A 72,089-nucleotide genomic window follows, 5' to 3' on the forward strand; every position below is an offset into this window, starting at 1 on the left:
ATCCAACGAGCCAACACAAATCTAGTAACCCATAGACTATTTTATTGCTATGAAAAAAACAAGAATATGAAAGGACAAAGGCACAAACAACTAAATTGATTACAACGTCAAAAAATGAAGAGTCATAAAATATTAAAATGATTGATTGATTTTTTTAGTGTATTGTTCTTATATTTTCCATAGGCTATACTATTGCAATCACTTGTGCCTAATTAGTGATTAATAATTTTGATTTCAACCAGTTATATGCAACTATTTTTATGTTTTGTTGTCACTCTACATTTTTATAAAGTAGATATGTAATTTTTTTAAGCTTTTAAATCATTCAAATTATTTTAATCCATTTTTATTTGCTAATACATTTGAGTGTTATAGGAGAGGATTTCTAGGAAACACTACACATATTATGATGCAATATTTTACACTTCTATATATGTATACTTTCTTTTTTAGGTTAATTATTTCTCTTCTATTTATAAGTTTAGCCACCTTAATCTATATTTTTATATTCAACTATTTTAGAGACTTACAGGTTTTTTTTTGTACAAATAACACACTAATTTATTTATTTTAGTAATTATATTTTATTTATTTATAAAAATACATAAATATTTTGAATACAATATTATGTGTTGCTCTTGTACTAATTTAATTATTTCACATTTTATATTTTAATAATATATAATTATTTTATTTAAATGAATTATTTCATCAAACTTTTATTACTTATATTCTACTTCTATTTATTAATTTTATTTAATAATTTAATAAACTTTCAATTGTTATAACTTGTGACAAATATAAGCCACTAAGTGGCACTTGTTTAAGAATGAATGATTATATTATTAACGTAATAAATCTACTACATACTAAACTAGTAGTATTTATAAATCTTATTTTAATGAGTAGTTTCATCCATAATTAATTGGAACACCCAAAATCTATATTTGAAAGAGAAGAGGGAACTAGCCCAAAACCTAAGATATAAACACTAACTAATTAGAAATCTTCAGGAAAACATCTAAGCCAAAAGAAAAGAAAAACTAGATGATGAAATCATAAAACAACTAAAAAATCTACACTAATAAAAGAGAAACAAAGGAACTAAAGGGGAAGAAAAAGAGGGAAAATGTTTTAGGGGACAGTGTAATGTTTGAAAAATGCATTCTTGAACATACAATGTCCTATAAAATATTCTTCCAAACAAAAGGCTTAGGAACCAAAGCCATGAAATGTTAGATTTATTTGTAGCAAATAAAGAACATCCTTCAGTAATATGATGACTCTTATGAATTCTACTTCCTTCATCAATTTAAAAAAAAAGTTATTATTTCTAGGCTAGGATTCATTTTGTTCAAGACAACATGATCAAAACTTGAAGACATGCTACTAAGTAGGATTTCTTTGGCATCATCATCATATGCAACCCATCTTTATCTTATTCCTGATAAAAAATACATCACAGTATATTCATTGACTCATAGGCTAGAAAATATAAAATCTACCCAATACATCTCAAACCTCTCTTCACTAAAAAAAATGTAGAAGATCTCCTCTGCAAAAGTTAGGGTCTGGTCATCCAAAATCTATTAGAAGCACTTATATCCTCATCGATCAACCTACTTTGATACCAAATGAAAGTGCTAAATATAAAAAAGATGGGTATTATAGATTCAAATTTTCATTGGATACATTCATATACAAACTTAATAAATCATATTGATATTTGAATAGCTTTATATAGCTTTATTTTCCCTTTTTAAAACTACTTACGAAAATAACTTCCCAGCAACTAAATTTTTGACTAATTTATTTCTATAATCTAAACTTAGAAACTAACCTAACTAATGTAATAAATATAATAGAAAAATCAAAAGACTGACGAGTTGGACAAAGACAAATGAACCATAGAAGCACAAATTGAAATATAATAGAAAAAACAAAAAAATTAATTACTCATTTAATAGTGGGCTTTGTTTTCTGTGTGACCCCATAGATGAGAACAATGATTGAAGTTTGGAAAATCATCTAGCTTTCTCTAATTTTTAAAATTTTGGGTCTAATTATTATTAACGAAGCCAAGTGGTTCAAAAAATATAAGAGAAGTTTTAAAGGAAAAGCCAATGTTAGTCTAGAATGTCCATGATCATGAATCGATTAAAATGAGGTTTTCAAATCAGGCCATAAACAAACATTTCAATATTAATCACATAGTAGATTCTATTCTACACTCAACTTTTTTAACATGTGTACAAATTAAAAATATGCCAATATTTTGACCCTCCATTGGTCATTGACAAAAGAGTTTTTTGAAAATTTTAAGCATTCAATGTGTCATTAGGCTGAATACTATTTTATGGTGGAGACAGAGATCACAATAAATTAATTTGCTAAGTTCATGATATATGGAAACTTTGTAAATTTTAAACATTATTTTGGCAAAAGAATTACATTTTAAACATTATTTTGGGGAAAGAATTACATTTGAAATATTATTTTGGCGAAAGAATCATGGGATAGTTGTAAGTAGATGAATTTCTTATGATTCATATTAAGAAAAAATATTGTATTAAATCAATCTTGTTTATTAGAGATGAATTTGCTTGAAAGTAGACGGTTTTTTTTTTTTAGTTTATATTATGAAGTTATATTGTTTAAAATCAATCTTGTTTATTAGAGATCAGTTTGTCTGAATTATTTTTTATGAATACGGATCAATGAAATTGATTTTAAAATTATAAGTGAATTTCAATAAAATATTATAATTATATATATTACAAAAATATATCATTAGATTAAATGAATAAAAGACCACCTTCAATGAATGATTTATAAGATATAATAACATTAAAAGTTTTACAAATAAATGAAAAACTACATGAATAAGTTTGTTTAAAATAGAACAATATTAGATTGAGAGATCTTTCAAAAAGGCTCAATGTTGAAGATATATTCATTAATAAAGATAGCCATTTTAAAACTCATTTTGATGACACTCCAACCTAAGCAAAATTCATAAATAAAGAAAACCATCTCATTTTCCAATTTCTCTTATATTTGTCAATCCATGTCATTTGAATTGTCGTACATGTTGTTTGAAATGCATAACAATCCATGCCATCCCTAGATATTAATTATTAAATATTAATTATTACACCTAGGCTGCATGGAGGTATTCTAAATCATTGAGAAGAGTAATCAATTCAGATAAAATGATGAAAGTCTTGTTTGATTCAACGCCCTAAATAAGATGTATAATTAAAGTGGAAATTAAATGTCGTAGTCATTTTTAAAGAATGTGCATTACGAAGGAGTTATATTTATGTGTACGTACTATTATTCAAATAACAAGATAAGTATTAAATATTGTTTAAATAGTTTATTATAATTAAAAGTTTAAATTATAAGTCATATAAATTGATTAATTATACAATTTCAATTTCATGTTTTATATATATTATAAATCTTTGATTTATCAATCAACTCTTTAAAAATTATCCATTTTCAATCGAACTAAAATTATTTGCAAAATAATTAATTGAATAAATGTATTAGATTAAAAAAATTAAGTGTCCATAACTTAAGAAAATCAAATATCTATCTACCTTAACTTCGTACTCTTAAAAAAATTACTCTATAAATTCTATCAAAGATAAATTCCAAAGATTAATAGTTCATATCTCGTGAGTGTACCATTTAGTTGTTTTTCCCCCTTTGAAAAGTCCTCAAGATATGGGCCACATTGAGATGGTCTCAAATGCCATTTTAAAATAAGAATTTACGCTTGCTTTGTTTGCATAATTTTTTTTTTTTTGAAAAATGGCAAATTTAATGTTAGGACTAATGTTAACCTGCTTTGCACGCCTACATTTAGTTATAAATGGAATCTTGTCTTCTTGAAATGATAATAGTACTATGGCGAAGGCATGCACATTTCTATAGATTCATTTGAATTATTTGTAGGTAGTTTTGTTTTTGTCAGCAAAATATTTTATTCAATTTTTTTATAGCATTTTTATTATAATAGAAAACTTAACAATATGAATTCTAATGGTTTCCTTTACAGAATATGTTTATTTACATGTAATATTGATATTTTATATATAGATTTTTACTTTCGAGAATGATTATGTCTGATTATTTTTATTTATATCTGATAATTATCTTTTAAATTTTAATATAGAAAATTAGAAGGAATGTAAAGCTCAAGATATAAGTAAGTAACATTTAATCTTAGATAATAGTTCTTGTTAATGATTATAAGAGATTTTTTCTTGAAGTTTTTTAATATTGTCCACTGTGAGACAAATTGATATTATCTTCTACTGAATTATATATTAAAATTTATAATAATTTCTTTTAGTAGTATAGATTTGTTCAGTATGTAATCAATATTAAAATGGTTACAAGATTCCAAGTACTTCCTTGAAATTGACTCCAACTTTTACTAAATTACATTCATATTACATTATAATTAGACAATTTTTAATAAGTAAAATGATAATTATAAATTATGGAAAATTAACTAGTGTAGGTAATTTCTAATACAATTTTTTTTCTATTAGATATAGAGAGATCAAAAAAGGTTACACAGAACTTCGAGCACTACAAAAGAGGCAAAGCCTCAAACCAGAGTCAAGGTAGCAAAAGATCAGCTAAAGAACATCAAAGAACAACAAAAGCCGAACAACACAAGGCTAGTACAAGATATCACAATAAAGATCAACCCAAGCAGTCCAACCGAGAGGGCCTTCCATCCAAACAATAGTTTTTTGTTCTTGAATCTGGGACAACATATAGATATCCTCCTTCCTAGCATTATGGTTCCTCTTAATAGATTGGACCAGCTTCCAACACATGTGCTCAGACATCCGCAGATTATCCATAGTCCTTCGCCACTGATAGCCATACTTAAGATCCTGAACAATGAAAGAAGCCTGCCCATCTTTGTAATATGACCTCCTTCTACAATTACTAGTGATTATTTTGTAGGCTCTATTAAACATGCATTCTTTATTATGTTTTGAGTGATTTAGATGGGTGTTTTTAATAATTAACATAGAGATTTAAAAAAGTGTACATTTTTATAATTTTTATATTTTATTTTAGTTAGTAAATTAAAAAAAAATTCTTTAAATAATTTTTTGACCAAAGGATCAACTAAATTCATTACCACTTAAAATGATAGTAATATGTTGAAGTTAGAACATTCACCAAACATGTAAGTGGAAAATTCGTGGCAAATTCATTATACTCATCAGATCCTAATGATGTTATTGTGAAAATGAAAATATTATGATCAAAAAAATTTGTGTTCATTCCAGCACAACTTAGCATAATAAATAACTTCACCTTAGAATTAGAATGCAATTTTTATTTGTACAAAAAATCTATTATGTGGCTAAGCTTATCAAGATTACTACAACATTCATGAAATATGATTGGTGTGCTTTATTCTTATTTATAATTAATATATTTGCTTCCTATAATATGCATGCAGTACCTATTTCTCTTAGTAGTGATATGTTGTTTAATCTACTTTTAAAAATTTGGACACTTTACTTTGAATGGATTTTTGAAACTCCAATAAAATATACTAGCACTTGCACCTTTTAAGGGTGCAAGGGTTGTGCTGATAGTCTTATATATCAAATGTTGTCACTATAGTACATTGAAAATTTTCTTATAAAATTTTGTGTGCAGAATAAGAAATTAATATATCTCTAAGAAATTTCCTTAGGGAAAAATCACCCAAGATCAAGAAGCTCAAGTACTAGCACAATATGGACTAGTAAAGTATGATCAGAATAATAATATGAGAATGAATTGATGTCATACATACACAATAGGAATGCCTATATATAAAGGCTTCTAGAATGACTAGGAGTCAGTAAAGTGATAAGCCTCACAACTAAGCACATGTCCACCAAGAGTGGATTATCCTCCATTGAGCACAAAAGTTAGTGCGATGATGAGAGGATAAGCTTACATAGGTGTGTCATGTAAAAAGATGTTGTAGACTCCATGTGTTTAATTAGAGTGTGAGAAACTGTGTTGTCTACATCAAAACTTAGATAAATATGCAAACTCATGTGTTGTCAACAAGACAACTCATACAAGTACACATACTCCTAGGTGTCTAAGTAATAAATAATAAAATAATACATTAACCTAAGTAAACTTAAGTAAAGTGTAATAATTAATTATTTATACTAACACCTCCCCCTTAAGTGAAACTTAGGGGAATGTACTTAAGCTTACAAAAGCTATAATGAAAATGCATGATGGTTCCCGACTACTAGTCCATGTTATGTACCCATGTACAAATGCAATGCAATCTCTCTAAAAATAGAGAAAGAGGGAAAACCACATGGGAAAAACCATCCCTCAAAAAGAGAGATGAGAAAATAAGATGCATGGATGGATGGAGTAATTAAGACACCCCATTACAACATACAACATGTATATACAATAGAGAAGTATGAGAAGGACAAAATCCCATAAGAGGGAAAATTCCCCCCCATAAGAGAGAAGAAGAAGAAGAAGAAGAAAGGAGACAAGGGTGTCTCCTCTCCCCAATGTAGAATTTCGATCAGTGATAGCTACTCCAAGATGAATGTAGAAGCTGATCCATGATTGCTAAATAATGTTCCTCCCCTTAGGAAGAAACAATGTCATAGGTGCATATGAGATACTTCCCAAATTTGTACAAAAAATCTTGAAGATGAATGGTATCTTTGAAACCTACTCAGTTGTCCTTGTGTCAATACTGACGGTTGCACATTCCAATTTTGCTAAAAAGAACATGTTCAAATCTAGCAAGGATTGATGTAGAACATAGTCCAAAGAACCAACTATCTTCTCAATTGATAAAGAGACCTCCAACAACTATTTTACATAAGGATCCATAATCATATCAGCCTTGTAAGACTAATCATGTAGAGAATGGACAAGACGGTCGGAGCGTTCCCTCACAACAATTGAACAAGGATCTTCTTCATCAAAGAGAAGATGTATATCATCAATAATATCTCCTAAATCTACTATGTAGGACTCAAAAAATAAGCGTAGAATATATATCATGTAGTCATCCACTGATGCTACAACTAGAAGACAAGGTGTACCCAACTGTACAAAATTACATGGACCTATCACTATAGCAATGTATGCATGTGGAATGTGCTGATGCTATGAGCTTGTTCTACATCTATCAATAGGATCCCCATATCTGAACTTGTTGAGTCACTATCAGTTTCCACAATGTATGAAGTATGGAGAGGATTAGACGATAAGATAGGGGAACTTTCCTCAAAGTGAACATTCCTCTCCATGAATATCTCATGAGTCTCGGGATCCACGATTCTATATGCCTTAAAAAAAAATTTATATCCAATGAAAGTACAAGGCCTTGGTGGTAGAGCCTTGCATTCCCTTGTAGATATGTGTGCTCATGTTGGACAACCAGAGACTCTAACGTGTTTCACAACTAGTTTTCTTTTGCACCATGCCTCTAAAGTAGTCATTCCATATAAGAAATTATGAGGAGACCTATTCAGGATGTGATTGCTCTACTTATGGCTTCTACCTCAAGTGATGGATCAAGAGACTTAGCTTGAATCACACAACTTGCCATCGCTGCAACTTGCCATTGACTTAAGAGTTCTAATCCTTATTACTGCTACACTTGTCTTTTGTGGACTAAATGCTATAGGATTCTAAAGATCAACACCCTCAAGTTTAAAAAAGTCTCTAAGTCTTGAGTTCACATATCTACTTTCATTGTCCATACAAAGAACCTTGATGGCTTTACTTGATTTTTTCTCAACATGACTCTTGAAGGCGAGAAACTTATCGAACACTTCATTCTTGTAATTAAGAAAGTAGACCCATGTGTAGCATGAAAATTCATCAATGAAAGTGAGGACATAGCAACCCTTGCTAACTGATGTCACTGAAAAAGGGACTGCTAGAATAGTGTAAACCAATTCAAGAACAATTGATGCTCTCCAAGACTTCCCTTTGTCAAACTTCTCTTCTAGATGCATATACCTTGCACAAGTTGAACATTCAACTATAGAAAAGTTGATTGTAGGTAGACCTTTGACAATATTTTTTGAACTAAGTTGATGAAGATAGCAGAAGGCAAGATGTCCATACCGCTCATGCCATAATTTACTTTGTTATTATGAATGTGTCAACAAGGCATGTGAAGGAGTCTTAGGCACAAAGTGGGAGAAAGAATAAAGCCTTGTGCCATGATTAAATTTACACACTATAACCAATGAATCATCCTTAAGATTGAGTGGCAATCTATATGGTATGACTAATCATGTTATTTGATGATGTGGATTGTATGAAATTGTACAGACACATTGATAGGGTAGTGATGTGTCTATTGATGAGGTGTCTGCATGTTCAGTTGATGTGGCTGAGGACTTGTCAAATGATGTTGGACCTAACTGGGATGCAAATTATACTAGATCATGAATCTGACATGGCACTAGGTGGGTCTACATTACATGGCCACTGCATTGATACTGAGATGGTGGTGCCATGTGTCACTTCTTTGGTGGGTCTTGTGGCACCAAAGTAGAGCCATGTGGGTCAACAATGACTATGATGTCTCCACGGATGTGGTAGTGGAGGTGGCTGCTATCATAGTGCTGGAGGTCCAATGTGGCACTGATGGAGGGAGTTCTTTGCTAGCATTTGGAAAGGTAAAGGACCGGTGATGAAAAATGGGCTGGTAGAGGTAGTGGAGTGGTCGGTCGAAGATTGCTTGTGGGGGAGTTAAAAAGTTGATAGGAGTTTGAAGTGGGTTTTAGTCCTACATGCAACACATTTGTTCCTGATTTTTGTTGAAAATTTCCAATTGTAAGAATTTGGTATAGCATTAATACCATGTAAGAATTTTCCTTATGGAAAAATCACCCAAGATCAAGAAGCTCAAGCACTAGCACAATATGGACCAATAAAGTATGATTAGAATAACAATATGAGACTGAATTGATGTTGTACATACACACTAGGAGTGCCTATGTATAAAGGCCTCTAGAATCACTATGAGTTAGCAAAGTGATAAGCTTCACAACTAAGCACATGTCCACCAAGAGTGGATTATCCTCCATTGAGCACAAAAGTTAGTGCGATGATAAGAGGATAAGCTTACATGGGTGTGTCATGTAAAAAGATGTTGTAGACACCATGTGCTTAATTAGAGTGAAAACAATTGTGTTGTCTACATGACAACTCAGATAAATACGCAAACTCCTATGTTGTCAACAAGACAACTCATATGAGTACTCATACTCTTAGGTATCTAACTAATAAATAATAAAATAATGCATTAACCTAAGTAAACTTAAGTAAAGTGTAATAATAATTAATTATTTAAACTAACAATATCTTTACTATTTTATCATCCTTGATACCCATGGAATACACCCTCTTAGGCTTTTCCTTCCTCATGGTTCATCTTGTCTTTTAAAGAATGTATATTCTTTGCATTTGCCAATATCTTTGCACCATGTTTCATTTTTATTGAACTTTATGGGCTCGTGTTTAGAGTGGATTGTGCTTTGATCATCTTCCAACAAAAGAATGAGTGCTACATGAACATTGAAATTTTTCTTAAAGAAGTACAAACTATTATAGTGGTTTCTATAATGATATGCAATATGGAGTGTACGAGTATCTAAGCTATCAACATTGCAGATATGGGATACTTGGTTCTTCAAGTATTGCACATGAATGTTAGTTTGGATGACCATGGAGACTGCATAAATCTCACAATGGTTTATCCAAACTCAATCTTCTCCTATTTTATCATAGTAATCTTTAAAATGCATTTCATGTTTTTGAGAAAAGAAAGGCCCAAAGTGTGAATGATGCTCCATAATGTACTTCATTTGATACTTAGAGTGTCTATCCATGTACATGTAGTGATGAATAAGCACTAAGGCCAATCAAAATGGTGGCTACTATAAAATCAACTTGTGATAATTGTTTATTATTATTTTTATGATTATTTAATCATTGGTTGGCGAAGAAACATGTATACAACAAAGAGAAATTCTAGGGTCAAATAGTAATGATTCTTCAACCCCCTTAAGAGCCCTCATACATGACACTCCTAGTGAACAAGATCAATTCCTCCCAGTTAAATCCTAATCTACTAAAAATTTAGACACAAAGCTTGCTAAGTGCAAATAATAGATCAAAATGAACTCAAAAACTTTAATTGAGAATTGTGCACCCACTTAATATTTTGATTCACCCACCTAATATTTCATTTTGGATTTGTGAATGCACTTTATATTTCAATCTTACCCACCAAACCAAATGCTCTAGTCAACTCACTTATCCATATAAAATACATAAATAGCACTTATGTGGGTAAGAAGAAAAATAAGTTTCAAATTCCACTTTCAATGGAAGATGACATTTATTTGTATGGATTAAAGCTCGCTTATCTTACAATATGATTGAATAGTTCCATATATATGCTATTCATTAAGTCTTCCATTTTGCAAAGAATATTGAAATTATTCAAGCACATTGAAGTAACAACTGAGTGTATGATATGTCTTAGTGTATTTCAGATATTGGAGAAATTCGCATGAATTGATTGTTGCAAAAGTAAATATCATGAGTAGTGTATAGGGAGGTGGGCTCAAAGAAGAGGACAAACATGTTCCATCTATCACACATCCTATTTAAGTGGGTATCACTTGATTAAGAGAAAAGTGTTCATGTAAATAAACTTAGGCCTTTGAATCGTGTGTACTTTCCACCAACAATGACTATCCAACCATATCATTCGATATGGATGGATGCATCCCAAAAATCCCATCTCTAACAACTATCCTCCTAAAAATCTATGAACAAACATGGTACATTTTCTTATGTCTAAAAAATCTCATTTACTTTGAAACAATAGAGAATATTTTTTACATTTCAAACCTTTTACACTTATATTGCATATTTATGGAATTTCATGTATCATAGTTTCTTTGTTTTATTTTTTTCCATTTCTTATTTATTATTTCAATTATATTTTCTATGTCATTCAAGAAAATATACTTGTTTATTTTTCTTATAAATGTATCATAAAAATATTATCTTTCAAAAATTAGTGCATTTTGATTTTCATTATTAAAATTCTCATATAAATTAGTGATTTAAGTTTTTTATTACTTAAGTTTTAAAAATACAAAAATAATATTAAGTTTTTGAAGTATAATTATCTATATATTTAAATAAATATATATAAAATCATTTTTGGTCTTCCATTCATTTTTTTTTTACTATCACTTTTAGAAGATAAAGATGTATTTAAGGTGGATAATTTTACTTGAGTGCTTTGTGTCATTCTACTTGATTAGTCCTAGGTAATTCAAATAAAAATAGATATTTTAATAGAATGTCCCATAATTCCAATTCTAAGAAATCAAAACATTTATCAAATCTTTACCAACTCTATCACATGCATACTAGTATTTACATCCAATCCAATCCTCAATACTAAGCTTCAATGTCTATTTCTTAATAGCCATATTCGCCCATTTATAAAGCGCATTTAGTTCCCTTCCCATATGAACACATATGTAGTCCAGATGGTACTACTGACCACAAAAATGAATCGGGAAGTACATAAAATCAAAATCCTTATTGGGCCACTGTTTTTTTTTCACATTTTGAGAGAATAGGCTTCACACGACATAATGAAAACCATGATCTCAAGTGTTTACTAAAGTTATGGCTAAGCCAAACAAATGCTTGATCCATGATTGCACTCAAGCAGCCACATCACATATCATTAGAGTTTTACCCGAGCCATTGCCTATAATCCATGCTCCCATCTATCAGTCCTATTCAAAGTGCATTTGTATCACTCTAAAAATGGTGACGTTGAAGGCACTTCTTGTACCAACATGACATTGACAATTGTTTGGACACTGCTTCAATATTGGCCAACGTAAGACTGCCAGATTATTCAAACAATCTGACCATTATTTTAGAAGATGCCTATTAGCATAATAAAGACATTCATAAACTGGTGCCTTATTTATGTCGTGACAAAGTATTATTTATAAAATTTGAATTGTATTGTAAGGCTTCGTAATTAGGGCCTTATTTTAGCTGACTTAATTAATTAATAATAACTATCTAAAATAAACCTGGACACAAATAATGGCATTCTCTGTGATGGAAAAAGAAAGGAAGAGACAATGAAATTGAATAGAAGTGATTAGAGGGGAATCTATGGAAGAGGGACTAGGGTTAGAGTTGTTGGAGAATATACTAATGTACCATCTATATATCTCACCACTTCTTTATTTCTCCTCAGCCTCCACTTTTGAGGGATCCGGGAGCTCTCAATCAATAGATCATAATGTTCCACTAGAGCGAGATATCTTCCTAAAGGCTTAAAGAGCAACTTGTGGTTCCCTTGAAACCCATCAATCATGTGCAAATAAACCCCCAAGTTGTGGAAATTCGTAGGATTGTACATCTGCTTTAGAAAAGGTGATCTACTACTATATAAACTGATCTCTACTCCAACATGAACAAACACCCATGGAAACCACCATAGAAGCTTTGTCAAGAATCCCATCTTTCCATTGAAAACAATAATTTTTGGAACCAAGTCTTTGTGGCTTGCCACACACAACACTTTGATGCCAATCTCCTTGATATGTTGGGAAATTGAAGAAAAGAAGAAAAAACAAGATTTTGAAAACAATATTTTCTCTATTTTAGAAAAAGAACAATTTTTTTCTTCAAAAGGAAACTTTAACTTTTTGAGGAATAATAGAGTTTTATTCTATGTTGAGAATATTTTCTCTTATCTTCAAGAGGTCATATATCTTACATCTTTGTGAAGGCATAATAAATGTCTGAATAGAAATATTACAGCAATGGTTCTGTGAAGTTGGAGATGTAATGAATTTCTTCTGACCAATAAGAATATCAATACTTGCCCCATGGATGTTTCCCTTACATATTGTCAAGGTTTTACCATGTATATCTATGTATTATCATTTCTCTTGTTATTGATATTTATTTCTCTTAATATTTCTTTGTATCTAATTTCTCTTAATATTTCTTGTTCAACATCCATAACAAGTGGTATAAAAGCAATTTTTTTTTATAGTAGCTATGTTAGAATTTGGTGTTGAGTTTTTTTGCAGCATTAAATGATAGAGGCATCAAATGAAAGATTTGAGGTTGACACATTTAATGGTAAAAAAAAATTTGAGCTATGGAAGCTCAAGAGATGTGATTTGTTAGTGCAGTAGGGATTGTAGAAGGCATTAGCTAGAAAGTCAAAGAAATTGATAGCTATGATAGATGATGATTGTGAAGATTTGGATATGAAAGCCCTAAGAATAATCCAGTTGTGTTTTGAAAATGAGGTTATTTTTAATATTTTTGAAGAAGAGAAAAACTATAGGTTTATGGGGTAGAATGGAGAGTATTTATATGAAAAAATCCTTGAAAAATTGAATCTACTTGAAGAGGCAAATATATAATCTACGAATGAAGGAAGGTATAAAAATTGTTGATCATTTAAATGTTTTCAATACTCTAATTTGTCAATTGGGTAGTATGGATGTAAAAATCAAAGATGAAGACAAAGCAATACTCTATTCTGTTCTTTTCCTAAATCCTACAATCACTTAGTTCCTTCTATTATTTTAGTACAATTGACTACTTTGAATTTGATTCTATTGTGGGAGCTTTGATTTTTGAAGAGGTGTGAAGGAAGTTAAATATAGAAACCTCTACACCAGAAGAAATGGTGGCTAGAGGTCATTCCACAGAAAAAGGGAAAGGTTTGAGAGATAAATCCAGATCCAAGTGAAGAGGCAAAAGGAGTAAGGGAAAATGTTGGTATTGCAATAAAGCAGGGCATCTCAAGAAAGATTGTTAGAAAAGAAAAGAGGAGACTGATGAATCCAAAAAGGAAGCAAGTCTAGCTGAGGAAAATTTAGGTATGGTTGGTGAAGTGTCATTTGTTTATAATATCTTACAAAATTAAAATAAATGGATTTTAGATTCTAGTGCTTCTGACACAAGTGTCTACATAGGAGTTGGTTTTCTTCTTACCAACCTATTGATGGAGGTGTTGTTTTTATGGGAAAAAATGCTTCTTGTAAGATTGTTGGGATTGGGAATATTAGAATCAAGATGTTTGATGGTATTGTAAAGACACTAACAAGGGTAAGATATGTACCAGAACTAAAAAATAATTTAATTTCCTTTGGTGTTTTTCATTTTGGTGGTTATAAATTATCTTGTCAAGGTGGAGTTCCTAAATTGTCTAGGGGAATTTTAGTAGTGATGAAGGCTACAAAAGTTGAAAACCTTTATAGGCTGGAAGGAAGTACAGATGCAAATCATGCAATAGTGGTATGTAAAGAAAGTGATGAATTATGGCATCAGCGATTGGGTCATATGAGTGAGAAAGGGCTTAAGGTACTGGTAAATCATAAGTTGCTTCCAAACTTAAAATATTTGAATTTGAATTTTTCCAAGCATTGTATCTTTGGAAGCAATGTAGACATAAGTTTAAATCTGGTAGTCATACAAGAAAAAATATTCTAGACTATATTCTCATATGAGTCAGGTAAATGAGACTCCCAACAAGTTGGCAGTACAAAGTGCCATCAACAAGTGGAGAAGAACATTGAGCCTCAAGCTTGACTCTAGAAAGGAAGGGAATTGGAGTAGGCTTATAGTCAGCCATATGAAACCTCAAGAGTAAATCTAGAGCATACTTGGACTGTGTGATGGTGATCCTAGAAGAAGACTAAAGATCTCAATCCAGAGAAAGTAATGCAACAAGCCCAAGTCAGTCATCAAAAAATTGTCCTAAAGGGCCACTATGACAGCCTTAATGGTGGGTGAAGAACTTCCTATGATCACCAAGTCATCAACATAAAAAAAAAAAATAGAAGTGAATCACCCTATTGCAAAATATAGACATTATGAATAGAATAGAAATGAGTGAACCCAACTAATAGAAGGAAGGAGTCCATCGTGGCATACCAGGCCTAAGGAGCCTGTTTGAGGCCATAGAGAGACTTTCAAAGATGACACATAGGTGAAGAATCCTAAAGGAAGCCCTGTGGCTACTCCATGTAGATCTCCTCATGAAGGTCACCATGAAGAAAAGAACTCTTCACATCCATTTGATGTACTTCCTAACGATTAGCTGCAACAATGACAAGAACAAGTTGAATTGAATTCATTTTGAAAATTGGTACAAAATTCTCAAAGTAGTCAATCCCAAGAACTTGGGAGAATCCTTTGGTGACCAAGAGAGCCTTGTGTTTGTTAACTGACCCATCTACTACAAATTTTGTCTGAAAGATCCACTTACATCGAACAAGTTTTCTTCCCTTAGGAAGAGGGATAAGATCCCAAGTGTGGTTCCTCATCAAGGAACTATACTCTTCCTACATAGCTATATCCCACTTAGGAATACTAGAAGCATCATGAAAGGACTGTGGATCTAAGGCAGTAGAAATGTAGACATGTGGAGCATTCTAGAATTGTGAATGAGTTCACCTAGTGTCTGATGGATCCCCAACCCAATCACTTATGGACTACAAGGTTTTTCTAGCCCAAAGTTGATCAGAAGATGAAGCATCTAGAGGGGAATCATTAACCTCTGAATGATAACTAGGAGAGGAAGAAGGTGAGTTCTCTGAATCACTCTCTGCATTGGAAGTAGAGGTAGAAGATTTTTCAAGTGAATCTGACTCATCAGAAGATCTGTCATGTATTCCAAGTGACTCCAATGTCAAAGTAGAAGGAGATGGACAAGTAATAGAAAGTGAGTTTGAAGATCCCTCCTAAAACTGAACACTCCTCTCAATGAATAACTCATGTGCAGTAGGGTAGAGAAACCAATAACCCTTCAAGTCTACTTTGTGGATCCAAGGCCTTATGTTTCTCTGCAAGAATGTGGGCACATGCAAGAGAGCCAAAAACTCAAAAGTGCTTAACTAATGGTTTTTGACTAGTCCAAGCTTCAAAAGGAGTAACTCCCTTCAAGGCTTGGTGAGGAACTTGGTTCTGGATATAACAAGCATAATTAATGGCCTATGCCCAATACTATGGTGCAAGAGATCTAGAGTGAATCATACAATTTTCCATTTCCTTCAAAGATCTATTCTTCCATTCTAAAACACCATTTTCGTAAGGATTGAATGGAACTAAATGCTGTAAATCAATCCCCTCTGAAGTGCAAAATCTTTCAAACCAATGGTTTACATACTCACCACCATTTTCTGTGCACAAAACTTTGATGGCTTTCCCAGATTGGTTTTCTACAAAAATTTCGAAGTCCTAAAAATGATCAAATGCCTCTAACTTCTATTTGAGAAAGTACACCCAAGTATATCAAGAAAGGTCATCAATGAATGTGAGGAAATATCAAGCCCTCCTGAAAGAAGGATGTTGAAATGGACCAACCAAATCACTGTAAACTAACTCTAGTATCTATGAAGCTCTCCATGCCTTACTTTTATCAAACTTTTCCTTAGGATGCTTACCAAGAATGCAACCTTAGCAAACACTGCCTGAGAATTGAACTAAAGGAAACCATGTGACTATGCTCTACTAGTTGAGCTGATGAAAATAGCAGAAGTTAAGATGACCAAACTGCTCATGCCATAATTTATTCACATCATTACAGTGAGTGAACAAAATAGATGAAGGAGGATTAGGAACAAAGTGAGAAAATAGATAGAGTCATGACTAATGATCTGCTCTCCCAACTACAACTATGGAATCACTGTGTAACTCACGTATCTCCACTAAATCAGGAATGAACTTAACCTTCTTTCCTGAACCTATGCTTGTGATCTGGTATACTGATAGGAGATTAGTTGATAATGAGGGTATACAAAGAACATCATGGAATGTACCATCCCCCACATCAACAAACCCTCTCCCACACACCTCAATAGGAGTGTCATCACCCATCAAAATAAAAGGCATAGTACATGGCTCCAAGGATGCAAGTTCTTCCTTAGATGAAGCCATGTGGTGTGAATCACCTGAATCAAGAACCCAAGTGGATGGTGAGGAAACAACAACAACAACAGCCTTGCCCTTTCCTTTCCCCTTGTTTTGTTTTGTCTTGTTAGACCCTTCATTAGAACCTTTTTTGATAGACTCAGGAACACTAATATTATTCTTCTCAAAAATGTATGTCAAGTGATCAATTTGTTTCTTCAAACACTTATGTTCATCATGACTAGGTCTTTTACAATGACCTTTTCTTTCTTAGGCTTATCGCTCATGCAAGATGGGGTATCAATAGTTTCTTTTGAAGAAACCAGTATCTAATCCTTCTTTTCCTCACTATTATTTTGTTTCTCATCCTTACTATTGTTGTTACTACTTTGTCCTTTTTATTTCTTTTGTGCCTTGGTTGGCAGCCAAGGCATGTGACTTAGAGGACTCAAGAGTGCCCATCTGGATTAGCTTGTCCTATTCTCAAGTGAGATTGACAACAAAATCATCTAAAGATGGCATGGTGAATTGAGTACAAAGTGCACCCTTAGTAGCATAGAAGGTAGAGACAAACACAAAATATTCTAAACTTAGCTTAGAGAGAATAGTATGAATCAGTTGTTCATCTTTCTTTTCAATTCCACATTGTTTTAACTGTAGCCTTAGTGATTTGAATTTGGTGAAGAAATCCTGGATTGTGTTGAAATTGCCTAGACTTAAACTAATTAGTTCATTTTCCAACATATGACCCCTCGTTGAATCTTGTGTGCCAAATAGTGTTTCTAGCTTTGTCCATATTTAATTTGGTGTATCCAAAGACTCAATGTGAAATAGCAAGTAAGGAGAAATAGAAAAACACAATGTTCCATATGCCTCATCACATTTGTTAAACCACTTAGGCTTATCTTCATCTTTATTAGGTTTAGTTTCAAGTCCCATAGTTATCCTATTTAATCCATCTTTTCTTAAACGAATTTTCATGTGTGATTTCCACTCAAAGTAATTGTATGGAGTTAGGATGGGCATATTTGTTTGATCCATGATGAAGAAATGTAGAGAAGAAATACTAAAAAGAAGAGAACCCAGCTACGACAATGTCCCCCACTTTTACTCAATTAAAAAAACTCCCCAAAGAAATATAATTTGGCACTTTATTTTAGTGCATTTAAAACTACCAATAGCAAGAAATACTAAGTGGCCTTGATTTCAATGCATTACAAAAACCCTCACAAAGAGCATAAGTTGAAAGTGAAACTTGGGCACAATACTCAAGGAAAAAAATAGTACCACTGTGATCTTCTGAAAAAATTATGCACTTTCAAAAAAGGAATCACCTCAATATGAGGTCATATGAGTAAGTTATGATCCTTCGGAGTTTCTAAAACAAGAACTATGCAAAGTCACCACCAAGAATCTATAATTTCTGAAAAAATTATCCATGAAAATAAAAAATGACTACACTAGTGGATAGAGCACACAAAAATAGCCAAGATCATAACAAGAATCATTAAAATTGGAGTCCATATGAGCAAGAATGAGGCATTTGAAAACTACATTCAAAACTGCGACTGCCAATGGAGAGGGGTATGGTTGTAGCCTTTTGTGCTTGATTCTGTAAAATATAAAGATTATATAAAAAAACTAAAAGATACCTAGATGGTTTTTTGGGGTTGCAAAAAAACTCAAAAAGTTTTTTTCTTGTTGATGTATAGAAGATGTAGCCGTAATGTAAATCAGATGCCTTTAACAACAAAAAATGGCCTCAACAACTAAAAAACAACACCAACAACCAAAAGACATCATGAAAATATTGAATCAGCTACCTAAGTCAATAAATGGCATGCTAGAATTTTCAATATTGATTGAAAACACCAAATATGCAAGTTGGCTGTCAGATTTGAGATTGAAACCCTAATTTTGCAACTTGTATGACAATCTTTGATCTTGATGAAATGAAAGCCAAATATGACTTTCTTAAGCCTATTGGACACATTGGAACAACTAGACATGTTGCCAATATAACCTAAAATGTTGCAATCACTCAGAGATTAAAATTTTTTTTTGTCAAACTTTTCTGATTCTCAAGATCATCCACAGATGCAAGAGAAGAGCATACTAGGTTTTTCAAAAACTTACAATAAGATTTATTAGCCCTCCCTTGAATCTCTCAAATAAGGAAACTAAAATCTACTCTGTCATGTAGAAAAGCTCTGATACAATGTTAGAATCTAAAAAGATTAATAACCCAAAAAACTAGTGCAAACAATAAATATCTAAACTATGAATGCAAATGATACAAAATCAGAATAGCAACACAAAGTTAGTCTCCAAGAAAGTAATGCAAATGCTAGAATAAAAATAGTATTAAGAGGATGCAATAAAAAGAGATACAAATACAAGCTAGGTAGCATGCTTATATAGGCTAGGAAGAGGGAGAAGGTGTCAACACTGACCAATGAGGAGGAACCATCTATCAGACTAAAGATAGAAAAGTATCTTCCCAAGATAGCTAATGCATGCTCGCATGTAGGAAGGTGACACCTCACAATCATTCACCTAATAAGACATGATTTATTAACCTAAGCAAGATTATTAAAAGTGTAGGAAAAACCTAGCAATTTAGGAAAAAATAAATAACGTACTAGGAAATAAAAAAGTAAACTAACAATTGTGAGTTTCAATATTACTTTAATTATAATAATTTATTTTCCAAGTATTTTAATATGGTCATTTATTTCAAATATTGTTTATTTTTTTAGGCCATTTTTTATACACATGATCGTATTTGAAAAACCTACATTATTTTTTTGTTAGAGTAATAAATTACTTTCTTACTAATTAAATCATATTGATTTAATTATTAAGTCACTTATTATCTCTAGTTTACTTAAGCTAAACTTTAGGCATATAATTAATTGTTTTATTAATTATTATCATACAGCTTAGGTTTTACCCTATTAGGGTTCTTATTTCCTTTATAAGGATTTATCTCTTTGTAATTTATTCATTCATTTTTTATAATAGAGATTTCCCTTTTTTCTTATCAACAATGTCTCATCTATGGATTTGGGAATTCCAACACCCATAGTTTTTTACCTCTCTTTCTTTGACAAATTTTTGCAAGTAGGTGATTCTTGGGAGTTGTGTGGTTGATCTTTCATAAACTTCAACATGGTATAAGTGATCTAGATCTTCATGTCCATATTTTGTTTATGAGAAGTTTTGCTTGGCTTTTAGATATGTCTTTTTTCTTTTTTTCTTTTTCTTTCAAAGGGTTTCATTTTCTTTCGGGGCTACTTTAAGCCAAAACATACATCATAGTTGAGCTCGTAGCATCCATAAACCCCTATTTTCATATAAAATTTACCCAATTTGGACATAGTTCGAATTTGAGGCAAAATAATATTGCTTCCAAATTGGGCACATTTCAAAAGGTGATGATTTTATATATTTTTAACACATTTCCTATGGTAATAATTTACTAATTTGTGGCATGAAAATCAAGCTTTTTGGACATGTAAATTGAGATGGTTTTGGTTCAAAACTATCACGCTTCCTAAAAACATTACTAGTACTGGTGCATGCTTTTTGAGGTATTTGGCATCAATCCCAAGGTTTTAAAAATAAAAAATTTCACTTCTAGTTCTTTTTTTACCTACATGTGGTTTTTGGGACATAACTTGCTCGTCTGAACTCTATGTTTTACAAACAAGATATCATTTGAAAGCTAGTTCCTAGCTCATCATGATGGTGCAGTTTATTTGGGCTTTTGATGTTGTTTTTTCTTTGGATTATGAAGTCAAATTTAGGAGTTCAATTTTCCACTCTGAGAGACATATATTTAGACATTGTATTTTCTAGATTCTTTCCAAGTACATCCAATTCAAAAAATTTCTTTTTTGTATTCTCGTGGATATCTTGGTTGTTTTAGATCCAAAGATCAATTTTGTTATTTTAGATGATTTTTCATGGGTTGTACTATCTCTCTATGAGCCTTATGTCTCTTTTGATCTTTTTTGACATCCTTTTGTAGTATTTTTGCAAACTAATTGAGTTAAAGTGCCACTCTATTGCATTTTAGGATCTTGTACATTTTTGTATTTTTTTGTACTCACACTACATTATAAAGTTCCTTGGGGGGTATCATCTTGGCCATATTCATCATCTTCCTTTGTCAAGTGAGTGTTCCTTCAATTACATTAGCCTCACGATGTATTGATGATACATGCCATTATAGGTGTTTGTACTTCTTTTGCACTCTTGACGTTCCTAGGTCTTCTTTCTATAGGATATACTAAATTTAGTTTCAATGTTCATTTCTTACCTCTTAACATTATTTGGGGGTTATGTTGACCTTCCATTTCTTTCTTAATTTGATGGAGTGAACTATGTATTTGATCCTATGTACTAGGTGATTATAGTAGATGGATACCTATGCATTTCAATGAGGTAGATCATTTACCATACAGACATTCTTTTATACCTATTTTTGAAGGCCATGTAGATACCTTCCATCTTCAATTGATCAGCCCTTCAGACTTAGTCTTCTCTACCTGGTCATGTTTTATATAGTGGAGGTTCTTTAGATCAACAGTTTGGTAGTGTTTGTAGCTTCATGCTTCAGTGGTGTTCTTCATGATCATCCTTTTCTTCCTATCTTCTAGAACATTCGTTCTATCTCTTTTCAGAGTATGGGTTTTTTCCAGGTGGTTTTCTCTATTTCTCCTCTTTTCAAAGATTTGGTTGTGCTTGGTTACCTTATTAGTCCTTGATTTTCAGACCCAATTTTCCTTTCAGCAATAGTTTCTAGGTTTTTAGCTACTCTCTAAGTTTATCTTAAGAGGGGGTGGGGGGTGTTAGAGTAATAAAGTGTTTTCTTATTAATTAAATCATATTTACTTAATTTTTAAGTCACTTATTATCTATAGTTTATTTAAGCTAAACTGTAGTCATATAATAATTAATTCTTTTATTAATTATTATCATGCAACCTAGGTTTTACCATATTAGGGTTTTGATCTCCTCTTATAAGGATTGATCTCTTTGTAATTTATTCATTGACTTTTGATAATAGAAATTTTACCTTTTTCTCATCAAGAATGTCTCATATGTGGATCTAGCAATTCTAGCCTCCATAGCCTTTTGCTTCTCTCTTTGTGTGACAGATGTTTGCATGCAAGTGATTTTTGGAAGTTGTGGGGTTGATATTTGATCATCTCCAACAATTTCACTATAGAATTTGATACATATAATGTACAAAAGGTCTTATAGGATGTTGCAGACAATGAAGGTATGAGGGAACCTATAATTTCAAGCTATCTTCTCACTCATAGATGATTATTGTATGAAAAGTAACTATTTGTTTCCATATAATGTTTGGGATTAATAGATTTATCCCTAAAGAGAAGAGGGGGTTTGGAAATATGATTTTCCTTAAAGGGAGTGAGGAGGGAAGTATTTTAGGATGATTTGTCAAGAAGTTGAGGACATTTTAGAAATAATAAGTGGAGATGCAAATTTTTAGAGGAAAGACAACTCATGTGTAGACATATTGGTGATGATTATTTTTACAATGGTTCACTTGAGGAGACGTTAGACACAATCATAGGATATGTGGACTTTAAGATGAAAGACATTGCATCTAAAATACTAGTGGGGGCATTAGACACAATTAGAGGAGATGAGTTTTAGTTGAAATGTGTCTCATTGTGTAGGGGAGGTGGTGACAGTCATATTATGAAGACAAATTTAGTTTTTGTGGTCAAGGGATTCACTAATGTGGTTAGTTCAGTGTTTCTTTAGTGAGAAAGTATGAGTGGTGAAGGAACTTCATAAAATTCTCTTGAGGGTTGGGTTAAAAACCTCATAACTTCCACTCTTAATTTGATTAATGTAATAAGGAGTAGGATGTTGGATTTTTTACATTATGAGGTTAGCTTTTAGGTTAGGTTTTATAAAATAATAAAATAATTAGTTTTTGGAAGTTAAACAAATTTTATTCATCTACCAGTGCTCAATAATGGAAAATTCCTACCTTCAAGTTTGGAAGGGATGAAGGTAAAGATTATTAAAAAATTATGACTTCTGAGGAGAAATTTTGTCATGCTAATTATATAAAATCTTTTGAAAAATGGAGGGATTTAATAAGATGAAATTATAAATAGTAGTTTGGATCACCCAATTGTCCCTTTTTTTCTTTTCAAATGGCTATATCATGAAATGAAAGAGATCAAGATTAAATAAAAGTCATTGAGAAAGAAAATCTAAACTTTGGATTTTATGATGGAGGACGAAGATTGAAATGTTGATGATGTTTAGTAGAATCTATGTACTATAGTAGAGAAATAGTCAATGGTACAATACCTTAATAATACTATGGATTTCCTAAAAATGCAAATTGGGACTAGTCTCAAGTGGAGGAGAAAATTTCTAATCTTAAGGAGATTCTTCAAATGGCCATAAACTAGATCCATAAGATTATAAAGAATACACTAGAAAACGTGAATAAGATGGTCAATACCCTTGACAAAGAAAACCAAAAGAAGTATATTATAGAGATAGATCAAGATAAAGGTCTAGAAATATCTACACCCAATGGGAGGAAAAGAGCTAACCTCAAAAGAAAACAATTCCCTTATGGAGCTTAAGAACACGATGAAAATTACTTATGATATTACCAACTTGGAGGCACAAGAGTCTTAGGTTCTTAAGAAGCTAGATTAATCTTACATGTTTTGTTTTATGACCAACTTGGAGGCACAAGAGTCTTAGGTTCTTAAGAATCAAGATTAATCTTACATGTTTTGTTATTTTTCCTTCCAATTCTTGTTGTCTTTTCTTTGGTCTTTTTGTTGGATTTTAGCTACCTTTAATTGTTCTTTATTTTGGGTAGCTCATTTTGGTTGTGTTATTTAATACTCTGTATTTCTTGGATGGTGTAAACTAATATATTTCTACATATAGTTTATTAAATGTTTATGGGTCCCTTCAAAACATTTTTTTATCATACTCCAAAATTAGAATTGGCAAGTGTGTTATTCCTCTTAAACTTATTATGAAAATCTATATACAAAAAGATTGAATTTTAAGAATAGGGGTTTGAAAAAGAGGAGGTTTTCATTTTTTTTCATTTTTTTTTCTTTGAGTAAGATTATTCTATATAATATAAATTTTTTAACGTAATCATGTGAAAATTGATATATGTATTGGTTATTTTATTAACTAAAAATGCTATGTCAAAGTTCTTCATAGATAAAAATCTGTGTAATGTATTTATGTCTTATATTAAAACTATATATTAAGATCCCATTATTAATTCTTTTCCAAGGTGGATAGAAATTTGAAACATATCTCCTCATGTGTTATTTAGTTTATCTCAACAATTTGAAATATTGGAGAATTTATGTTGGTTAAAAAGAGATTAATTCCCCCTTCCTCGAATAAATGTTAGAATGTTCATTTCATATATCACTCTATAGCTTATCTAGATTTCCTTGATTTGTAATGCTATGATTAAATGCATTCTATAAAATAAATGATCTTTTTACTCCTAACTCTAATTTCCTATTTAAGAAATATGTGCAAATGAAAATGATAAACCCTCATGAATAGAGTCAAAAATAAATAAATAAAAATGTTGAGACACACGATACTAATAAATTGGATTCTATGATACAGAAAAAGTAAATCTACCCCTCTTTATTTGTTTATTTGTTGATTAACCTATATTTGGGCACAATATTTTTTTTGAAGTTGCCAAAGCTATTAGAAAATTTTATTTAATTTATCTCTTTAAAAATCTCCATAGATGATCTAATGAAAAATCTGAAGTTGAGGTGTGAATCTTCCACCTATCATCAAAATACTATGTACACATGACTATCTCCCACCTTGAACCCATTTTTACTTTTTTATTTTTTAGGATTATTTATTAAAACATAACGCATGGGGAATTATATGATAAGATGTCCTTATAAGCTCTATTATTAACTTCTATATCCTCTTCTATGCAAAAAATTAAAGATGTGGGAACTTATCTTGAGTTGTCTTTGGATTATATTTGGCATGATTATTTTCTTTTTCTTCTAATCATTGCAAAGTGAGAGATGACTATGCTATTCTTTTAAGTAGACAACTAGCTAGTTGGAGTCTCAATGTTCAAGATCTTCATAGATTATTTTTCCTATATAATGTATATTTTCATATTTTTTTATATTTATACACTTATAGTAAATTTGTTTTTTATTTCTTGGAAAATTAAAAAACTATATCAAAATGAAGTAATGACAAGAATAAAGAATCATTCTATGACACTTTATTTGATGGATAAAAAAATAAAATAATTTAAAATTATACACACACTAGAAAAATATAAGAATATTTAACTAAACTAATTTAAGAAAATATAAGAAAAATATATATTTCAGATATCATAAATTAGATAAATTAATTGAAAGTCACATTTTGATTCTTAATTTGTATGTATCAGCAAGTATGAAAACCTTGCTAGGATTAATATTAGACAAAAATAACAATTACATTCAAATATAGCCAATACCAGAAAATAGCAGATCCCATAAAAGAGAACACAAGACACCAAGATTTAATGTGGTTCACCCAATCCTTGGGCTACATCCACCAACAACAAGTCCAATATTATTATTATCCAGTGATTACAACCTGATTATAATCCATAATCTTGTACAGCTCAATACCACTACAAGAACCAATTTTTGCATCACACATTATGAAAATCCCTAACCCTAAGCCTTTTTATATAAGCTTTTTATAGCTTACAAAATTAGGGCTAGAATAATAGAAAAATAATAGCCAATGCCTTTTATAATATAAGGTCATTTTTGGCTTTGGGGGTGCTACCCACGAAAAACCCCGCAGGGGTGTTGCCCCTTGACCCCACCCTATACTGAAAGAGGGAGTGTATGTGGGGCACTACCCCAGTACCCTACAGGGGTGTTGACCCTTGACCCTATCTTGGGAGTGCTGCCTCCAAACCCCTATAGAAATAATCTAGACGAAAATTACGCCAAATAAACCTCTGAGTCTGATTAGGCTCCACATCACAACAATCTCCCACTTGGAGACTAATCATAGTACTGTTAAACCTGTAGCTCCCATTGGAATATCAAACCACCCTAGACTCTGTTGTTCTTTTGTGTTGTTCAGTCTAGAAGACCAATCAAAATAGAAGAGGAATTCAACTTCTCCCTTGTCACAACCTTTGTAAACATATCTATTGGATTATCATTTATATGTATCTTCTCTAGCATAACTGTCCATCATCCAAAACTAACCAAATGAAATAATACTGCAAATGTATTTGTTTTGTATTTGAATGTAGAGCTGAATTCTTTGCAAAATGAATGGCACCTTGACTATCTATAAACAAAAAATTATCCTTCTAAGAGTGCCCCAATTCTTCCAAGAAGAACTAAAGCACCTCAGGCAGTGCCCCTAGATGAATTACGCCATGACTATCTGTAAACAAAAAAATATCCTTCTAAGGGTGTCCCATTCTTCCAAGAAGAATTGAAGCACTTGGGGCACTGCCCCAGGACCTTGTAGGGGCACTGCCCCTTGATCCCGTCTTGGGGGTGTTCCCCCAAACCCCCATACAAATAATCTAGAGAAAAATTATGCCGAATAAACCTTTGAGTCTTATTAAACTCCACATTACAACAAATCTTTGAATTTTTTTTTTAAATAGACAACAAACCATAGCCATAGAAAATTATATTTAAATTGTAAAACCTATGAAAATATTAAAAATTCACTAAAAAAAAGAGAACCCTACTAAAAAATAATCATCTTAAGCCTTAAAAATGTGAAAGATAATCACCTCCCATATGAATGTCTAGACCATTACACTCTTAGAAATTGATTATTTAGATACGAGAGGCCTTAAATGAGATTATTTAGTTATCATTCATAGTAACTCTAGTATAATCATCTTGTTAGGATTTTTCAAAAAGTTTGTTTATATTTTCTTTTATGTATGATACCATCAGGAAGCTCATCATAAGTTGTATATACTAATCTTACCAATATAAAATCAGATACTTTTCCTACTCACACAAAGTCTAAAAGTTGAGAATAGTCCACACGTAATTCCAAATTTTTCAACACGTACCACTAAAAGGGAGTTTCGTGATTTTAGTGGTCTTCATTAAGAGTGGAATTAGATAAGACTTTGATGACGCATAAGTCGGTTAATATACTATTTTGTCAAATATAAGAGATATTCGAGGGGTCGCTCACCATTAATTTTAATGAAGATATTTCAAAATTAGTAAAGAGTCTTGTACCCACTATCATTCATAAACCCAATTTGGCCACTTGCTAATTGTTGTTGATAAATTTTATGCAAGGTTATCACATGATAATATTGACATTTTTATTTTGGTTATGAATGATTATTTTCTTAGTTATCATGTTAATTTTTCCATTCAATCTTATAGATGATTGTAAAATGTTTTATGATACAATCAAATAGAATGCACATATTAAGTGGCACTTCATGCATTTCCAACACACTTTAATTTCTTTTATATCTTTTTCAAATAAACATTTAAATTATATTTAATATATTGTTCAAAAGATATTGTATAATGAAAGTAGTTGATTACTATAATTTAACCATCCTAACTTGTCATGATGATACTATTTAGTTGACATTATGCATTAATGTATTATAAAAAGTTTATGTGAAGAAAAATATCACTTCTTAAGAGACAATTGCTAACCTGTGGTCATGGCTAGATCAAGTTAAAAAATACAAATATGATAAGATGATTAAATTATTACTATAGTTTCTATAGTATAAAATCTATAACATATTTTCTATACTTAATAATAAATAGTGTCTCAAAAAATTATAGTCACATTAAAAATCCAAGCATAGAAGTGTAATTTCTAGAATGTAAATTATTTCTCAACAAATTTAGATGTAACTTTAGGGTTTGCTAAATTATATTGATGTGGAAAAAATAAGAAAATTAAAGAAAACTTTTTATAATCAAGCTAAAAATTGGTTTTACATGGACCAAAAATAAGCAATTACAACATAAAACAATAAACAATATAAACAAAAACAAACCAATATATATCCCTATATACCTATTAATATAATAAAAAATAAGGCAATACACCCAAAAATATCTTCTTATTTTTTCTATCTAAATCAACATTCCTCTTGTTAAAATTAGTGGTTATACCCCTAACTTTGCTAACAATATTATCAATGGAAGTGACCGCTTATCATTATTGTGTAACCTAGTAGCCAGACCAAGCATAAAATTAATTCTAGTTTCCTCTACATCTATGTATCTTCATGTTTGGTGAAGTCTATATCCATGAAGTGTGTCTTCTTTATTGATTTCACACTCATAGAAGGAGAATCATTCATTTCCTTTGATATTCCTTCAAGCACAAAAACTTGATCATTCAACTTCTTTAAACCCTCAATTGAATTGCCCATAGTCATCTCACTTATTTCTATAATAAATTTCACACCAACATGGCACACTCCATCTCCTTCCGATTCCATGAAATTCCACTCTAATGGGGTGTCCCCGTGAATGATCTTCTCTAAAATGAACTACTAATGACATAATAGTATGAGTTCCTTCTATGTCTGAATTGTAAGATTGGACATTTGTGGTATATCAACAATTGAATGTGATAAAGAGTGATTGTGAATACCACTACAATACTAGTGCCTCTATTAGTGATTGAGGGAGATTTTCAAATCTGGGATATGGGTTTTGAATAATGAACATTTCGGTGGAATCCATCGGGGATAGTGTTGAACATATTTTTTGTGTAGACATTGCATGTTTCAGACCCTTTGTTAATGCCGATGGGCATTCTACAATGGTAGAATGGCGGAATGGGATGGTGATAGCATGTTAATCTTAACTTTTATTCTTCTAGGTTAAATTTGACAACCATGTACATGTGAAAAGAAAAAATCTTAATATAAATAGAATATACTTTTTAAAATATTTTAATAAATAACACAAAGTATACATTTATAATTAGCATATTTAGAGATATAATTCATCCACTTTTTAAGAAATTAAAATGAAAAGATCATGTTAGTAAAAAATTAAATAAATATAAAAAAATGAAATATAAATAATTTTAGATGTAGTAAATTAAATTATAATTATTTTGTAGTGGATATCTATCAACATTTCTTTAGATAGATTTATTTAAGATATCTATACTAGCTTGATTTGTTAAGGGAGGATTGAGATTTTGAACCATGCGCTTGATCAATATTTAGGGCTAATACTATAAATGGTGTCATGCCTCAAACAAGGTATTCCAAGATGTGCAATCAAAGCTATGAGGGTGACCTAGTTTAGACTGAATAGATTGCCCATTTATAGATTTTCCCCTTCATTCATATCATATTTGGGGTTTTATGCCAATTTCTTGGGGATGCTCCTTATGTGGTTTTGTCTATCTTGAGGCACCTTTCGGCCAATTTTACCTTCATTTTTTTTCCTTTACAGTTGCTAATTTCTATCTCATCGAGTATCCCATTTCCTTTCAAGAAGCCTGTGCCTCTTTGGGGTCTCTCTCACAGCAATATCTATTATGTTTTTGATCATTAACACTCCCTATCTGGGTTATTTTTATTCCTATAGGGCCTTGGCTATGTGTCAATGTGGGATCATGCACTTTCATATAGTGCACAAGGTAATGTGATCTTCAATATTTGGGTATCCTAGATTTCCAATTAAATTGTAGTTGGGAAATTATTGGCCTAGTGTAGGCTTTTCAACTTTGTTCATTTTATTTTCATCGGCATACATTCTAGTGAGGATGGGGGTTTTCTTCATGTATCTTTCCTTCCAGAGCCTTGAGCTAGTTGATTAATTAAAATTATAGTAGCTCATCACTTCTATTTTTAAAAAATACTACAAACAATATGGAATAAAAAACTTAGCAATATTTTTAAAAGTACAATTTTACACATTAAAACTTTAAAACTTGTGATCTAATGCTGAAATCTTATTAAGCTCTTATCAAAAAGATTCTAATGTGTACATTTCACACAACCTTAAGTCAACAATTTCTAATCTCCAAATCTTAAAAATATGCTAATGTGTATTCTATGTAATCATAAATCAATAAATAAAAGAATTCACTTCTTTCTAGGATAAATCTTTGGGTAAGCAAGATAGGCTCAATATGCTTCTATCTATGTTAGCTATTTTGATAAACTCAAAACTACAAAAAATATGACATTTATTGCAAGGATATAATTTAATGTGGTATTTTCTAGACACTTCATGTGCATTCTCTATACTTCCACATGTTTTACACTTTCCTATCCCAAAGGCCATCCATCAAAGGAATTTAGTCCCTTAGCAACCAAAGATGAAGAAGATAGGGGAAAATGGAAAGTATACTTCCATAAATACCAATCCACCTCCACCTAAAGTCGCTTTATAGTTATACCTTTTTTACGTGACTTTGCATTTAAGTTACAAGAGGCATAAGATAACTATATAGATTAAGGATAATTCTTATCTTGAGTACAAGTATAAGAGGCATAGTATATATATGTAGATTCAATAGAATTCTTTCTTGGAGTATCTTTCAAATGAGTGGTTGGATAGTCGACATAAATAGGTTTTATGTCTTAGTGTATGAAATCAATGTCCAACTCGTCACTCAACCCTTTGACTTCCCAATACCAATCCTCTTCCATTAATATGAGACATAAATAATCTGGCATGTACCTTATAGGGGCACTGACCCTTGAACCTATCTTGGGGGCACTACCTCCAAACCCCTATAGAAATAATCTAGATGAAAATTATGCCAAATAAACCTCTAAGTCTAATAAGGCTCCACATCACAATAATCTCCCACTTGGAGACTAATCATAGTACTATTAAACCTGTAGCTCCCATTGGAATATCAAACCACCCTAGACTCTGTTGTTCTTTTGTGTTGTTCAGTCCAGAAGATGAATCAAAATAGAAGAGGAATTCAACTTCTCCCTTATCACAACCTTTGTAAACATATCTATTGGATTATCATTTATATGTATCTTCTCTAACTTTAACTATCCATCATCCAAAACTGACCCAATGAAATGATACTGCAACTATATGTGTTTTTTATTTGAATGTAGAGTTGAATTCTTTGCAAAATGAATGGCACTTTGACTATCTATAAACAAAAAATTATCCTTCTAAGGGTATCCCAATTCTTCTAAGAATAACTGAAGCACCTAGGGCAATACCCCTAGACGAATGGTACCTTGACTATCTATAAACAAAAAATTATCCAAGAGTCTCCCAATTCTTCCAAGAAGAACTGAAGCACTTGGGGCACTGCCCCTTGACCCCATCTTGCGGGTGTTCCCCCAAACCCTCATAGAAATAATCTAGAGGAAAATTACATCGAATAAACCTTTGAGTCTTATTAGGCTCCACATTACAACAAAAAAGAGAACCCTAATAAAAAATAATCATCTAAGTCTTAAAAAACATGAAAGATAATCACCACCCATATGAATGTCTAGACCTTATACTCTAAGAAATTGATTATTTAGATATGAGAGGCCTTAAATAAGATTATTAGTCCCTGCCTTTGAAAAGGTAGAGACTATTATTTTCGGCTTGATTAACTACATTAGCTATCGATTGATATGATAGGAAAATATAACATATCATATAGTATGGACTATGTCATTGGCTTATTTCCAATTTTTGCGAATTATTTGCTTTATTCTTATTGGGTGGTATATTTTTCACAGTGGTTTAATTTTTTTTCTGTGTTGAAAATTAACGAAAAAAAAGGGGCAAGGTAAATAGATAGGACCAAATTTTGAAGCGAGAACAGGTGTCGTGTTCGTCTGCAAGTTGGAGAGCAGAAGAGCTGTCACACTTCTACGGAGGACAGGGTTTAACTACACCATTAAATCATTGTCCTAACTTTTGTGGATGTCACGGGTTAAATATTTGATGTATCTTTAATTGGTGGTTGTAGTTTCTTGAGCATTTAGTGGTCATTTGCAGGGTTTTGTTGCTATCTGTGGAGAGCAAGAAGGAGGTCTTACCACTTTCACTAATGTGGAGGTAAGACATTTTCATTTCCTTAGTAGACAGTCATGTGATAATTAGAAGCCTAAATATCTAGTTAGCCTTTTCTTGTTAATTCATCCATAGAAAGCAATTTTGATTGAATTTGAATATTAGCATGAGCGTGAAGGAATGAAAATGGAAGAAGAAGCCTTAAGAGAGATGATTTCTATTACAATCTCCCCCAGCCTAGGCTCCAAGGGAAATCAAAATGTAAGATCTGCATTTTCTATTTTTCTTAGTGGCTGTTCTATTTCACTTTTTTCAAGGGTTTTGAACCAGGGGTGATGCTCAGTAGGTGATGAAAGCCCTAGCTTCTAGTCCAAACCATAAGGAGAATGCCAAGTGTTTGGGAGATTATCTAAATGTGAGATTTGTGCTTATCATTATACTTTATGATTTCCCTCATTTTGCCAGAATTCTTTCTCTACTTTTCTATCAAGGATTTTGAAACAAGTGGTTTTCAACAGGTGGAATCAATACAACATGCGAAGTAAAAAGTTTTAAGTGATTTTGGTCATTGAAGCACACGTAAGTTTATCTTCTATGAGCCCCTATAAACATTTGTGTACCATCAAATTCCTATTCAGGTATGATGTTTCTTTGGAATAGAAGCTCATTTATGCTCTATCATCTTCGAGAGGACATTTGAATGATATTCAAATAGGTATTGATCTTTCAATACTAGGTATTCATTGTTTCCATAGCTTTAATTCATTGTGTACTACTTAGGTTGGAACATTTTCTACCCGTGATGTGATTCATGCGATTGATTTTGGGTTTAATGATGATTATATGTGAATACCAACTTGAATCCAACCAAAACTTGCATTCTGAAAATTGATTATAGAGGTGGTTTCTTTCATGATTTTGACTAGTTTCACTTGATTATTTTACTTTTCCCTATAGGGTTTGGTGGTGGAATCACACGGAAAGTTTAGGCTACTCAAGCAATGAGGATTTGGGGTTTTTATTTGTGCAATTTCAATGATAAAAGGCAAGTTTCCATACCTATTTTGGGCTACAAATTTGGCCCCATCTCTTTACCCTGTCCCTTTTTTCTTTGTTAATTTTCAACACAGAAAACAACATATTAAACTCAGGGCTACAAGTGTCAATCAAACTAATTTGTATCAAGTCTTAAGACCTTCAATTTCAAACTAGTGTATCCCGAAGTGCCATGGACTTGCCTTCTGTCATCTGTGGATATTTATAAATTTTATGATTTCCTTTTCTTTGTGAAGATGATTAGATTAATACTAAACAATTTCTTTAGAGTGTATGCCAACAGCTTATAAAGAGAATCTTCATGGGCCATATGTTTACAAGTAAATAATTTCCTTAAGCTATGATGTGTTCTTAAGAAGCCCTTAGCTCTTCCTATAGAAAGTTCTATTACCTTTTTGAGTTTGATAGGTTGTTTATGGAATGTATGATTTGACTTCAATGAATTGTGGGCATTAGTGAATTGGGTCATTTTGAAAGGAGGCTATGAGTTTGGAAGCAAATGTCGGTCTAAAATAAGAGTGGATGTAAAGGTAGAAATTTGTGGCTTTCATACTAAATATGTATGTATGTATGTATGTACGTACGTATATTTATATATATGTACGTATGTATGTATATTTATATATATGCTTTGTCTATTGTAATGAAATTGTTAGTCTGTGCCTTTAAAAAGGAAAACACTATTGTTTTTGGATAAATAACAAACATTAGTCATTGATTGATATGCCAAAAAAATATAACATCTCATAGATGAAATCCATGAAAGTGGATCTATGCTTTGTGAGAGAGTGTTATGCTTTTCTTGAAGAGGAGAACTCCAGGCTGAGGGACAGGGATAGGGTTGGTGATGGCCATGGTGTAAGGCCGAAAGAAGATGATCTGGTGAGCTTTCTATTTCATTTAAATGATTTTTAGTAGTTCTAGATTTTTACAGTCCTTTTAATGGATTTTCTAAACTTTTCATACAAATATGAAAATTGTATGGATTTTTTTGAAGTAGTTTGTGTGAATGTGTGGCTTTACAGGTGAGGCTGCAGCTGGAAGTGAATTTGGCAGAGAAAGGTTGTCGTCCATGTGGGTATTGTATTTTTCCCTCCTTTGTGGTCTTTTGTAGAATTCTATCAAGTCCTAAGACCTTCAATTTCAAACTAGTCTATTCTCAAGTGCCATGGACCTGCTTTCGGTCATCTATGGATATTTATAAAATTTATGATTTCTTTTTCTTTATCAAGATGATTAGATTAATACTAAATAGTTTCTTTAGAGTGTATGGGAATAGCTTGTAAAGAGAATCTCCATGGGCCACAGTTTTAAAATTAAATAACTTCCTAAAGCTATGATGTGTTCTTAAGCAGTGCTCAACTTGTCCTATACAAACTTCTATTAACTTTTTGAGTTTCTTAGGTTGTTTATGAAATGTCATATTTAATTTGAGTTCAGTGATACCAGGGAGAACAAAAATGTGAAAAATTAAAAGAGCAACTTCATCTTGTGTTTAAAATGTCATGAATTTGAATACTTTTTACAAAAAGTTGTCATCAATTTATATGTTTTTGTCATTCATGAAAAATTTTGTAGTTTTTACTCTGGTTTGTTTGAAGAGTTTGAGAATATAATTAGATCTTAAATAGTGATTCAGCACTAGAACCAGGAAAAAAATTCATAGCTACTCAGCAACAGGCTGAAGTTTGGTTTCCTGACGTACAGTTTTTAGTAACAGTGATTGATTATAGGCATTGATATAAATCCTGAAAGATTTGAGAATCGTATACAAAGATGCTTTTATGCATTTTATGTTCACCCATGTTGCAATTTCTCTTTCAACCATTGTTTTTCTCATTGTTTTCTTTGCTTTCATTCCAGCAAAGCAATATGGAGTAACGGAATGTATAAACCCAAAAGACCACTAGAAACCTATTCAGCAGGTTTGTTAACCCAAATTTTGATCCCATATTTTCAATGAATATAAAGCTATAGTTTTTCAAGAAATGTATGGATTTCACCCTTGTATAGTATGAAAGCATAAAAATATAAATGAATTTCTTTTGATCTTACAGGTGATTGCTGAATGAACTAATGGTGGTGTAGACTATAGTATTGAATGCACTAGGAGTCGATCAATTCAGAAATTCGATTCTTGTCATGACTTATATCCTCTTCCCCTGTTTCATATAAAGGATTTTCTCATTACAGTAAAATAAGATGTATATGTTGCACATTCTAACTTAAAATTTTGTGTGAATTTGAAGGGGTGGGGAGTGACAGTTTTGATGGGAGTGCCTAATTCCAATTCAATCTTTTCCACCAGGCCTCTGAATTTTCTGAACGAGAAAACACTGAAAGGAACATTCTTTGGAAACTATAAGTCCAGATCAAATCTTCCAGGTTTTGTGGAAAAATACATGAACAAGGTGAGAAACATAGTTTCTAGATCTATGTTCTTCCTGCTATAGTTGAAAGGAACATTCTTTGGGAACTATAAGCCCAGATTGAATTTTCCAGGTTTTGTGGAAAGATACATGAACAATGTGAGAAACATAGTTTCTAGATCTATGTTCTTCCTGCTATAGTTTAGATAAACATTTATGAAAAGAAAGTTTCTTTTAATTTCAAAGATTTCTCTTGAGAATGTATCTCTGACAACTTGAGGTACCATTTTGTTTTTTGCTGTAGGAGCTTGAACTGGAAAATTTTATCACACATGAATTAGCCTTTGCAGATATCAACAAGGCATTTGACTTGATGTATTATCAACATTGGTGTAGCCACCTATATTGGCATTTTGGCATAATGCATCAAATGGTGCCATGAAAATTTGATTCATGACTGTTAACTGAATGTTGTCATCTGAGATAGTGTTTCTAAATTTGCTAATAAAACAAGCTTCTCCATTCACATTTGGAAGAAAAGGTTTTCTTTGTCTTCAGAGTACGAAATTCTTTAAAATGACATGAATAAGATACTCTATTCAAAATATAGTTCCCGACTTTTTATTTTTCTACAAATTCTTTTCCTATTTAAATCCAGTATTAGTTTCCAACATAATTTCTTCTTTTTGTTCCTTACAGCTAATATTCCTAACAATTCATATACCAGCTACGTAAAATTATACCATACATTTTTAACTATGATACATAAAATTTTATCGTTTCAATAAACTATCCCAAAATTAATCACATTTCTTCTATCTTATGGCAATAGGTAGGAACTGCCGCTCCCACAGAGCTCTTATTTAGTTATCTTTCATAGTAACTCAAGGATAATCATCTTGTTGGGATTTTTCAAAAAAATTGTGTATATTGCCTTTTATGTATGATACCATCAGGAAGCTCATCATAAGTTGTATATACCGATCTTCCCAATATAAAATCAAATACTTTTCCTACTTACACAAAGTCTAAAAGTTGAGAATAGTCCACACGTAATACCAGATTTTTCAACACATACCACTAAAAGGGAGCTTCATGATTTTAGTGTTTTAGCTATATCTTGGGATCCTCAGAAAATTTCTCCTCTTGGTTGGATGTCTTCTCGCTTAGCTCTCTCTATGGTAGCTTCTGCTCTAGACTCAGGAGAGGTAATCATGGTTACTAATGTGTATGCACCTGTTGATCTTGTGGGAAAGGAGGAACTTTGGGAACATATTCAATATGTTAGAAATTGTCATCCTTATCATCCTTGGGTGTTAGCAGGGGACTTCAATTCAGTTTTAAGTCTAGAGGAGAAGCATGGGGGTTTGGCTAGATTGGGGCCTTCTTCTGCTCTTCTTCAGCAACAGATATCTCTTTTGCATCTCTCTGATGTTAAGCCTTGTAATGGTCTCTATACCTAGAATAATCGTAGGACTGGTGTTGTTGCTATCTCAGAACGTCTGGATAGATTTCTTGTTTCTTGCTTCTGGGATAGTGGCACCCTTACTATCTCTTCAGAAATCCTTGATTGGAGGGGTTCAGATCATTGGCCAATCAAATTTTTTGTTATAGGGGCTTATGTTTCGAACCATCCTCCTTTTAAGTTCCAGTTGATGTGGCTTCGGGACTCCTCTCTTCATGATTGTGTTTTCTGTTGGTGGAAAGATGGTGCTCCTGCATATGGTACTGCAATGTTCTAATTTTCTAAAAGGCTTCAATATGTTAAAAGGCAGCTCAAGATATGGAATAGGGATTGCTTTGGGAACCTTCACTTTATGAAAAGGCTTGCTCAAGAAGATCTTGATGTCATCATAAGGGAGATTAGAGATCGATGTTTCTCAGAGGCTCTTGGCAAGGCTGAATCCCTTGCTTGTAGAGCTCTAGAAAAATGGGAACTTCGAGAGGAAATTTTTTGGAAGCAAAAGGCTAGAGTTGATTGGCTCCAGGAAGGTGATCATAACACTGCCTTTTTTCATAAAATAATGCAATGTCGCCAAAATCAGAGCACTATCTCTTCTTTGGTTAATTCTCAAGGTATCCAACTGAATTCCTCGCCAGCTTTGTTCTAGGAGGCTATTTGGTACTTCTCTACCCTCTTCTCTGAGGACTCTCCTCCTATTGATAATGAAGAAAATCTTATTTTGTCCTGTATTCCTTCCCTTATCACTCAAGAAATGAATGATTATCTCATGCGTCCAATTTCTTTGGAAGAGCTGGAGGAGGTGGTCTTTGGCATGCCTAAGGGGAAGGCTCCTGGTCCTGATAGCTTTCCAATTGAATTCTTTCAAGAATTTTGAGACATCATTAATCATGATTTGTTGGCAGTGGTTAAAGAATCCTATGCTAGCAAACAGATGCTTCGAGCTTTGAACTCTACATTCTTGACTCTTATTCCTAAGAGAGAGGGTGCTAATCAATTGGAGTGTTTTAGACCAATTTCCTTATGTAATGTGGTTTACAAAGTTATTACTAAGTTGATTGCTGAGAGATTGAAAAGGTGGCTTCCCATTATTATCTCAGAAGAACAAGGTGGTTTTGTTGCTGGTAGACAAATTTTGGATGGGGTGGTTATTGCTACTAAGGCTATTCACTCTATGGCTACTTCTAGGGAGAGAGCCATGTTTGTTAAGCTAGATATGGCTAAGGCCTACGATAGAGTTAAATGGAGCTTCCTAAGGAGTATTCTTCTTTCTTTTGGATTTAGCTCTGAATGGGTGAGTTGGATTATGAGTTGTGTTACTTCTGCCTCTTTTTCAATTCTTATTAATGGTCAACCTTCTCAACTATTTGGTGCTTCTAGAGGCCTCCGCCAGGGTGACCCTCTCTCCCCATATCTATTCATCATTATGGCTGAAGGCTTGGGCAGATTCATTAAGCATCAAGTGTCCTAGAATTCTATTCAAGGCTGGCAGTGGGGTAATGGCTTACCTTCTCTTTCCCATCCTCAATTTATTGATGATTCTGATCTTGTTGGTCTTGCTAGGATCAAGGAAGCTGAAGCCTTTCGACATGCTTTGGACGTTTATTTGGCAGCTTCAGGCCAGAAAGTTAATGAGCACAAATCTTCCATTTAATTTTTTAACACTCCTGATTCTATTTAGCATAGGATTGTTGGTATCCTATGGTTTCAAATAGGATCACTTCCTTTGACTTATCTTGGCATCCCTATTGCTGTTTCCAGGAAGCCATGTCTCTTCTGGAAAAATTTGATTACCAAGCTTCAGGATAAGGTAAATCATTGGACTCATAGATGGCTTTCTACTGTTGCCCGAGTTACTCTTCTTCAAGCTGTTATCCAAGCTCTTCCTACTTATCGAAGCATGGTTCACGCTGCACCTATTTACTTTCTCAAGGAGTTTGATGCTCTTTCTTGAAAATTCCTTTGGAGTGGTAATTTGCGTAGTACTAAATGGAGCCTGGTTAATTGGGCAACTGTTTTTAGGCCTAAAAAGGAGGGTGGTCTTGGTCTTCGATCTGCTCTATTGAGTAATCAAGCTTTGGCTACTAAGCTTTATTGGCGATGGTGCTCTGGACAACATCAACTTTGGGCTCGTATTATCACTCATAAATATTTTCATGGTGCTGATCCTTGCTCTGTTTCTGCACTTCCTCTTGAAGGTCGTGGCTCAATGGTTTGGCATACTTTGAAGACAGGTGCGATGTTGGTAAAGAGGGGTCTGTTTTGGATATGTAAAGGAGGTTCTCAGGCTTTTTTTTGGTCTGATGCTTGGGATGGATTCCCTTCCATTTTATCCATATGCCCTCATCTTCAGCCTCTTTGTGACTCTTTTCTTGCCGCTGGATGGGATAAAGTGGCTCATTACAAGACTCCTTATCAATTGGGACCTGTTGTTGGTTACAGATGGAAGCATTCTTCTGATTGGCCTCCTGGAGTTACAGACATGGATCGTCAGGAGCTTTCTCAAATTCTGGCCTGTAGAGAGTGTTCTTCTTTGCTTGGTCCAGATGCTTTGGCTTGGGGCGGTACCTTGTCTGGTAAATATCATGTCTCTGCTGGGCATCAGGAGATAACTAGACAATTATTTGGGGATGCTGAGGTCCCTTGGTGGAAGCAAGTTTGGAATAAAGTTTCTTGGTCCAAGTGCAATTTTTTCATGTGGCTAGTGGCTCACAATCGTTGTCTTACCTAGGATAATCTTTGTAAACGTGGATTTCAGGGCTCCTCTTATTGTGTTTTGTGTGGTAATGGAGAGGAGTCTATCTCCCATCTATTCTTCCATTGCTCCTATTCTACTCAGATATGGCACCTTTGGTGGAGTGCTTGGGGTTGCTCTTGTTGGCATGCTTCCTCTTTGCCTGAGTTTTGGGCCTGCTTGGGTACTGCTCCCTCTAAGTCTTCTTTTCTCCATGCTGCTTGGATTGTTGGCCCATCTTTCATGCTTTGGCATATTTGTTTGGAGAGGAATCGTCGCATATTCCAAGATGTTCGGCTTGGTGTTTTGCATCTTTGGTGGAAAATATCACATTCTCTTCAGGAAACTATTCTTGTGAAGTGTGAGCTTGATGGGGTTATGGATCTAGTTGATCTTGCTATCTGTAATCGCCTCAATTTTCATCTACAGGATGGGGCTGTAGTTCATAGGTTTCCTTCTATGTCTAGGTAGCTTCACTATCAAAGGAAGGGTCAAGTTAATCGGGATGGGCACTGGACTCCTCCTCCATGTGGAGTTCTAAAAATTAACACTGATGGTTCTTCCCGTGGGAATCCTGGTCCGGCTGGTATTGGCGGAGTGGCTCGTTGTAGTTATGGGGATGTTAAATTTTTCTTCTCAGTTCATAAGGGTGATTATACTAACAATCTCATAGAAGCTTAGGCTATTTTATATGCTATGGAACAGTGTTGCTTGAGGGGATGGAGTAAAATTATCTGTGAGTCTGATTCCCAGGTGGTAGTGAACATGCTTTCTTCACAAGAGCTTGAGGATGTTAGTTGGCAGTTGGCCACTGTTGTTAAGCAGATTCTTTTCTTCTCTTCCTCTTTTCAGTTCATTAGGTTCACGTATATTCCTCGTGAATGGAATAGAACTGCTGATTGTTTAGCCAAATGGGCATCTAGTCATGATCTGGGTTGGAATATTAGGGATAGGAGGCAACTGTCCTTTGAGATGGTGCAAGAATTTGATGATCTTGTAGCTCAAGACCGAGCTCCTTGTTGAGCTCTCCTTGTTGTATTTCTTTCTGTCTTAATAAATTTTTACCCCTCTTTTTGCAAAAAAAATAAAAATATAAGAGATATTCAAGGGGTCGCTCACCATTAATTTTAATGAAGATATTTCAAAATTATTAAAGAGTCTTGTACCCACTATCATTCATAAACCCAATTTGGCCACTTGCTAATTGTTGTTGATAAATTTTATGCAAGGTTATCACATGAAAATATTGACATTTTTCCTTTGGTTATGAATGATTAGTTTTGTAGTTATCATGTTTATTTTTCTATTCAATCTTATAGATGATTGTAAAATGTTGTATGATACAATCAAATAGAATGCACATATTAAGTGGCACTTCAAGCATTTCCAACACACTTTAATTTTTTTCATTTTTTAAAACTAAACATTTAAATTATATTTAACATATTGTTTAAAATATATTGTATAGTGAAAGTTGTTCATTTATAACATTTAACCATCCTAACTTGTGATGATGATACTATTTAGTTGACACTATGCATTCATGTATTATAAAAATTTTATGTGAAGAAAAATATCACTTCTTAAGAGACAATTGCTAACCTGTGGTCATGGCTAGATCAAGTTAACAAATACAAATATGATAAGATGATTAAATTATTACTATAGCTTCTATAGTATAAAATCTATAACATATTTTCTATACTTAATAATAAATAGTGTCTTGGAAAATTATAGTCACATTAAAAATCCAACCATAGAAGTGTAATTTCTATAATGTAAATTATTTCTCAACAAATTTAGATATAACTTTAGGCTTTGCTAAAATATTTTGATGCGAAAAAAGTAAGAAAATTAAAGAAAAAAGTTTATAACTAAGCTAAAAATTGTTTTTTACATGGACCAAAAATAAGCAATTACAACATAAAACAATAAATAATATAAAAAAAAATAAACCAATATATATCCCTATATACCTATTAATATAATAAAAAATAAGGGAATACACCCAAAAATATCTTCCTCTTCTTTTTTCTATCTAAATCAGCATTCCTCTTATTAAAATTAGTGGTTATACTCCTAGCTTTGCTAACAATATTATCAATGGAAGTGACCCCTTATCATTATTGTGTAACCTAGTAGTAGGACCAAGCTTAAAATTAATTCTAGTTTCCTCCGAATCTATGTATCTTCATGTTTGGCAAAGCCTATATCCATGAAGTGTGTCTTCTTTGTTGATTTCACACTCATAAAGGGAGAAGCGCTCATTTCCTTTGATATTCCTTCAAGCACCAAAACCTGATCATTCAACTTCTTTAAACCCTTAATTGAATTGCCCATGGTTGTCTCACTTATTTCTATAATGAATTTGACACCAACATGGAATACTTCATCTCCTTCTGATTCCATGAAATTCCACTCTAATGAGGTGTCCCCATAAATGTTCTTCTCTAAAATGAACTACTAATGACATAATAATATGAGTTCCTTATATGTCTGCATTGTAAGATTGGACATTTGTGGTATATCAACAATTGAATTTGATAAAGGGCGATTGTGAATAACACTAAAATACAAGTGTTTCTGTTGGTGATTGAGGGAGATTTTCAAATTTGGGATATGGGTTTTGAATAATGAACATTTCAGTGAAATTGATCAGGGATAGTGTTGAACATATTTTTTGTGTAAACATTGCATGTTTCAAACACTTTGTTAATGTCGATTGGAATTCTACAATGGTAGAATGGGGGAATGGGATAGTGAGAGCGTGTTAATGTTAACTTTTATTCTTCTAGGTTAAATTTGACAACCATCTACATGACAAAAGTTAAAATCTTATTATAAATAGAATATACTTTTTAAAATATTTTAATTAAAAACACATAAAGCATCCATTTAAAATTAGTAGACTTGGAGATATAAATCACCCACTTTTAAAGAAATTAAAATAAAAAGATCATGTTAGTAAATAAATAAATAAATGAAAATAAAGGAAATATAAATAATTTTAGATTTAGTAAATTAAATTATAATTATTTTGTAGTGGATATCTATCGATATTTCTTTAGATAGATTTATCTAAGATATCGATACTAGTTTTTTTTGCTAAGGGAGGATTGAGACTTTTAACCATGTGCTTGATTAATATTAAGGGTTAATACTAGAAATGGTGTCATCTCTCAAACAAGGTATTCCAAGATGTGCAATCAGAGCTGCAAGGGTGACCTAGTTCACACTGAATAGATTGACCATTTACTAATTTTCCCCTTCATTCATATCATATTTTGGGTTTTATGCCAATTTCTTAGGGATGCTCCTTATGTGGTTTTGCCTATCTTGAGGCACCTTTGGGACAATTTTACCTTTATTTTTTTCCTAAGCAGCTGCTAATTTCTACCTCATCAAGTATGACATTTCCTTTCAAGAAGCATGTGCTTCTTTGGGGCCTCTCTCACATCAATATCTATTATGGTTTTGATCATTAATACTCCCTTTCTAGGTTATATTTATTCCTGTAGGGCCTTGGCTATGTGTCAAGGTGGGATCATGCACTTTCATATAGTGCACAAGGTAATGTGATCTTCAATATTTGGGTATCCTAGATTTGCAATTAAATTGTAGTTGGGAAATTATTGGCTTGGTGTAGGCTTTTCAAATTTGTTCCTTTTATTTTCATCAGCATACATTCTAGTGAGGATGGGGATTTTATTCATGTATCTTTCCTTCTAGAGCCTTGAGCTAGTTGATTAATTAAAATTATAGTAGCTCGTCACTTCTATTTTGAAAAAATACTATGAACAATATTGAATAAAAACCTTAGCAATATTTTAAACAGTACAATTTTACACATTAAAACTTTAAAACTTGTGATCTAATGCTGAAATCTCATTAAGCTCTTATCAAAAAGATTCTAATGTGTACATTGCACACAACCTTAAGTCAACAATTTCTACTCTTAGAATCTTAAAATATGCATAATGTGTCTTCTATGAAATCATAAATCAATAAAGAAAAGAATGCACTTCTTTCCAGAATAAATCTTTAGGTAGGCTAGACAGGCTCGATATGCTTCTATCTATGTTAGCTATTTTGATAAACTCAAAATTACAAAAAACATGACATTTAGTGCAAGGATATAATTTAATGTGGTATTTTCTAGACACTTCATGTGCATTCTCTATACTTCCACATGTTTTACACTTTCCTATCCTGAAAGCCATCCATCAAGGAAATTTATTCCCTTAGCACCCAAAGATGAAGAAGATAGGGGAAGATGGAAAGTATACCTCCATCAATACCAATGCACCTCTACCTAAAGTCGCTTTATAGTTATACCTTTTTGATGTGACTTTGCATTTAAGCTACAAGAGGCATAAGATAACTATACAGATTAAGGAGAATTCTTATTTGGAGTACAATTATAAGAGGCATAGTATATATATGTAGATTCAATAGAATTCTTTCTTGGAGTATCTTTCAAATGAGTAGTTGGATAGTGGACATAAATAGGTTTTATTTCTTAGTGTATGAAATCATAAGGGTTTTCAGTTTCATGGGCATTAATTATCTCAATGGGTCCATCCATGTCCAACTCGTCACTCAACCCTTTGACTTCCCAATACCAATCCTCTTCCATTCATGTAGGAGATACAAGTTTTATGATTCATGATGTAGTAGAGGCAAGTAAATTGATTCTTCTCACCAAGGCAACTCACAACCACAAGTACATTGCTTCCAAACTAAATAAAATTAGAAGGATGAAGATGTCAAGTGTTTCCACCTCTAAGAGAGAACCAAAAGGAATTTTAGGTTATAATGAGATTGAACATTCCACAAGCCTTATCAATGTATGTTCTACAATCTTCCAAACTTGAAAGATTTGTTTTTTGACAACTTATATTTTTTATGAATTTTTGGATTTGGGTAGCATATTGTGCTAATCTTAACAATCTATGCTTTAGATTACCATTAGACTTTTGATCTTTATTCACAAAGAAGAAGAGGAAAGAGATATGTAATAATCCATGGGTTGTAAAATTTTCATACCATCATCTTACATTATTTCATATTTTCTTGAAGAAAATTGTTAACTCCAACAAGAGCTTGACAAAGTATTTACATGCAATCTACAAAATATAAGAGAAATAAAATTCTCTATAAGATTAAGGTATAATAGGAAGGCCAAATTAATATTGGGGTTAGATTCCCTTTTTCAAAATAAATGGAGATCAAATTTAATTATCTAAGAATCCCAAGCCATATGCACATTCAATGATGGAATTCCAAGGATCTTAAAACCCAATTACATATCATATTAAATCAAGCATCAACTATGTTAGGAGTAAACCTATTTTTAGTTAATGATTAATAATAATATAGAAGAATGGGACTTGGCCCTTTCAATTGCCGATTATGCTTCCACCGAACTCGATAGCCTAAATTTTGAAGAACTATTTTAGTGCATTCTAAGGGTGAGCTCATTGTAGCTGAAAAGTTTATTGTTGAACTTAGATTTATATGAAGAAAGGAAGATAAATCATATATCACAAAAAAATGTGGAAGACAAAGCGTTTTGAGTCATGGCATTATCTTTTATTGCCCTTTCCCTTTTCCTTTGTTCTAACTCTTGCTGTGACTCTGCATTTTGCATCTCAAGTTGATTAAGGTTATGATTCTTGTAGATAAGTTTGAATAATTTTATTACACAATTTACTACCCTATCCTACTAATAGGCTTTAATAATTGTACTAGACAATGTTTAATAAATTGATCATAACTTCTATGGATAATAATTTGAATTAGATGTGGGTTTTGGTCAAAATTTACTTCTAGGGATCATAACTTTTGACTTGGACGTGGTCATTTTGACTTTTTTTTTTGGAGACTGAAATATCATCTCGGCCTCTGCAATTGGCTTTTTGTGTTTTTTCTAGTATTTTTAGAAAGTTTTTTTTATAATAAATCCCAAATCATATTTTTGATTTCGTTGATTAGTTGGCAATTCATCTTGCCTTAGTTGGGGGCTTTTCTTGGAAAAAAATTGGAATTCATAGGATGGGTTTTGAAAATTACCAAAAATGGAAAAAACTATTTTTCTCAAAAATCTACCAAATATGGTAATTTTTGAAATTGCATTAAGTAGTTATTTTGTTTCATGGTAGAGGCAGAGTAGAGTTGCAAAAGTTTAATAAAGAATTATGGTGTTCTGAAACTTCTATGTTGTGTCATTTTTTGATTTATTCTTTGAAGGGTTTGGTTTACATCAATCCACAACTAGTCTCCACACCAAGTTTCCCCTCTTTGATCTACTCCTATGACATGACAATTAGCATGAATTACAATTTATTCAACCACATTTCCTTGATATCCAAATAGAACATATGGAATTATGTGTTGATCAATGCCATCTCCAGTAAAAATAAAAGAAAACCACTTAAAATTTGTTGTATCTAGAAAAATCCAAACAAGTTGAGATCCCAAATAGTAAATTGTAGAATCTCAAACCCTCAAATCTGTCATGGCCAAGAAGATCTGCACACAAGGAGGCATAATCCCTCTATGTAAAGGTTATGGCAGTCTTCTCAAACATCTAGCTAGTGAGAACACAACACAAATGGAGCTTTTGCAGGCTAGGCCGGGCCAAAGCCACAGAGTTTTGTGACATGGTAGAAAAAATATCCAGATAGTTAATAAGGCAAGAAGAAGCTTTTGAAATTGGTTATATAAAATAATGTTAAGTAGATTTTTCCCTAAATAATAACTATTTTTAGCTTGCTTCACCCAATGAAAAATCTGATAAATTATATTTAAAAATATATATTTATATTTAAGTACAATGATTTCTATGCAATAAAATTTAATATTTTATGATCATTGGTCTGCTAACAAAATCAAATAAAAAAAGGTTATAAAAAAAATGTTAGGCAATGAATGCAAAACTTACATGTCAACAAGAACTACTTTTACGATTTAAAAAATCTATCCAAGATAATAAAAATCACATGGAAAAACAGAACCCTAATCAAAGAATAATCATGTAAAGCCCAAGCAAGACAGAAAGATAATCGCTACCCACATGAACTTCTAGACTCTTAAATTGAGCAAGATACGAGAGGCCTTGAATGATATGATTATGTTGTCTGTCTTACTGACTAATATATCTTCATCTTGGTAGGCTCTTTCAGTGTGAAGTGGAATATTGTTTTCCAACGCTACGAAGTTTCTTGATATGTCCATCCGGAAGTTGCTTATCTTGTTTTTTCTAATTCAAAGTCGAATATTGTTTTCCAAAGCTACGAAGTTTCTTGATATGTCCATCCTGAAGTTGCTTGTCCTGTTTTTTCCAATTCAATGTCGAATACCTTTCAATAGGAAGCTTCGCCAATTTTATCGGTCTTTGTTTGAACCGGAATTGCAGGCCTGTTGACCTTGATTAGGCTGTCCGGATTCTGAATCAGATTATACTTTTCCCAAATATTATCAAACTAGACGACGAGTACGGCCGGTTAATTAAACTGGTTTCACAAATATAAGTGTTCGGTATTGAGAAATAGCTCTCGATTAATTTTAACCTAACTTTATGTTCTCCTTCATTACTCGCCAATGCTATTTGAGTTTTACTTTTCCCAATATTTGTGATGGACTGAGTAAACGAGACCAAGTCAAGGGAACTCCTCGGAAATGCCATCAAGTTTTTTTTTTCATCATCCCATATCACTTTCTATTTATATCCACTGCGCTCGAACTTTTATAACTAAGGGAATTTGTGAATCAGAATATCAGAAAGAGATCTCAGTATTAACTATAGAGTGGAGGATTTTATTTATTCCTTTCTTGGAAGCTGCAAGTATTTGTAACGAGTGTAAGAATCGAGAGTATGGCAACATCTCCATTGGTTTTGAGCAGTCCTAATATCATATCTCGAAACAAGAAAAGTAATGGAGACTTACAAGACCAAACAAACAAACTGAATCTGTGTGATACGTGGAGGGATATCCAGGGTGCAAAGAATTGGAATGGCATGATCGATCCCATTAACCCGATTCTCAAAGCAGAGATGCTCAGATATGGTGATTTTACAAAGCAGTGCTACGATGCATTTGAGAACGCCCCCTCTTCCACATCTTATGGGAATTGTAAGCGCAGCAAAAGCTCTCTCACCCAGAGACTGGAACTACTAAATTGTGGTCGTGGATACGAAGTTACCAAATACATATACGCCAATACGAGTCTTTTGGACTTCATTTTTGGCGAGGAGTCAAGTGAAGGAGTTAGCTGGATGGGTTATATTGCGATTTGTAATGACCCAGATGAGATAAAGAGATTAGGAAGACGTGACATAGTTGTTGCATGGAGAGGCACCCAAACTGCCTTCGAATGGATGCAAAATTTCAGAGACATATTGGTTCCTATGATGACTTCAAGGGCTACGACGTGCTCCAAGATCCAAACCATTTCAAATCCAGATGTGAGGATTGAGAAGGGATTTCTCAGTTGCTATACGTCTACCGACGAGGACTCTGTTAGATGCACGCTTAGCGCAAGAGGAATGGTAATGGGTGAGATAACTAGATTGGTGAAGGAATACACAGAGAAAGGAGAAGAATTGAGCATAACATTTACTGGACACAGCTTGGGAGCTGCACTTGCAACTCTGAGCGCATATGATATCAAAGAAACCATGGTGAATAAAATTGGTTTGACCTCAATTCCCGTAACAGTGTTTTCCTTCGCTTCTCCTCGCGTAGGCAACCTCTCATTTGCCCAACATATGGAGGAGATTGGCGTCAAAGTGCTGCGTGTTGTAAACCACGGAGATTTGATTCCGAAAATTCCTGGGATTTTTTTGAACGAAAAACTGGGATGGCTGACAAGGATTTTGCATCGGCTTCCATGGGCGTATGTTCATGTGGGAGTTGAGATCAGTTTAGATAGCAGCAGGTCGCCTTTCCTGAGGAGCACGCTCAACCCTGCAAATTTTCACAACTTGGAGGTTTATTTGCACGCACTCGATGGCTTTCAAGGAAATAACGAATTGCCCTTTAAGTCCTCCGGAAGAGATCCATCTCTAGTTAGCAAATACTCCGACTACTCCCACCCCTGTTCCTCTTCCTCAGATTTTCTTCTAACCTAATCTTTCTGTCCCTATTCAATGTTGTTTTCTTTCTCCATTTCTTCCAGCTTTATGTCATTATTGTCACTACTCGCTAATTGTTGTTTCAATTGATCTTATATGAAAAGTTTTATTACATAGTTGAGAATATTTTGATATTTTTTTAATTTAGATTATGATATTCGTCTATCTATCTTATATATGATAGTAAACCAATTTGAGATATGAACAGAACTATTTTACTATAAGATTGCCTTTAAATATATTAAAAATGTCCATATAAATTTTTAATAATATTTAACACATAATAAAAAAAATTCTATGATTATCAAATTGTATCATATACATTTGCAATAGATTTTCGAGCTTTTTTTTTTTCTTAATCTTCATTTTAAAAATTATATTATAATAATATTTAATTTATTATTCACAAGATATTTCACTAAGGAAATGTTTCATTTGTATTATTAATAACTTCGACTTGGTCACAAGGATACTATTGATTTGACAATATGTATTCACATACTAGGACACTAGTAAATTTGGGTCAATTTTTCAATGCCATTTTTGTTGCAATTTCGACAATTAGCTATCGAAAGCCCTCATTGCTAAACTGTCAACGAAAGTTTGACACACCTTCAAAAGCATCGATGTATCAATGACAATATCCGTAAAAAATAACCTGATTTGTCACATGTCACTACCAGACAACTAGTTCAACACGTCGAACTATCGATGCCAATGATAGATGATTCAATGAGCTTGTTATACCTTCAACAATAAATGGTGTTCAAATTACGAATATAGGTAGAGTTTTCAAAAAAATAATTATTGGGTCATAATACGCCTTCAACATATTTTGAGAAGTAAGAATGAACTTGTAGGCAAAGCAAACAACATAGAGAATTTTTGGAAGAAGTTGAAAATGGCAACCATAGTGCAGCACCTATGGGTAACAACGGTGGCTAAAATGGTTGTAGAGATTTTGAAATCCAAAGATATTGTTGCTGGTAATGACACAACAAAAGTTGTTCTCATCTTTGGTGCGATTCTTAAATGATGTGTAAATTTGTTATCTAAGGGGGTTCATCCTACCATTATGTCAAAGGCCTTTTACAGGGCCTCTTAGAAGGCCATCGAGGTTTTAATTTTTGTGGATATTCCTATCAAATTGATGGACCATGACTCTTTGGTGAAAAGTGTGAGCACTTCTCTGAATAGTAAGGTTTTCAGCTAGTATTCTACCTTATTGGCCCCACTTGCTATTGATGTCATCTTGAATTCATTACAAAATTCATTTCTATTGACCACTTGCAAGAAATTCATTACAAAATAAATAAATATATAAAATAAATAAATAAAATATAAATTCAAATTAATAAATAAATATGAGTGGATAAATACAATAAAATACAAAGAAATAAATGTTGTCAGCCAGTATTCTACCTTATGGGCCCTACATGCTGTTGACATTGTCCTTAATGTCATCGACCTTGTGAAGCCTAACATTGTGGAATTGAGGGACATCAAAGTTTTGCAAAAATTGGGTGGGACTATTGATGATACAAAGATGGTTAAGGGTTTTTTGTTGCATAAGAAAGAAAACCATACAGCTCGAGGCTCCACCAGGATTCAGAATGCGAAGATTGGCAAACCATACAGTTCCAAATTTTGCCTCCCAAGACAGACATTGAGAAAAACATTATGGTCTCTAATTATACAATGATGGATAGGATTTTGGAGGAGAGAAATTATATTTTGGGTATGATAAAGAAGAGCAAAGGCACTAGATGCAATGTGCTATTGTTCCAAAAGAATATTCTATGAGATGCTATCACTAATCTTTCACTGTATTATCTATCCAAGAAAAATATTTTGGTGGTCAAGGATGTGGAAAGGGGTGAAATCAAGTTCATTACCAAGATGTTGAGTTGTTTACCCATTGCTAATGTTGAACACTTTAGGGAGGGAATTTGGGGCTAAAAATGGATGTCTTTAATAATTTAGACAATGCATTTTTTTCAATGAGCCTAAAACTAGATGTCTTTAATAATTTAAATTTTATTTTGACAGCATTGTTGGTCTTGATTTTTTAAACTTATTCATAGGGCCTCTAAGAAGGTCATCAAGGTTTTAACTGCCATCGGTATTCCTGTCAAATTGATGGACCATGACTCTTTGGTGAAAATTACCAGCACTTCCTTGAATAGTAATGTTGTTAGCCAGTATTCTACCTTATTGGCCGCACTTGTTGTTGACGTTGTCCTGAATTCATTACAAAATTCATTGTTGTTGACCACTTGCCAGAAATTTATTACAAAATAAATAAATAAATACATAAATATGAATAAATAAATATGGGCGAATATATACAAACATATAAATGAATAAAATAAAATAGAAATAAATAAACATTGTTAGCTAGTATTCTAGGATCCACTTGCTATTGGCATTGTGCTAAATGTCTTCAACCTTGTGAAGCCTAACATTGTGGATTTGAGGGACATCAAAGTTTTACAAAAATTGGACAGGACTATTGATGATACAAAGATGGTTAAGGGTTTGTTGTTTGATAAGAAGGTGAAGATTGAGAATGCAAAGATTGGTATAATATAGTTAAATACAAATACAAATAAATACATACATACATTATTAAGTGCTACCTAACTATGTCCAAGGCATCTGTACACTGAAGGCATACTCCACCTACCAGGCTGCCCACATACTCATACACATAGGATTAAGGCTCTTGAACCACTCACTCTATCAAATATGTAGTTCTGGTTTCTAATTGTTTTGATGTAGTTGTATTCCTATAACCACTGGTGAGATTTACTCACCTAATACATCTCTTCACCATCATACAACCACTCGGGTGAATCAAGCAATTTTCTATAATTACAATCATATAATACCCTAGTGTAACCTTTGTGTTGTATTTCATAGTTAATGTAAGATTAACCTATATACATCCTAACTCACTCCTTATGTAGTTATGTTTAAAAGCTTGTGACAGTAATCAATGGGTCTAAATAGACTAGTCAAGTTAATGTGAGTTGGGAATAGTGGATAGTTCATTTTATTGTACCTAATCAAATGATAGTTCTACAAGAATTTGTAATCAACCCAACTAATTAGAAAGTACACCAATTGAACTAGGTTGTGGCTTGTCACTTAGCACAGGTTGACTGAGTTTAATTGTTTTATTATTTGGTTTCTAGAATATGTATGTACCTGGAATAATTTTTTTGTTGTGCTAATATGTAATAAACTACTTAAAAAAGATCTCTCTTTATATATAAAGACCAATTCCATGTCCATGAGCTTGTGATGATATGATTCTAATATCTATGTTGTACATAAATGTTGGTCTAAAACTTTCTATGCCTCTGATATGATTCCATTGTCATTCTTATAAAACATGCCTTTAAAACTTTCTATATATGCCTCTGATATCTATGTTGCTCCTCATTGATAATGCCCTTAATGTAATGTCTCCTTTTATTAAAATGTGGGAAATAGGTACAAATAACTTACAAAACTCAATTGAAAAAAGATTTATTTCATTAAAGTCTCAAATGACACTTAAAAATGATAATGATTGATGTAAGAAAAATAGTCTACAGTACCACTTTTCAATGATTAATCTTATGTTATACAATTTATATGATATATGACAACAATTGCCACTTCTATCTCTGAACTAGGTTCAATCTCTAGACTCTCATCTATTCCATCCTTCCAAGAGAATCTTCAACATCTCATGAATTCATACCAACCTTCAAGCACACATGCACACCATAACCAGGCCTTTGTCACATTTTATTTCAAGAATGTTGGTTCATTATTTTTGCTTGCAACAATAGTTAACATGTTGATTTGTGGTTAACTCTTCACAAGGAGAAATGGTTATCATTCAAGCCCATAAGATAATTGTCAAGACAATCAAGAAATAATTAACAACTTCCCTAATCCCCATACAATGAGAATCATACAATTAATGTATTCTTCATTCTAAATTTGCACAATATTTATTGTCTAACAATGAGCAATGAGACCTTTTTTCATTACATGTTATTTATCAAAAGGTTAGTGCATTTTCCAAAAAGAGTGCCATGATGAACATATGCAAATACAAGGATTCAGAGACATACGGAGTTAGAAAAAATTGCAGTGAAAAAAAATATTTTGGTGACACAAATGACTATCCTAGAACTTCTCCAACACCCCAAGGAGGTTCTTGATCATTTTTTATGCCTTTTCACATGACTCATATGTGTGTTTGAGGAATGTTTCCTTACAACACAAAGTGCTAATATGTAATAAGTAACTTCAATTTTTCTTGCAATATGGAAGTGTAAGAATCAAATCATTATTTTGATCAAACATGGAAGAATGAAGTTGTAAGGTCAAGAGTTATGACCTATAAATTGATTATCCTCAACCTAGTCTGGGGTTGGAATAGTACTGTACAGATTTGGAATAAAATAGCAATCCTTTCGGTGGGAAAATCACTACTCTTGTTGATTAGGTCTTCATCCCACCATAACATATACATACATACATACATACATACATACATACATACATACATACATACATACATACATACATACATACATACATATATATATATATATATATATATATATATATATATATATATATATATATATATATATATATATATATATATATATATACATACATACATACATACATACATACATACATACATACATACATACATACATACATACATACATACATACATCTGCATATGTAATTTTATCACCTCATTTAACTAATTTTACTTTGAAATTTAAATTTAGGAACAAAAATATTGGAATCATACGAAGGAATCACAGAGGAAAGTCAAACAAGTAAGCGAATGAATATCCATCTCTATGATTCCCAATGCAAATATTTATCATGAAGAGGGCTCATTAATGGAAGATGGAAACACAATAATAAATTGAAATAGAGAGAAGAATGGAGATAGACCAAGTCAATGTTGGAAAAGAAGCAATGATAGATATGCAAAGGCTATTAAAGAGGATGAAGGTACTCATGCGGTTCAATGCATAGTTGAGGAGGCATCAAAATTAGAACCAATCTTGGTAGTATAATAGGTTCAATAAACTAAAACTTTTGGATATAAAAAAGATGCAAAAGAAAGTCACAAATGAATATTAAAAGGTGTAAAATGTCCAAGTCCAATGGCACCTAAAAAACCAATGTCAAGTGTATTTCAAATGTTTTGAGGTTTTGTATCCTAGGTTTATCATTAATACCGTGAAGGCATAGGCCCATTTTATTATCATTTTATACCATCAAGGGAACTTTTTTGGTTTAGTAAACACTTAAAAATCTTAGATGACTTTGTCTTTATAGAATCCAATTGAGGGTCAAAATATTTTTTCTCATTACTTTGTTCAAGGGTTTGGGCCCTTTTAAAATCCCTACTTACCTTAATATAAAAATTGTGGTAAATCCTAAATCTAGGAGTTCGTCCAATCTCTTGAAAGATAAAAATTACACTATTAAAAATTGGGTCTACCTCAAACTTATGTTTCCAATAGGCTCTTCCAACGCCTGTGCATACATATCCATCACCAGGGTATCAACACCTCCATGGAAGATTCATCACTACCACTCTCACTAGGATATACAGGAAGAGAAATAGCTTATTATCCACAGGTCTCCAAATTTTTTTCTAGGGTTATAAGTTTAGATTAATTAGGCAATATGTTTGAAATTGGCAATATGAACAATGTCTGAATTGCCATAATCAATGGGCAAAGTAAACATTACCTTGAATGCTTACCCTAATATTAAGCAAGTTGCAAACATAAATTACCTTTAAGCATTACAACGAAAATGAAGAATACCTTCAACCCTTATGTTGAAATAGAAGACAATGAGACATTACCTTGAAAGAAAGTTCCAAATAGAAGAGGATGTGGATAACGCAAATGAATCAATCAAGCTTACCTTGATGGTGCTGAAAATCTCTTAATTGGTCATGCGTGAAGCCTTTTGCCTACACTTTTCCATGTGATATATTGAAATGATCTTTAACTTTTTTTTTGGTTTATATCCCCATAATGTCAAAAGTTTGATGCCAAAATTAACTGTCGTCAAAATTTTGATGTTATCGGGAGCAATTTAAAAAAAAAAAAAATTTGACAAGCCAAATTGGCCTACCATAAAAAATGAATGTCGAAAATTACCCCCAAATTTACTAGTGGGAAATTTTTTGGGTGGAATAAAATATTACTTGTGAGGGGACTATAGTCACTAAATTTTACTCATTCTTAGATTAAGCTTTCAAATATATATATACATCAATATGGCTAAATTAAGGTTGAATTTGAACTCTATAACATGTTTTCTAGTAGTATTAGAGGGAGTCTCACATAGATACAAATCACATTTAGAATCCAAAATCAAAAGTGAAGTTTCTAAAATATAAAATAAAATTACAAAAAATATGATTTAATACTAAGAATGCTTAAATATTGCAAGTCAATTGAAATGAAAAAAATACATAAAGAGACATAAAATTTTCAATCCACATACTAATAATAAATAACCATTCAAATTCAAAATATAACAATGTTACCCCACTTTTCATCTGATACCATTATGCAAAGTGGAAAATAGTCTTGCATCGCAATTAGGTTTAGGTATGTTTGAGTCTATTTCCTTTCCTAAGTGCAAAGTCTCTCCATCAGATTCTCATCTTCCTTCTTCTCCCACATTACATAACCGGGTGGGTTCCCTTTGTTGTCATGACTCTAATGGGTAGTATAGGAACCTTCCGATGGAGATTCATGGGTCATATTACTGTCTTCATGAATTATTTCCAAGGATGAAACTCCTCATGACTAATTATAGTTTGCACATAAAGAGAATGAACTCTATGGAAAACCTACCATCGGCTTCTCTATGGCAGAATTTTGACCTACGAAGGTGATTTTCCATAGAAGTGAACAAAAGAGGTATACAAGCTAGAACAAGTAGGAAATGAGTTGTTTTATTGATGGATTGTTCCTATGTTGTAGTATTCTACCTTGGGAATGACTCAAAAATCACCATAATGATCAGAATAGCATCTGGCAGAAAGTTCTAAAGCAGCTTCTCCACTATGGGTTTTCAACCCAAGAAGTTAGTTTTTCGAAAAAGGCATTTTTAAGGAAGAAAAGCAAGTAAGTGGTTTCCTTTTTCATTTTTGTAGCTCTTTTGAGACTTTTTGATGTCTAGAGACACATTAACTTAAAAGGGTAAGTGAAAACAAGAACAAGGGCACAAAAATAGTCGTTGCTTTCTCTGTGGTAGGTTTTCAACCCTTTGAAACAATTTTTTGCATCTATTGAAAACTCACTTCTACAAGCATGTTGGGTTCATAGGTCAATTGCAAGATGTTTAAAAAAGATAATGGAAGCTAGTTGATCACATTTGGGAAGGAATCTTGAGCAAAATCTGGCTGGGCGGATTTTTCCTCATGGAGCACTTCATTCTTAATTCTTCACAACTTGGTCAAAGATGGGAAAGTAAGTCTGTAATAAAGGAAAGTAATCATTGGGCCAATGGGAATAGTGAAATGACATGTAAAAATCTGTTATAGAGACCAACATTTACTAATCTAATGGATTTATCCTTCAATTCACTCATGTGGCGCGAATCTGGAAGATTAATAGGTGGATTGAGATTTGTATATAAGAGATGACCATAACTAATTTTTAAACTACCACTTTCTTATTTGAGCTATTATGCTATTGAACTAGAAAGTGATTTTAGAATTCTCACAGTTACAAGGCCCTAATCTTTGTACTATTTTTAGTTTTAAGATTTGCAGTCCGTCTCTATCTTGGTTAAGATGGTAACAAGATTCGCTAGATTTGGTGGACTGGGTGGGATTAAGTCAACATTACAAAATGTTACAAATACTTCACTCCTCTTCTTTGACATGCAAGATTTCCAAAGAAGGTTGAAGATGGAGCCAATCCACCTGATAACAAAGAAACTCTAAGGAAGTGGGCTAGTGGAAGCAGCCGGGTTTCCAATGGCAATTCAAGCCACTGAGCTAATCATTGAATGCATTAACCATTACAATCTGGATACTAAAAAAATTCTTTTTTGGGATCATAAAGTTTTAATCTCAATTGACTCGCAAACTATAGTTAATTACCTTCAAATTCTAGAATAGGAAGAATTTTTTGAATTGACCATGGGAGGAGCCATGTTTGAGTTCTCCTTGAAGAAGATGATGTGGCAGAAGGAGATCTTGAAGTCTTGGTTCCAAAAACCACGAGGACCCAAGAGTAAGGTTCCTAATACTCTTTTTGACATTGATCTTAAGCCTAAAATCATGGACATCCTAGTTCTTTTACATTGGTTGAAAGGTGAGGTAGAAGCACTCAATTTCATAGAACAATATTTCTTTTTAGTGCAAATCATCTATTCAAATACACATTATGTTGATTGGGCATATGAGGTGAGTGGACATCTATCTAGAGCTTTGACTGCTGCAAAGTTCTACAATACCTTCTACATGTCTTCTTTCCTAATTTATATGTTGGCTTCTTTACAATTGTGGCTAGGCCTTCCTAGAATAGAGGATTTTTCTGAGCATGTAAAAAGTTATGAATTTTTTCTACGCTTGCAGTTACAGAATAGTTTTGTAGATTATGTCAAGGTTAATGACTCTTTTACAATGAGGATTTGCAGGGAGCTACAAGGATGATCGTTGAATGCATTAACCATTACAATCCAGCTAATAACAAATTCTTTTGCTAGATCATATAGTTTTCATCTCAATTGACTGGAAAACTATAGTGAATTGCCTCCAGATTCCAAAATGGGAAGAATTTTCTGAATTGACCATGGGAGGAGCCATGTCGGAGTTCTCCTTGAAGAAGATGATGTGGCAGAAGGAGATCATGAAGTCTTGGTTCCAAAAACCATGAGGATCCAAGAGTAAGGTTCCTAAGACTCTTTTCGACACTGATCTTAAGCCTAAAATCATGGACATCTTGGTTCTTTTACATCGATTGAAAGGTGAAGAAGAAGCACTCAATTTCATAGAACAATATTTCTTTTTAGTGTAAATCATCTGTTTAGATACACATTATGTTGATTGGGCGTATGAGGTGAGTGAACATCTATCCATAGCTTTGAGTGCTGCAAAGTTCTACAATACCTTCTACATGTCCTCTCTCCTAATTTATATGTTGTCTTCTTTACAATTGTGGCTAGGCCTTGCCAGAATAGAGGATTTTCCTAAGGATGTAAAAAGTTATGAATTTTATCTGTGCTTGTAGTTACAGAATAGTTATGCAGAGTATGTCAAGGTTAATGACTCTTTTACAATGAGGATTTACAAGGAGCTACAAGGATGTTTGGAGAGTAGGTTCATCCCAGAAGCAATGGTGACAATTAACTAGTTTGGTAGCTTTTTCATTCAATTCTCATCCTTTTCATATTTGTGTCTTATAACTTTCGAAAGATTTCCTCTAAAATTTCCTAGATACCCTAGCGACATGATCATGCTTGTAGAGATCGTGAGACAAGCTATTCAAGTGAATGTGTTGAGCACCAGTCTAAGGAAAAAGGGATATGAGTTCCCCATGAAGGTCAAGGCTTATAGTTGTGATTCTCTATCTGATGCTAAAAACATGCTCAAGGCATTCAGAACTAAGTACAAATTGGAGGAATATAAAGTTGTGAGGCCCATGTTCAACCCAAATGGGTATGCAAGGGATGTGCTTCAAATTGGGAGTGTGATCAAACATGGCACTACTCTAGAGGACTATTGGGAAGATTGCAGAGACGAATTGGAAAGTCATGATCATGCATTTGCCAGACTTATGGTGGAACAAATAAAAACATATGGAATTTTCCTCAATGTAGAAGGATTAGAAGATGATGGTCAAAATATGTACAAAAATACATATATGACTAAATTAAGGGGAGTTCCTATCAGCTCCAAGCCATATGTGGATGTGGAGGAAAGTTTTGATATTATGATGGCAAGGATAATCAAGAGGACTGAAAAATGGGTTGAGTGGATAGCTAAAAAGAGCCAGAGTAAGGCTACAACCACTCTAGCCTCTCCATCTCAGAGTGCCACAGTGGGTGTAACCATAGAATCCACCCAAGGACTAGCTCAATCTATAGGCAGAGGTGATCAACCCCTAGAGAAGAATGTTCCTATAGCCCCAACATGCCTTGATGGTTCCCTACCAATTATAGGAACCCAAATTGGCATAGAAGAGAAGAAAGTAGAAGAGCCAAAAGATAGTGTTCCTACTCCTATCTCTTCCCACATGCTACTCTTGTTCCATCTCCATGCACTACTCCTATTCCTTCTTTGCATATCACTCCAATCCCATCCCCTCATCATAGCCTTGTACTATTAGCAAGCGCTTCCCTTTTGATACCAGGTGGTTCTCCCATACAGATAGTAAATTTGGGGGATGGAAAGAGTAGCACCAGTGAGTCAACTGAATCAGATGAAGAGACGAGGAAGACATTGGAGATGGAGATTGGCCAGGTTTCTTCCAGACTCATCTCCAAGGATTCAAAGAATCCTTTCTCTTCAACTACTGTGGCCATGACTTTGGAGAAGAAGAAGATGTTCAATATTGAACCACTCAGAACAACTTCCAAGGTGATATGAACTGACTCTTGGCTGGAAGATACTTTTGAGAGGAAAAGAAAGAGAAAAGATGAGGGTGCTTCTACAAAAGACATTGTGTCCCTCACGGTTCATTCTAGAACTACATTAGCAAAGGTTAAGAAGCAAAAGACTTTGTTCATACTTGGACAAGATCTAGAAACAGGGCACCTGAAAATGGAAATAAGAAAGCTGAACAAAGAAGGGCGAATTAAGGATATGACTCCTAAGGATTTTTCTCTGCATTCAATAGACCTTGAGGAAGCCAGACATGACACAAAGGTTGGCTTGTGGAGATTGAGCAATGAAGTGATAGAAGGACAATTAGAGAGTCTCAAATTATCCAAGATCAAGATGAAGGAAAAATAGAAGAGTTGACTAAGTTTATTAGGTAGCTAGTCACTCCACTAGCAACTATTTCTAGAATATCTATGACTCAGACTCCTATTGCAGCCGAAGTGCAAGCTCTCATTTCCTAGCTCCAAGAAGATAGGCACTATGGCTAGATTGGTAGAGAATGGATTGAGAGACTCAAATTAGAAGGAGTTTCTCTCATTGATCAAATTCGAAATGTTATACTAAGATTGGAAATAGAAAAGGATAACATATTCTCTAATCGTAGCACTCTGGTCAGAGAAAGAGTCAAGTCTGATGAATGCCTCTCCCTCTTAAAGATGATTATGCAAATGAAAGCCAAAGAAATGGTTGAGGCCAAGATTCTTAAAAAGGAATGAACCTTTGTTTGAATGGTTCCAAAGTATGTAGTTCAAGCTTGAAATGATCCATAAAGCTAAGAAAGGGCTCAGGGAGATAGAGGGTAAGATAAAGAAGCCCCAAGATAGAGGATTTGAATTGATGAGAGGGCTACACACTGACTCTCAAAACAATGGTCAAGGAAAAGACCTAATTAGAGTGGAAGTGATGAAAAGCAACTTCTCAACCTACTTGGATAATTTTTCCACAGTGGCATCCAGTAGCCAGAACAAAATTGAAGAACTCTAGGCGCTTAGCGGATGGATACATGTGGCTACGATGGAGTTGTCAGATCATTTGAATAGTGTAAAAGAGTTGGCAAGGGAACATGCAAAATGGCTTTTGAGATTCATCAATATACACATGCCCAATCATGAGGAACTAATCCCAGTAATAGTTGCCGCCAAATCACATAGATTGAAAACAGAAAAAGGGAAGAAGCCTAAATGATTCATATGATGCCCTCTTTTTGTTTTCTTTGTAATTTTGTAATATGAAAAACCAGCACCTTGCCATTTCTTACCCTGAAAAGATGAGCTGATTGAACTTCCATTGTAATAGTCATCTCAACAAAACTCTTTATGTATGAATCAAAAAGATTAATAAAAAGGGTGGCAAATTTTTGGTGTGAAGTACTTTTTGTTGCAGAGAAAATTAAATGGTATTTTTTTTCAATCATTTTCTATTCCAGTAGGTATTATATTTAGTTTGTGTTTCCTTTTCATTTTACTAAGAACTAAGGAAGAATAGAGCTTCACTTCCCCTATTTCAAGGTCATGAATGAATGTGATAAGTATTGTTAACATTCATTTAGCAAAAAGATTATGTTAGTATTCCCAATTTGTTAGTTATATTTTAGATTTGAATTTGGCTTAGCTTAACATCAGTTGATTATGCCAATGGATTTATGGATTCATAAGATGTGTGGGTACATGAATTTGTTTCAGTATTGAGAAGTTTTCATCAGCCTAAGTTGGATTTAATTTAAGTCTAACTCAGTTATTCCTCTACTATTCTTGGGTTAAGAACATACCCCAAAGTAGTTTAGGAAGAGAACAAAATTCATTGCAAATTTATTTCAGGGAGCTGTACCTACGAATTCAGAGGAAAGCTAAATTATCCACAAAGAGCTTTCCAACTATTTGTGATCAGATATTGTTCATAATTGGGCAATAAAGAGTAATAATCTAAAAGAACAAATTTGTTTACCAATAGATTTTTGGCGACTCTGCTGGGGAAACAAATAGTCACTTGATCAAAAAGCCTATGTTATGAGGGAAAATTGTACTACCTCATGAAAACATAATCCTAGTGCTCCAACATAACCTTGGTTTTCACACTAGTAGAAATTTTCCAAATAAATGATTGCATGACTAACAAATTTAGTCACGAGACTAAAAATTTTAGTCACGTAACTAGAAGTGATCAAATCCTAGTAAGATTTTGCATTTTGTAAGTATAGGTGACTAAATAAATGACTACTCTAGTCATCTGATAAAATTATAATGTTAGACAAAGCTAAGTGACTAAATAAATAATCAAATAAATGACTAAACTATTGGTCACTAATAGTTAGTCACCCAAACAAATAACTAAATGAATAATTGATGAAATTTTTGTCATATTAATATGTTCTTAAACTTTTTTATAACTTTTATTACTCATTCATAAAAAAAATGTGTGATATTAATACACCATTATTATGATATTGCTATCAGGATTTAACTGTGTGATTTTTGAGTCGAACTCATTGACCCATGTTTCACGAGTAGTGATTTAACATGAATCCGTCTCTCATGAGAATAAATGGAACACTTAGAACTCATTGGATCTAGGTGATGCTCACAAGGGTGAAGCACCGAGACTTCCTAAGAGGTCACCCATCCCAGTACTACTCCAACCTGAGCATGCTTAACTACAAAGTTTCCTCCATGGTTAAACCCAAATTTTGCAACCCCATTTTCAAAACCTTCATCAAGTGTTTTGCCTTACGAACCATTCATTAGAAAGCCCCTTAAGCTCATCAATTGATAAGTAGGATATAATTTCCATAGCTAGTCAAATTGTTATATTGCTATCAGGATTTAATTCAATCAAACATCCATTTTGGAAAAATAAGAGCATTTAATCAATTATAAATCACTCCCCTTCCAATCAAATACGTCAATTTATAGAATTAAAAAGGGACTAAGGCAAGTATGTAATTTATACCACATGAGTGGAGTGAACATTAAGAGAGGAGAATGTGCTTATTTGTGCATATAGGTGATGCTCATAGGAGTGAAGGGTTTTGGTTGGTCACCAATTTCTCCTCTTGTTGCTCCTGCTGATGCTTGGCCCCCTTCCACTAGGGATCCCAAGTGGTCTTTCCTACGATTGGACTTAGCTATTTCTCCTCCCAAGGTAGAGGAAGACAAAGATTTAACTGATGCTACTGCTAATGGGTGGGCTCCTCTTGAGCCACCCACTAACCCCACTGATGTATGTGGTTCTGATGATCGTGATAACCCCCCCTCGACTAACACTACTCTTGCAACCTGAGGGCTTCATATATGTTTATTTGATGAGTAGTTAGGTTTTTGAGCTCTCGATGGCTGATCCTTGTATCCCCAATCCCTTTTTTTGTGACTATGTAACTTAATATTTTTTTAATAAAAATAGACTATTCTCAATTTTTTTTAGATATTTGAACACATAAAATTGAACCTGTGTATGTAAACATGATCTATAATAAAGTTGATGATAAAACACAATTTATTTTGATTAAGACTTTGATGCTTAATTATAATAAACTAGAGATATTTACGCCGTAGGCGTTCCTTATTTTTGAATATGAGGAGCCAAATTCTCCATCCGATGGTCACAACTCGTGGAGAGACAATGACTTCCATCGAAAAGATCCGAGCCATTCAACCACATAAGAAATTGAGAGCGCAGGAATTAAAGCAGCCACTGGGTGACTGGACAGGCATGAGATAATCACATTACGTTTTTCCTGCCGACTATATTGACTCAATTGACATTTGATTTTGTCGCTTGCTGAGTTTCCATTGCGTGTTGAAATGAAATCCCTGGGAGATTTGCACAATATCCAGTTTCCCCAAATTAGACGTCAATCATATGAGTATTCACAAGCATCCAACAAGCATCAGTTTGTAATGAACGCACACAATGTAGCGATCTCTGTATTGCTCAAGTCCGGAACGCACGGTCCTCATTCGACAAGAAATAGAGGAATCTGTCTTCGGCGGGAAACCTGTGTGGAGTGTGGGACATCTTCTTCCTCAGGCCTTCTCCAATGATGACGTGCGGTAGTTGAGATTGAAAATAACTAGCAGCAAACAAACTTAACAGCAGGCGGGAGAAATGGCACTGAAGCAAGGCTGGAAAAACCTGGAATGTGGTAGTTACAACGCCACAAGCATTAACGCCTTCACTATAGCAGACAAGTTCCGTTGCTGAAGACACAGAAAATAATTGGGCGACATGGCGAACATTTAAGAAGAATTACTTGAAAAATTTAAGAAGTTGCAGTCTTCGGATGAGTTTGACAAAGAAGTTCTGTTAGAACAACATGAGAAATTGTTGAAGATTACTGGACAGATTGAATCAGCGCAAGAGTACACATAAAGGAAATTACGTCTTTAATAGGTGCAACAACGGGCAGGAAAGGAAGGAAATGGATGAATATATCTTCGTGGCCCAAAAACACAGTGGTATGTGGAAATCTGAAATCATCAAATAAATAATTTTGTTGTCATGATAATTTTAATCTTGTTAGGGTTTTATATTAGTTTATATCACGTTTTGTTTTGTCAATATGTTAAGACTTCTTTTTAATTTTGTTTCCGGATATGATAATATATCAGTTGTGGAGTGCCTACTCCTAAACGCTTTCCTTGTAGTCCTCAAAGTCGGAGGTTATATAATGCTAAGTTTATATGATCAACGGTGCAAGTCTTTGCTCAGAGGCCTTCGATGACCATGAAATTCATCGTCACCGTTGATTACTTGAAAGATAAAAGTTGATACGTTGACCTTCGCGTGAAGTTGGAAACTTCAACATTGAATTCAATAGTGACGTCAAACTGCGGCAAGTGGAGATAGTGAGTGAAATGGTCCCTTATCCATAGATTAGGAAATTGACGTCGAATAATAGTAGTGAGCCAATTGCCAAGGGATCGATGGCGAACATTTCATCCGTTAGCCTTATAAGCTTTTGTTAGCCACCTCTTCAATCAACACGAAGAGGATTTATCATAGTGGATTATAATGGTAGATCGCTCGCAACTCCCACCTGGTTATGGATTGGATTTTTCTGTTCGCTATATGCGCTGCCAGACATGTCTCTCATCAAAGTTACCGAGTGGCTGGGTCCACTTCACTCAATGCACGTGATTTTACAGTTAAGGAAGTTTTTGCCTCTGTTTTTTAATAACTTTATATTATTATCATTTGACGTTTCTTTCCTGAATATGTCGATTCAATGACGTTCGTCCGCCACACCAATTTGTCAAACAATAAGCTAAGCATATAGATGGAGAGGGAGAGGGAGAGGGACAAGGAGAGGGAGAGATAAAAAGATAGAGGTAGAGAGGGCGAGAATGAGAGATTAAAAAGGTGTTAAGAGACAAGTGATAGAAAGACGAAGAGGGGGATAGATAGATATACATAGAGATTGGGTACATATGTAAAGAGAGGGGGTGAGGGGGGAGGGGTAAGGAGATGGAGATAAGGGAGGGAGATATAAAGGATACATATGTAGGAAAAGGGAAGAGGTGAAAAGAGATAAGGATATAGAGACAAAGGAGGGAGAAAGAAAGCCTACATATGTAGGTAGAGGGGGTGGGGAGAGGTAAGGAGATAGACACAAAGTAGGGAGATAGAAAAGATATGTATTTAGGGAGATAGGGTGGGGAAAGGTAAGGAGATACAGAGAAGGGAGAGAGATAGATTGGAAGAAAGAAGTATAGATAGATATGATACAATTTCTCGATGGTGGTTCATTGAGTATGATTTGAAACATTATTTGACTTAAATAAAATTTGAATAGTTAAATCCAAAGCCTACTCTAAATAATATAGATTGAAGAATCGAATGTCTTCATATTAATTTAATTAATACTATATAGAAAATATTTGTAAAGGAGACACGAGGAAAGAATGAGAGTGAGAGACAAAGAAAGATGAAGATGGAGAGAGGGAGAGAGAGGGAAAATATAGAGGGAGTGGTGTAGAGGGAAGAGAATGGGAGAGTAAGGGGGCAGAAAGATGTGTGGAGATGGAGACTGAAAAGAACAAATAAAATGTCTCATTTCTATTAGTTAAGAACAAATTTTACACCAAAATATGGCATACCTATTGCACACTGAGGTGCGATTGCTAGTTATAAAACCCATTGAAAGTCTATTTAACCATAAGAATCATATTTTCTACCATGTAAACCTTGGGTGAACAAAATAAAAAAAAGACAACCGAAAAAACTATAAATAAAAAAACTGTCAAACATTGCAACTGTTATTTAATATTTTTAAATGCACACTCTTCTAATGAAAGTCCAAGCGAAACATAAATCTGTGAATGGAACAAATGTGGTCAAACATTAAATCAAAATATAAATTTATAATTTTCAATTCTAAAAAGAAACATACGAAGTTTTCCACGTACATATCACATCTCGTAGAGATCAAATCCCTGGATCATGACCAACGTTGTAACCACTCAATACAAATTAAAAAATCTCACTCCGGTTGATTTGTTTCCATTTCACGACGACAAACATTTGGACCATTCGAATTCAAACTAATATGGTCATATTGAACAATAGTAGAAACCGTGTGGAATATGAACCATTTCATTTTTCAAAGCGGTCACAATATGAAAATAAATTGTGGTGGATTATATAATGTTTTAGCTAAGTATTCGTAATGGAAACATGCCAAAGGAAGGCCGTGAATATCACGAAAGGAGATATTTCTTCAATTATGAAGAAGGCCATTTTCAGATTCATTAAACCCAGTCTGTCACGACAAACATTGACTCACATTCATTTATTGCAAAGTCAAGTCTCAAGAAAATTAGAAAGCTCATCCAATGTGAAACGAAAGCAAATCTTAGTCATAAATAAAATGAAATGTTGCGAAAATAACCAGGCAAATGTGTATGTTGTTACTGTGTCTTGTCCGTTCAATCAAACATCCATTTTGGAAAATAGGAGAATTTAATCAAATTATAAATCACTCCCCCTCCGTTCAAATACGTCAGTTTACAGAATTAAAAAGGGACTGAGGCAAGTATGGAATTTATACCACATGAGTGGGGTGAACAGTAAGAGAGGAGAATGTGCTTATTTGTGCATATAGGTGATGTTCATAGGAGTGAAGGGGCTTTCTAATGAATGGTTCATAAGGCACAGCACTTGGTGAAGGTTTCGCAAATGGGGTTGCAAGCTTTGGATATAACCATGTAGGAAACTTTGTAGTTAAGCACGCTCAGGCTGGAGTAGTACTGGGATGGGTGACCTCCCGGGAAGTCCCGGTGCTTCACCCCTGTGGGCATCACCTAGATCCAATGAGTGCTAAGTGTTCTATTTATTCTCATGATAGATGGAATCATGTTGAATCACTACTCACGAAACATGGGTCAATGATTAGCTATGGAAATTATCTTCTACTTATCACATCATTATTAGTTAACTTCCTTAAATGTCCTGTGAACTGATGTTGAACTAGAAACAATCTCAAAATCAGCTTAATCTACACTCTCAAAATCTATCTATCAACTCTTGAAGAAAACAAAAATCCTCTATGCACTCAAAATAAAACTCCAAGTCTACCTATGCATATCAAAAATATTAATTATCAAATACTTATTTTATAATCTTAGCATATACATTTAATATATTTTTGTATTTTGTAAATAGTGAGAAGTAATATTTAATAAATGTTTAATATCATTACTAATGGTCATAAGTGTTTTGACTAGCATGCTTTTCATATAGAGAATCTTAGTGTGATCACTTCATTCTTCCATTACCTTTACTTTCATTTATAATTTCTATAGGTGATACCATTCTAGACATTGTTTGTTAAATTTTTTTTGTGGGCCTTTAAATATTAGGTTAGTATTCATGAGAAACTAGTGTTGCAAGACTCTTTTGGCATCATGTTAATATGTACATATCATTTGATACAAAAATGGAATGTGATTATAAAGAAAGTTACAAAGAGGCCTTGTGAACTACAACTCACTACTCTCATAGACAAGTAAAAGACAAGCAATCAACCCACTACACTACCATTTTGTGGTAAAGCATTATACTCTTGATTAGGGATCAAGAGCTTCAAAAGTTTAATTGTCGGAAGTACTAAACTCTTGTTGCAAGCACATAACTATTGTGTAGTCAATGCTTCATACTCAATGTTACTTTGAATAAAGACACTAAATATAAATTTTAATATATTTTGCAATTATATATGTTATTGTTGAGCAACCGATAATAGTAATGAACGTTTTTCATATTAATTGTTCATTTCATGGGTTAGATCAGGCTATGTGATCATTTATAAGACACTCACAATTTTTAATTCTTTACTATCATGTTTATTTTAAATTAAAACTATTGTTTTTAAATTTTAAAAAAAAAGAGATTTTAACATCTAAATTTCAAATTTGTTAATAAATAATTTTCTAAATAAGTTAGATTAAAACATGCTATATATATAAAGTCATGTTTAATTTTATTATTTTTATTGTGTTATAAAATTAAATAAATCATATTTAATTTAGAAACATACAAACATTTTCATATATTTTAATAGGATTATAATGATAATTATTTGAAATTAAAATAACATGACAATAAATATTTATGTTTAACTAATATGAAAACATATCAAATTTAATTTAGAAACACACTAATATTTCAAAACAATATCAAGCTATGCCAAATTTAATTTAAAAGTTATTAAAATTTATAAATCAAATTCAATTAAGAAATAAACTAAATTTGTCTAAATTTATTTGAGAATCATAAATTGTAATTTTGAATACTAAATGCAACACATTGTTTCTAATAAATTATCTTTTGTGTGTCATGAAATTAGAGAGTATGACACACATTGTTTCTATTAAATTTTTTTTTATGTGTCATGGAATTAGAAAGCATGACACACATTATTTCTAATAAATTAAATCTTATGTGTCATGAAATTAGAAAGTATGATATAACTTAGATGCTTTTACATTTTTTAGTTGATTTTTAAAGAAATAATATAAGAAATATATCTTAACCATTTATAGAGAAAATCTGAGATTTTTTAAAGTTTATAAAATAAAAGGATTTGTTTGAAAATTTAAAACTATTTAACATCAAATATTTAAATATCTTAGAATACTAAATATCTTAATTGAACCCTAACTCTTAAATAATTAAAAATAAAACCTAATTATAAAACTTGTTTCTCAATTATTTCTATAATTAAATTCTTGTCATAATCATATAATTCTACCATTCTTCCCATAATCATATAATTTTTCCCTTCTTGCTATATAATTTCCCTCTAATTTCTTACACCCATCTGGTGATGATAATACTTGTAGATGATTATTTTGATGAAAATGTCAATTACAGCATCCTATGAACGGAATCTTGGCACGAGGCGATGAATTTAAAGTCACTTCATTTCAACAAGAAAATGATGCAAATTATTTTTTTACAAACCTAAATTTCTTTATATTTATATTTGTAACCTTTTGCATTTTGTATTTGGAGATACTTTGTTAAAAAATACCAGGATTGAAAACTAGAGTTTGTGTGGCTAGTAGCTGGGACAATAATCTCTAAGTCGCTACATCTTTATGTGGAAACATATGCAATTTATATCTCAATGGCACAATAGAAGATTTATTTCACAAGATCTATGGCAACCAATTTGAAGATCTCATGTCTCATTAAAACCATCAATCATTTCGTCATCTGCACTTGAAGATCCGAAGAGTTTAGCCCCTTTTATAAATTAGATTGAGCATTTAGAGATTTGACCTAAAAAGGCATGTGGGTATTTGGAAGCAGCCATAAAATTGAGTTTGCAAAAAAATTCAAGCCATTGGAGAGCATAATTTTTCATTTTTCCAAAAAATTAAAAACCATCCTAATTGTCCATAGTTTTAAATTTCTTACTTTGGTTGAGTACTAATCCTTTTAAAAATGAATTATGTTCTCAAATTCAAAGTTAGGTGAATGAATCTTATTGTGTAGACGCACTTTGTTTTCAACTCAATCTGCATCTTCTTCATAAGATCTAACTACAAAGTTGTTTTATTTCTGAAGTTCAGAGTCTAGAGATGCTGCTACTACAAGATCAGGAAAATTTTTCAAGAGAGGAAACAATACTCAAATGAGAAATCCAAATTCAAAGATGGTGGCAAAAGACAAAATACTTTGTGGAAGAAAACTAGAAGTTTGTATGGACTCTAGACCTCTGGTTTTCTATAGTAGTGTGTTTATTTGCATTCAAACTTATACAATAGAAGGAGAAAGTAGTATTTACCGTTGCATTGATTTTTCTACCTATTTATTGAAACACCATCACATGGCCATGTAGTAAGACCAAGCTTCGTATTGTAGTTCCATTTGATGACAACATGCGTACTCTAATATCTCATAAATAATAAGAATTCAATAGTTATAATTTAATAAAATACACATAAGAAATATATGAGATAATGTATGGCTCTAAAAGACAAAAATATTGTATAGTTTTTTACCTCTTTGTTGAAAGCAATATAAAAGTTCATTTAAGTCATAGGAAGAATAAGAATTTTAATCCTTTCAAAAGATCTAACTAAAAATTTGTTGTAATTTCTCAAGTTCCATGTTTGAAGATGATTCTACTACAGGGTTTAGGTTCTCAGGCCAGGCAACAATATTTGAATGTTGAGCTAAATGCTATGATAGAAATTGGGTCACACATAAATTAAAAAATCCAACAGAATCAGAGGATAAAATAAAGATTAAACATAGACTTAAATGAGACATCCAACATAATTGGAGTATAAAATTGATACTAAGGATATATTCCATGGACTTTGGGCAGTTGGGTGGTTTAGTGGTATAACTCTCACAGATAAAAACACTGTGTAGTGTTTTTATAGTAGCATGGCTATTTGCATATGAAATATTCATACAATACAAAGACATACTGTGTGTGTGCCAAGGGAGCTATAAACACACTCAAATTTAACATGTTATTGATTTTGCTACCTATTTATTGACATTATCACACAGCTCTACAATAAGACCAAGCTTGGTGTTGTAGCTTGGTAAAGCCTTTGTCACTAATATATTTGGGTTTTCCTTCACAGTACTCCTCCCTTAAATATAATTTTATGCTCTAAGAAAATAGATGTGGTTGCTACTATGAAAGCATTCAAGAAATGATGCTATGTTATAAAAAATGGATAGTAGAGAGGTACTTCATGGGGAAAATTTTTATAGTATTAGTATTATTATAAATGATTCATTTTCATTAAAATTGTCATGAATGCATTGCCTTACACTTTATTGCATAAAACTCATAGCACTTATGGACAACTTCCATTTTTTTGGTCTAGTCTAATCTTTGGACATTTGATGTTCCCTTTGAAGTCCTCTAAACTCTTAATCACTTGTTGCAATTTGAGATGAGTTTATGATTCTACATATTTGTCGGTTGTGTCCTAATTTTTGTTGAACATTTTCTTGGTCTTTATTCTAGTGCACCTCATTTATTTTTATGCCCTTTTCTGAATCAAATGATTCATGATCTTTTCAAATTCTGCACTATTGAGTGGCATAGATATGATAAACATCATATGTCTCTATTTTCATTAGCACTGCTCTAATTTAAACAGGTGTAGCATAAGTTGAAGATTGACTAGTTTTGTATTTATCCTATTTAGTTATGATTGAGGGGCATCTCTTTTATCAGATTTACCCAGTAGCTTATGATGGCATACCTAGATTTGGATATATGGTAGCACACTCAAATTTTGTTTATAGTTTGGTACTAGTAGCTATGAATTTTTTGAAACAAATCTAGGAAAACTATCAAAAAAATATGGTAGCATACGTAGTTTTTAATGTTTATAGTTTTAACTTTACATGTATGCAAAATTTGATTTACAATTCTTATTACTTATGCATCTTTTCATATTGTCAAGATCTGCCTTCAATAGCTATAAACTTAGCATCAAACTATTCATGTAAGCCAAGCAACATATAATATATAGATGTGAAAAATAAACTGATGATTTTTTAAAATCTTTTCTATGATCATTTATTGTCTAAGAGAAGTGCAACATAACATACAAAGGGAACTTGTGCATTGCTAGAATTCAATCATCACAATTCCTATCTTATCAGTTCTCTATAGGACATCCATAAAAAGGGAAACATTCTACATAATTGTTAGGAAAGGGAAAAGGTTTAGAGTCACCTTTTATCAAGTGCAAGATTGAATTGTATCACAAATTTGACAGTATCTACAAGAGGGAGATCATCACTTGATCTCTTTCCCTCTATTTGTCGAGCTGGGAGTCTCCTATACACCTGTCTATTGGAAGTGGTTCTCATAAGGGTAAAGGCACGAGATTCTCCCACACAACTATTTGTATGTATATTTTGTGTATTGATAATAGGTCAATAGACAACTTGTACAAGGTAATGAAAAACTAGTCGTGAAAAGATGTATACGAATTGCATTTCAAATGTAGCTTTGTTAAGAAAGATGTATACAAATTATATTTGTCAAATAAGTTAAATATTATATGGACAATG

General features: G+C 32.9%; 2 pseudogenes; both read left to right on the forward strand.

Annotated features, from left to right (window-relative positions):
* The first annotated feature begins 33,911 nt into the window (after positions 1 to 33,911).
* Positions 33,912 to 47,152, forward strand: LOC149537582 (alcohol dehydrogenase class-P-like; annotated as a pseudogene).
* A 431-nt stretch (positions 47,153 to 47,583) lies between these two features.
* LOC149537583 (phospholipase A1-Igamma1, chloroplastic pseudogene) lies at positions 47,584 to 48,920 on the forward strand (annotated as a pseudogene).
* The last annotated feature ends 23,169 nt before the right edge of the window (positions 48,921 to 72,089 follow it).

This window comes from Cupressus sempervirens, chromosome 9 (assembly GCF_028749045.1).
Source record: "Cupressus sempervirens isolate cs-2001-9-10 chromosome 9, ASM2874904v1, whole genome shotgun sequence".
Classification (NCBI taxonomy): Eukaryota; Viridiplantae; Streptophyta; class Pinopsida; order Cupressales; family Cupressaceae; genus Cupressus; species Cupressus sempervirens.